The 69943-nt window shown below is 41.9% G+C and overlaps 4 protein-coding genes across 10 annotated transcripts; 2 read left to right on the forward strand and 2 right to left on the reverse strand.

Annotated features, from left to right (window-relative positions):
* Positions 1-750: 750 nt before the first annotated feature.
* LOC101881490 (trifunctional purine biosynthetic protein adenosine-3-like) lies at positions 751-23841 on the reverse strand. The gene is made up of 21 exons (XM_013129696.3): positions 23682-23841; positions 22788-22883; positions 22002-22176; positions 20316-20427; positions 19974-20033; positions 19014-19139; positions 17756-17843; positions 16339-16424; positions 15677-15845; positions 13392-13623; positions 13165-13259; positions 12337-12446; positions 10145-10343; positions 9316-9567; positions 8871-9023; positions 7367-7573; positions 6230-6373; positions 5775-5905; positions 4244-4385; positions 2960-3075; positions 751-1890 (listed from the first exon to the last, which is right to left on the reverse strand). Exons 1-21 carry the CDS (start codon positions 23824-23826, stop codon positions 1621-1623), a joined length of 3108 nt encoding a protein of 1035 aa, XP_012985150.2. The 5' UTR covers positions 23827-23841; the 3' UTR covers positions 751-1620.
* Positions 23842-28660: 4819 nt separating this feature from the next.
* DNAJC28 (DnaJ heat shock protein family (Hsp40) member C28) lies at positions 28661-31979 on the forward strand. 2 transcript variants are annotated; one of them, XM_034060247.1, is made up of 2 exons: positions 28661-28782; positions 30740-31979. In XM_034060247.1, the coding sequence occupies exon 2, from the start codon at positions 30791-30793 to the stop codon at positions 31907-31909; it is 1119 nt and encodes a 372-aa protein (XP_033916138.1). In that variant the 5' UTR covers positions 28661-28782; positions 30740-30790; the 3' UTR covers positions 31910-31979. The 2 variants fall into 2 exon arrangements, with proteins under 2 accessions (XP_033916138.1, XP_005151714.1); XM_005151657.3 differs by lacking the exon at positions 28661-28782 and adding an exon at positions 28820-28922.
* Positions 28663-51582, forward strand: TMEM50B (transmembrane protein 50B). Of its 5 annotated transcripts, XM_031051216.2 has the most exons (8): positions 35352-35414; positions 36344-36452; positions 44466-44641; positions 45242-45354; positions 46417-46484; positions 47557-47649; positions 47854-47911; positions 50035-50380. In XM_031051216.2, the coding sequence occupies exons 3-8, from the start codon at positions 44543-44545 to the stop codon at positions 50078-50080; spliced, it is 477 nt and encodes a 158-aa protein (XP_030907076.1). In that variant the 5' UTR covers positions 35352-35414; positions 36344-36452; positions 44466-44542; the 3' UTR covers positions 50081-50380. The 5 variants fall into 5 exon arrangements, with proteins under 5 accessions (XP_033916141.1, XP_030907076.1, XP_030907074.1 ...); XM_034060250.1 differs by lacking the exons at positions 35352-35414; positions 36344-36452 and adding an exon at positions 28663-28782; XM_031051214.2 differs by lacking the exons at positions 35352-35414; positions 36344-36452 and adding an exon at positions 38505-38648.
* A 1251-nt stretch (positions 51583-52833) lies between these two features.
* IFNGR2 (interferon gamma receptor 2) lies at positions 52834-67330 on the reverse strand. 2 transcript variants are annotated; one of them, XM_034060248.1, is made up of 7 exons: positions 67106-67330; positions 61851-61977; positions 61184-61359; positions 59117-59265; positions 57638-57791; positions 56242-56396; positions 52834-53922 (listed from the first exon to the last, which is right to left on the reverse strand). In XM_034060248.1, exons 1-7 carry the CDS (start codon positions 67167-67169, stop codon positions 53752-53754), a joined length of 996 nt encoding a protein of 331 aa, XP_033916139.1. In that variant the 5' UTR covers positions 67170-67330; the 3' UTR covers positions 52834-53751. The 2 variants fall into 2 exon arrangements, with proteins under 2 accessions (XP_033916139.1, XP_033916140.1); XM_034060249.1 differs by lacking the exon at positions 67106-67330 and adding an exon at positions 62288-62305.
* Positions 67331-69943: the final 2613 nt, after the last annotated feature.

Below are 69943 nucleotides of genomic sequence, written 5' to 3' on the forward strand. Positions count from 1 at the left end.
ATGGTGATCATCTGGAAACTAACTTGTGCCTTGATCTTGTTTAACATTTTATTTGTGACGTTTGGAACATGCAGTCATGCATGCCATGCAATTCAAATAATACATAACAGGAAGTTTCTACACAGTTACAACAAATCAAAAGCAAAATAAGCAATGTGCTTATCATAAAAAGTATCTATATATACCAAACATTTGTTAATCTTGCCTAGTTACAGATCTTCCTATTTCTCCCAGATCATGAAAAACACATGTTCCTTTCTCCAGTGCAAAAGACTAGATACAGACTTCTGTATGGCAGACCTCACAGAAGGGAACTGATTTTTTTCTCCCTCCCCAACTACTGAAACACCATTAGCTATGCTTTAGAAAAGAAAGGACCAATTTAGACTTTTCACTGTTTCTGACTCATGCTCTCGAACAGCCTGATAAAAGCCAAGAGGGAAATATACAGTATGTCCCTTACTAGTACAGTATGTGTAATACCAAAATAAGAATACATTTTTTTCACCATATCTGATGGATATTAGGGATCTCTCCTATGGAAAACTAGCTCTGGCTACTTCTTTTCTAATTTGTTCAAGTAGCTTGTTAGCTAACATTCTTCCTCGGGTTTGTTACTTGCATGGAAGTCATTACTCTGGCAGCTATAAAATAGCTTCCACAGAAAAGGTTTTATTTAACAGCAGTCACTCTGGACCAAGCCAACCAGTCAACAAAGAGATTTTCCTGCTGTTGCAAGTTAAGCTGAGCATGCCTTGTTCTGCTGATTTCAAGGACGAGGGAAGAAAAATGCCTGAAATCTGTGTTTCTAGTCCCTCCAATCAAATTTTCATCCCTCAAGATCCAAATGTTTTAATCTGGAACTCTGGGAATGTCTCTGCACTTCTCCCTTTCAAGGAGCAGGAAAAAGTGCCTGGTTGTATGTTCAGTGTGCACTATCACATCATATTGACAATCTGTGAAGGGGGGATTGTTTCAGTTTGGTTTGCCTTTTAAGGTTCCCTGCCTTTGGGTCTTCTCTTGGCAGTTCACTAGGCTCCCACACTGGTGCTTGTTTACGTATCCTCTTTTCCTCTGCACCCTGAGGTGCTCCCACAGTGGTGGGGCTCAAAAGGATGGGGTCCTTCTAGGCTCCCCCCTCCTCCCACAGAACTATGCATTCATTCCCAATGCTTGTTCACCCACAAATCCACGCTGTGCCAGGCTGTACCTCACTTCTGATCTGCCCAGACATGTCTGGCTCCTGTTTGTGGTTGCTTTCTGAAGCTCCTGGTGCTCTGCATCTTGGTGATGCAGCCAACAAAACTTGAATTAATTTCCCTCTAAAGCACTAGGCCATTTTTACAGCTTAAGCCCCCTCTTTGATTTGTACCACAGCATCTCCTTCACTGATGAAAGAATAGAACAAAGAAATTCAAAATCTGGAATAAGAGCTTGGCTTCCACTGCCAATTTTGCAAAATGAGTGTAACTAAAGCTGCAAGCTAACGGAAAGGGATCATGGCTCAGAATGGAAACCTGTGACACTGATATGCCTGCAGTCAAAAAGAAGCACATCAAGGGCACAGAGGAGGAGAGAAGATGGAAAGATGAGCAGACAGCAAACCACTTGTTAACCTGGCTACACCACATCATTTTCTTGAGGCTCCAGAGCCACGGGAGAGGATGTGCAGTTTCTCTTCTCTTGAAGGTACAGATCTTGGCTCCCTTGTTTCCAGTATGTTTTACCATCAGCTCCTAACTGCACTGCTCCACTGGCCACCAGCTGCAGAGCAATAGGAAAAGCCCGACACTCAGCTTCTTTAACCCTTTCTGACAGCATCTCCTCTGTGTCATCTTCCTTCACGGATACTGGCTCCTGGTGGATCATTGCTTTCGGACTAGATTCCTCCTGAAATGGGGATAGTGGCAATCTTTAAGAAGAGGCTGGTAAACAGTCTTGGGAAGGTTATGGACAATGTGGACAGGGCAGAGAAAATCTCGTGAGAGATCTCAGCATGCATGTGTGCAGTTGTGCGCAGGAGGCCTAAAGTACATCTAGAGAGGCTTGTACCTCCATTAGGGGTACACACATTACACCAGGGAGTACAGCAGGAAAAGCGACATGGACTAGAAGATTGAGAGGGCAGTTTGCTGAGTAAGAGAAACTGAAAAAAAATGAAACCACAATAAGAAGGAAGAAGACAGGACCTTAAAAAACCACAAACACAATGTAATCCCCGTATCGTCTGGTTTTTACTGGTAGCAATCCTAAGATTTCCACACATTTCTGTTACCTCTTCCTGTTTCTGCCTTCAGAAATAAAAGAAAACAGCAAATTCCGTGTCCTGGTCTTGTTTGGAATACAGCTGATTTTCTTTAATTTAAATTAGAGTTAACTTTCTTCCTAGTATCTGGTGCAGTGCTGTGATTTGGCTGTAGTCTGAGAACAATCCTGATAATGCACGGATGTTTTAGTTGCTGTTAAGTAATGCTTAGTCCGATCAAGGACTTTCCAGTCTCTCGTGCTCTGCCAGTGAGGAGGAGCACAGGAAGCCAGGAGGCAGCAGAGACAGGACACCTGACCCAAACAAGCCAAAGGGGTATTCCATACCACAGCATGTCATGCCCACCATATAAACTGGAGGGAGTCACCCAGGAGGGACCAGCTGCTGCTTGGGTCGAGCTGGGTATCAGTTGGCAGGTGGTGGGCATCACTTGGACTTCTTTTGGCCAGTGGGGTTTATTCCTTCCTCTCTCTTTCTATTATTATTACATTATATTTTACTTTTATTTCAATTATTAACCCTTTCTTATCTTAACCCACAGATTTTTACCTCTTTTCTGATTCTCCTCCCCATTCAACTGGGGATGGGCTGGGGGAGTGAGCAAGCAACTGCATGGTACTTGTTTGCCAGCTAGGCTTAAACCATGACATTGCTCTTCATAACTTACTCAATGCTGGGCAAGAGGACACTTACCAGGACAAAATGCACGGTGCAGCCTGTGACTTTGTGTCCACTTTGCAGGGCTTGCTGATGGGCATTTCTATCCTTTATTGGTGGGAAAAGTGATGGGGAAGCATTCAAAATTTTCCCTGGGCGTTGGTATGAGAGGAGAAAAAAAAAGAAAAAGAAATCAATTTGAAAGTGGGATGTGATCATCAGTTCAAAATAGCAACACTGAGCTCCACTCAGGAGTTTAAATGGTCTCAACTGCAGTCAGAATGTAACAGGGCATGTTCAGATTCAGGTTAAAAAGCCAAAAATACACATGGTGTGACGATCTCCAAGGCAATATGAGAAAGCACTGCCTTGATCTGAGGAAACAGTGTTCTTCCAGGAACACAGGCAATGGTGTGTGGGCTTTGGCAGTAGCCAGGCAAGCTTGTTTCAGTTAAGGTCAAGGACCTCATTTGCTTTTGTGTCTGTAGATGGCCAGATAGTGATAAGTCTCTAACAGGTGACCAGCCCTCATGCTTCAGAAGAGGACTTCACACTGCAGCCACATGCAGAGACACTGCACAGATGGAAGTGATTTTCATAGGAAACATCATTCCCGAAGAAGCCTGTCCAAATGCAATCCACAAAGTGAGAGAATAACTTCTGAGCAAAGCCCTGGGAGCTGACACAAGGCACCCAGAGGAAAGAGGAATGTGTGTTTTTCCCTTCCACTGGCCTGGAATGTGTCTAAAGAAAGCTCTGTCCCATGGCAGAGCCACATTCACTCAGAGGGCTGTAAGGCTGTACTTGCAGCACACAGTACAGAGTGATGCTATGTCATGCAGCCCTTAGAGCAGCACAGGAGGGAGATGAACTGAGAAATAAGCCTCTCTCCCTTTTTTCTGAGTGGCAACTGCAGGCAGTAAGTTCAGCACAACTCCCCAGCACTGCTCCTTCATGAATGACATGATTATGCTACCTGTCCCCTACTGCAGACAGAACCAAACTCCTGCTTGTCCACAGGCAATCCTCCTTCCCAGAAGGAAGGCAGACAGATGATATCTGTGACCCTGACTTTGCCCCTCTGTTCTTCATTATGCCAGCACAAGGCAGTTCTCCGCCAATGCGCAGTAAGAATCCCTGCACAGTCCCACTGGCTGGAAAAAGTGAAAGTGTAGGGCAGCCCCACTGATTAACATTCAAACCTCAGTGTCAGCAAGGCCATGAGAGATTTAACCAAAGGACAAAGAACTGTGACTGTGTCATTGTGGTAAGAGCAAGCATCCATATTTTAATTTCTGTTTTACATTTCTGATTTCCTACCTTTCCATTTTCTGAGAAAAGGACTGGACAAAATCCTCATAAATCCTGAAAGACATATTAGTTCAACAGCGAATTCTTCAAGAACTTGGTCAATTGTGCTGTCAAATTCAGAGCGACTCCCATATAACTTATGATCAATCACCTAAAACATTAAAACACATCAAAAAACATATTAAGGCAATAAACCTCCTGTGAATGAAAGCAGCTACTTGGGCAAAAAAGGGAAAGCAAACTACATTTATTTCAGGGTACTTGAGGATTTAAAATGTTACAAGTGGGTACATTATTCAGGACATCTGTGATTTTTCACATTCATATAAATATTCCTGGGAATACCCCAATCCCTTGCTAGCTGACAGTGGCTCGTATCACACAGGGTGCTTTCTAGGACACATACAAAAACTGCACAAAGAGAAGCCAACTGGGAAAAGAGAAATGTGGGTAATGTGGTATAGAGGGAAATAAGGCAGAACACATTGGTAGACACTGACCTCTGGTTCCAGAATGTCTAGCCAAAGGCTAAAGTAAAACCACCAATGACTCACTGGTATCACCATCACCAGTTAGTCTGAAGTGGCTCAATGAAAAGCACAAACTCATCTAAAAGACAACACATTCTATGTTGTCACACAGACATTCTGTGTAAGGGGAGGAGAAGTCAGGAACTTATGTCTACTCCACCTCTCAGCCTCAGCTCCCAAGGTAACTGTTGATTCCTGACTCTGTTCATGAGGACATTCAAATAAGGGGCTAACAATCTGCCTATGAAAATGTGAATGGATTTTGACACATTTCTTTTGTTTCCTAGAGATGAGTCTTTATATTGCTAGAAAGATATCATGAATCCAACTAAGCTGTTGAGGAAGCTTGCTGAAAACTTTTTTAATGCATGGGGAGCCTCTATTTCCATCTGTGCATTGCAGTACAGACATGGTAACTGTTCAAACTTATTTAACGTTAGATAGAAGAGTCCTGGTGGGTGGCATTTGAAATCCCACGTTGGTGAATGTTTTCGAAAGCCATGTTCTATGCTTAGACAAGCACAGTGACATGATGGTAGTGCCTTTCTAGATTTCTTTTTATGAAAACAAACAGTGAAAATTTCTGTAACATAGTGCTATTGTACTGTCCCCAGACAGGAGGAAAGGCTAGTGTGGTGCCACTGAAAGTGACTGAGCACAACACAAGACAAAGGTCTTTCTAAGAAGGGATTAACCAAGCACACTTAACATGTTTTGCAGAGCCTAAAGTCTTACTGATTTAAGTTAAAAGCTTGAACCTGCATAGGCTACAGTCTTGGACCCAAATCATCACTGCACTTGCAGTTTGAAGTCCCTTCCTAACTCTGGATTGTAGCACTCACTGAAGAGATGGGAAAGACTCACAGCCTTCAATAAGCACTGAACAGCTTTCAGCTCTGCCTCTGCTGGTAAAATTGACAGCGTTCTGCTACATCCACTCACCCTCAGAAGAAGTTTTAAACAGAAGTGAAACATGAAACATACAAAGGAAATGAAAAGGGTGTCTTTACCCTGGTGGGAATTCCAGCCCGGGCTGCATTTCGTAGTTCTTCAACACCAGACTTGTTGGAGATGACAAGGACAACCTGAGCACAACTGCCTGGCTCTTTTGCGTAACTGATGAGTGCAGCAAGGTTTGTGCCTCAAATGAAGAGAGCAAACATTCATGAAATAGATGAGCACCTGTGTCACTGACAATTGGCTCTCAGTCCTGTTTATCTAACAAAAGTCTTGTTTCCAACAACTGCACAAATAGAAGAGAACTAAGGAATTTGGGCATTAATAAAGCTCATTTGTTAAGCAGTACAATACAACTTCTTGACTTCTAGTCAAAATACAGCCTTGGGTTTAGAAGGCTCCATGGACTCTACTGAAAACAAGCAAGGTGGATGCACTTGTAATCAGGGCTGATTCAGCCACTCCTTTGAAAAGACATTTATCTCTGTGATGACAAACGTAAGCTCACCTGTTCCAGAGATGAGAACAGCTACTTTAACTTTGTTCTTCCTGGGTTGGTGTTGACTCTCAACGACAGTGTTATTCAGCAGATGCTGGGGGCTGCTCAGCTGCAAAGCTTCTAGGAGATTCTTGACTTCAATGTGAGAACCTTCTCCAAATATGTGAGGAAAATATTAAAATACCTTGGATTTTTTTTTCCATCTAAATTTACTTTGTATAGTTTATTAACGATACAAATTTCAAATAAAAGAAAACATCAGCAGTGAATTTATGTTAGCGCTAACTGAACTACAAAAACACGTACTAGTTGAACAAACCAACTCACACTAGTTGTGCTGATCTCTTCTATGTTACCCGCAGAACTGTTTACAAAGGCCTAGGTAAGGCACAGTCTTTTCAAGGATTATCCCACTTTTTTACACTTGTCTTCCTCTTTCTTTTGTGTTGAAAAATTACTCTAAAAATGATGTTGCATTTTGGCTGCCCAAACTGCTCCCCCAGCAAAGCGGTTTGGTTTCCAGAGGGATTCTGGCTCGTGTCTTGCGGCATGTCAATCAATGGACACATCAGACTGAGGACTTACAATCACATACAGCTATATACAGCTGTGGCCTATCCTTCATCTTCACACAGGATCAGTGTGAGTAAGGAAGGGGTTGCAAAGGAGGTGGGGTTGATCACCATGATTGTGGTAAAATATAATCACCTAATGTTTGAGTCCTTATCATCATTAGAAGGAATTACTCAAGTCTCAGGCAGGCACCTAGGTAAGACATTATTCAAGTACTGTGGCTCTGGAAACAAGACAGTCTCTTCTCACTTTATTTAATAATGAAATCTAGATGTGAATGTCAGCCTAGTGAAACCACAGAAAAATGATGTAAACTACGCAAACTTTGCAATAGGGAGTCTCCTCAGTGCCTACAGAACTGAAGACAACTGGTGCCTCCCATGAGATGTTCAGCATTTTACAGATTTACACTCTGAAACAACTTACCCTGTATCAACTTAAAAAATAAGTAGCACAGCCTTAAGTGGCAACTTCTCTGAAGTGAGACCAGGTGAACCTGCTACACTTCGAATCAAGGCATGCTCTGTTTATTTTTTGTGAGGGTCTTCCTTTCCCATTAGGACACCTGCTAACCTGTATCACAAGGGGCAACAACTTTCCCAATCAGCCAAGCTTCCTCATGTCGCTGTATGTCCTTGAGAACATGCTGAGCCAGGTCCTTCTGCACAACCAGCACTGCAGCAATCCCACAATTAAACGTCTGAGCCATCTCCTCCACAGAGAGGTTTCCCTCTCTGTAAAGCCAGCAAAAGATTTCTGGAATCTTCCAGCTGAAAGCATCTGAAAATGGTTGAAATGTGTATATGGTCAGCACAAATGTTTGCTGCATGTTTTTTATTACATATAGTGATGGTGGTGTATTGCAAGAACTGATAGATACTAAGTTTTGCTATTCTAAGAATCCTGTTCAAGGAGGATACTGACCCAACTTCCAGTCAACTTTACAGATGCTGCTTACCTAGAGGTTTCTAGCCATAATTCGTGTGAAGCAAGTCTTTTCTAGGCTTTCTAATGAGAACATACATGAAATGATGGTGGATCCCTCATCAAACAGAGTAAAAAAGCTACAGACAACTTGCATATCTTTCATAAGAGATAAAGGAGCCATGGGACAAATCATCTTCTGGCTGTTTTAGACTACTTAAGCAGATCCTGATTTTCTGTTTCAAAGAATCATTAATTAGTATAAGAGTTTGTATTTAGTTGTATTGATGGGCAGACTGGAAAAGGGCTGAGTGTTCTACACATGGATGGGAAGCACAGATAGGCTTTGACAGTGATACTACTCACCGGGCATGGCCTTAGGCTGTCTGTTGAAAGTCTGATGGTGCAGACTTGACATCAGGACTTCACTTTAGGAAACTAACAATCCCTTGGGCTTGTTATCTTCTCTGTGATTCCAGGCACTGGCAAGCAAGCTAGGCACCACCTTGCCAGCTGGGTTTATTTCTTTCCTTTCTAATTTCATTTTTGAGAAATACAGGCAGACATAGAGGCTCATTCCTTCCCCCTTACCCTCTCCACAATATTTTTGGACTTGCATGAATATGGTTTTCTTTAATATTTTGAACTTTTTAATACTTTGCCCAATTTTGCCTTCAACAGAAAAAAAATAGCTTACTTACACATGTCAAATGCTAATCTGTTGTGGGGAAGCCACCACCTGCCATAAAAGTGCATCAAATCTGTATGTGTGTGTGCGTGTGTGTGTGTAGTGAATCATGCAAATTAATTCTCTCAACCAGCTTCACTGTATGGTCAAAGTGTTTGGTGTGGAGAGATGTCCTGCAGAACAATCAATCTTCTCAAACACCTGCTGCCCTAGAGATGAGCTGCCTTCAAACTCTCTTTAAATTTCCCTTCTCCAACAAGAGAGTGGTGCTCATCAAGTGCTGATGCTTATTTGCAATAAGAATGCTTTTGGGAGGTTCTTTGGAAAAGCACCGACTTTGGGTCATTCAGTCTCCAACTACATAGCCACATACATTTCTGAATATCTCTGCAACTGAAGCTGAAAAGTCAAGTCCATGCTATATCTAAATTTTGTCAAACAGAAACAGTCATCTTTGATGTTTACCTAGGACAGCGCTGACATGTTCTGGCAGAATTCTGGAGATGCCTTCCAGCAACCCCTCCTCAGCGACAAAGGCAAAAGCCTTCACGTGCCCTGACCGAAGGACAGGCAGCAAAGATGGACTGTACAGTTTTGCTGGGGTCAGCAGTATATCTCCTGCAAACAGAAGTATCAATTCAATCAATCTGTTTAAAAGGTCATCAGGTATTTAATGAGAATGCTTCTCTGAGCAGATTCTCTTCTGCTTTTTGTGGCAGACAACGTTGGGAAGTAGCAAAAAGTGCTAGCCTGCTTTTCCAAAACTGTAGATGCAAGCCCACATACCTACCCCAAAACTCAACTAACCCTAACCCATCCTGAACTAAACAACCCCTGGCAACACCTGGTTGTGGAAATGTCTGAACACAGCTCATTTGTAGGTTTGCTTTTGAGATGCAAGATATTGTACCTAGAGTCTTGTCACCACAACTGCCAGGTGCTGGAGATGAGTAGTGTAAGGAGGACATTAAGAGAATCTTCCTTATGATGCTAAAGCCACGGCCATGAACCCCAGAAGAGGCCAGTCCAATAATCACATCCTCCTCCTCAGCTCTCTGCAGCCCCAGAAGCATCTGCCCTCGCTCCACTGCACCAACCACAAAGCCAGCCAGGTCATACTCTCCAGAAGAGTACATGCCAGTCACCTCAGTCATCTCCCTGCCTAAGTGGGGAGAAAAAGCAGAGAACACTACCTGTAAGTATGTTTTATTGTTAATTTTAAATCTAGAGAATCTTCTAAAATATGGAACGTATCCAGGACAGTTGCAGAAACACAGCCCAAGAAATACATTCAGATATATTTTAAAAATCCTTCTTAGTTTCTTACTTCACCTAAGACCTCAATGAAACAAAGCTACAAGAAGTTGTTAAAAGAAGAAACTTTTTTGTTATTATTTCATGCTACTCATCTGGCACCTCCCTGCTGTGACTGAATATCAGAGGGAACAAAAACATATTAACACTTCAAGAATGTAAGGCATTCAGCTTTGTTCTCCTTTGTACAAGGGTAAAGGAGCAAGAATTAGAATCCAAATGCATGAACAGTAAAAATCATCCCTCCGTGCTGACCCATTATACAGATAAGGAAGAGTTTAAGCCCAAATGCTTGACTGTTTTTCCCACCAAACAGAAAGCAGCAGTTCTAATGCCACATACTGCCCCTGCCTACAAAGTCTATTTCATTAGTAATCATTTCAACATCAGAATCTTCAAATCTCAAAGGAGAGAAGCATTCATACCCAGGAAAGCACATCCTGCATTTCTGCAGCATTCAGCTATTCCTTCTTTGATTGTTTCAGTCACTTCAGTATCAAGTTTACCACAGGCAAAATAACTGAGGAAGAAGAGAGGCTCTGCTCCTTGAGCCAGGATCTCATTGACACACATGGCAACCAGGTCCTGACCTATGGTGTCATGTCTTTTACACACCTGTGCAATCTGCAAAACATGGTGGAAACCAGCAGTGGTGACAAGAGATATGCAAAACTCCAATATTAATCAGCCAAACAAGCAGAAACCTTCTTTTTTTCCTGAAAAGAATCACTATAGAACATACATGCAGAAAATAATGTGGTGCATCATCTAGTTTAAATCAAGAGAAAACAGCTCACTTTCTTGCAGAGGAAAGATAAAGCTATTTTTGGTTTTTTTGAAACACTAATTCAAATTCAAGCTCCAGCTACCCAGAAATCGGCAGTTTGAGTTGCTTGTTCATTTGCTCTTTGAAATATTTATGTTAAATCCAGAATAAAAGGTGTCTAAACACAATTACAAAGTCCCAGGATATTCAACCTACAGAACATCCTAGCAATTTCAAAACATAAGATCAGGTTGCTCAAACATCAGTGTGTTCTGCTTTACTTTTGCCTACTAAGTTCACTGGGTTATGCAGCAAAACTGAAACAATTTGTTAAGTAGTTTCCTTAGTAGTCCACAGGGAATGAGACTTCACTCCCACAGTCCCCAAGGAATTTTTTGATCTCAGCTAACTCATGTCACAGACAATAACATGGGCCTGGTCTCTAGGTCCCTTTGAAAGCCAGGTCTTTCACAGAGCAGTAACATTTCCCTCAGGAAGACTGCTATTTGGTTTGCAAAAAGTTATCAAGGTGTTTGCATCCTACAAGTAATGAAATCTCATTCTGACATTGTGGCTTCTATAAAGTGAAAACATTTACACCACGTTATTACAAGCAGAAGTTTCTACAATAGAGCAGTTCTGCTTGTGGATGCACAGCACCAGCTCACACTGTGCAGCCTCTTTCAGTTACCATTTCAGGGTTTGAAACAGGACAAAGATTGAATATGCATGAATAAATTTTAAAGGTAATTACCTTTTACTGACAAAGCTCTGTCAGTGTAGTTATACCTGTGCAGAAAAGCTCACTACAGAAAAATGGGCAAGGGAAAAATGTAGATACACACTACCACTGACTTCAAAATGATAACAGATCAGCACCAAAACAGCCTCAGTTTGGACTACAAGTCTGATTTCTTTCTCCATCTAGTGGATGTAGAAGTGCTATGGAAACCAGTCATCCCTTCTTTGCTGCATTATGGCATCTGCTTCCCAATGATCTAGTAACAATTTGTATAGGTATCAGCCAACTTTTTCTGGCCAAGGAAGAGTCTTGGGAACAGTCTGTGTAAGCGCAGTTGGGAATGTCTCTCTGCCAAGCAGTTGGAACAAAGACTCACACGAGCCAGCACCAGTAATTTTTTCACGCTCAGAGGTGCCCAAGGATGTAAAACTGCAAAAGACCTTCCGGATTATTATGTTCAGTCTTCTGCTGTTGTGGGACGCCACACCATATCATCCCATTGCTAAAGGTATAAACAACAACTTGAAACATTATGGGTTACTGTGCTTGACCAGTGAAAGGCAGCCTCAGACCTCCACTTCTCTGATGAAATCCTTATTCTGATTCAACATATAAGTATATTCCTGACTCAACTTGTCCTGTGTGTTTTTGTGTAATTAGCATTCTTTACCTGTTGGGTTCTCTTCTTTAATGTTTATCTCCATTCTTTTTTTTCCCAGTGCCTTGACAAAGGTAACTGTGCCACTTCTCCGTATACGGTTTCTTAAGCTGACAGTTATCATTTTAACACTCCCTTGTACTCCTCTGAACTGATCTTTCTCAAAGCCAATGGACGCTCTATCTTATCGCAGAAATTCTGTTTCTTAGTTCATCAAGTGCACAGATAATTTTTTTGTTTTATTATAATTTCATCACAAAATATCCAGAGCCTCATACTCTCAGCAAGATATGCACAGGCTTTGCTCAAATGATCATCTACAAAGCTCAAATGACCATTGTGGAGGACTTAAGATGTAGTTATAATGCTCAGAAGGTTCAGACAGTGCAATTGGCTGTGTCATTTAAAACAGTTTTGGGAGATAACATGCTACAGTTAACTTGCAAGTTACCTGCAGTTTAGGTCCAAGGCCTTTAGCTCGAGATACCAAGATAGGATCCTCATAACCAGATGCTTTCAAGTCAAAGAAACCAGCAAAGCTTCCTACTTCTGAATGACAGCCTGCCAAATACAAACATGTCAAGGATCATTTTAAGGGAAATAAAAAGACCCACAACACTCCCTAAGGCAAAGTACTGCAAATTATGATTTCTTGGAGAAAACTGTACTGTGTCCACTAACATAAACATGCACAGCTTTATGAAGCATGGACCCCAAAGTCACATATTTCATGGTGCTGTAAACAGATCTTTATTATTCTGTATTTCTGACCTATGGATTGTGTCCAGCAAAAGTTAAACATTTTACCAAACTTAACAGCTCATCTTTTCTCTTTATGTAGTTACTTTTTTTAAGGGGAAAAAAGTCAACATGAATTTTTCCTCAGTAGATTATTGCTAAGAGGAAAGGACATAGTTTGAAGAGCAAATAACATGTTCAGTGATTGTTAGCCACACCCCAATAACTGTTCAGATGTTGTACTCATCTATGCAGCCAGCCTGATCACTTCTGTCCAGTGACAGATTCCATTCCATTAATCCAGGAGTTATTCTGTTCCCTAGATTAACCTTGATAATGTGCAGTCATCTCCATGGTAAGCCAATTATTTTTTAATCACGCAAAAGAGGAGTGATGAGAAAGAAGTGAGTTTCCTTGGTGACCCCAGCCCAACTTGTTAAGCGCAAGTTTCAATGTTAAGAATGCATTGCTCACCTCCTGGGGAAAAAAAATTGTTCCATTCAATGTACCAAGGAAATTCAAAGATTCTTCCCAGTCTTACCTGATTTGGTACCACTTACAATTGATGTTTCCAGCTGATGAAACAAAACTTCACTGGTTGCAGCTTCCATATGTCTCTCCTTGAATGTTAGACCCCTGAAGAGAGTAAAGGACATGGTAGGAGCAGTAGTGATATTTTCTGCATAGATCGTTATTGAGCACACAAATGGGAACAGATATAAAACTGTGGACTAGCATCTATTTCTGCTAGTGCCTTTGCTTACATACAGAGACTGCTTGAGAAGCTGTATACCCCGATGGCCAATGTCCTTCCTGTAAGTGGCACCCTTGAAACGTATGGCTGCTACACCCCTGTTGGCTTCTCCCAGTGCTTTCATCAGGTCCTCCTTAACAGCAGTAATGGAGAGGACTCTGCCACCACTTGTCACCACTCTGCCATCCTTCAGCGTTGTGCCAGCATGGAACACCTGCAGCCCTAATTCTTTGGCTTGCAGCAGCCCTACAAAAGTAAAAGGAATTCTCTGAGTACTTTTAAATCACATACCATGTTGGCAAAGCAGCAAAGATTGAAGTCCTTTCTTCAGACAATGAAGAACAACAATGAAGCTTACCACCTTAACTTCCCTCTAAGAAACAGCATTACCAGTGAAGAGTATCCCACTCCACTTGGCCCTAAGACTCCCTTCTGAAACATCCAGTAAGGACACAGATGATACAGAAACAGAAATAAGAGATCCAGGAGCCACAATATAACCACCCTGTGCCAGAGCAAAGCTGTGCTGTATATTGTGAGTAATTTGTGTAGAGCTTTCCTGCATAAAAATCACAGCTTACTGCCTGTGTTCCTTTCTCTCCATGACATTGAACTATTAATGCTAATGTTACCTCAGCACTCCCCTAGCTATCCTGCAGTGTCCACTCCACACAGTTCCACCCCTGGAATTGCTCTACAGACACTTACAGGTGGCTGTCCAATAGCTAAAACAGTTGATGTGTGTTCTTTTCATTTTTCTCCGTGCATTTCTCTGTTAGAGGAAAGCAAAATTGTTCAGGGGATTTTCAGTTTCATATTTTGAGGAGAGAATAAGGGAAAAGGAAGAGCTGCTGCCATCATCTGGAAAAAGCAAATCAAAGCAGTTTCCCTCTTACTATCAGCCATATAGATTTTATAAATGAGTAAAAAGGACCTTTATACTTGCTGAAAGTACAGCGTGTTATATTGCCACAGCACAGCCCTGACAAGGTCAAAGCTGAGCCCCAGCTGCCTTGCAGCAACAGAAACCTAACTCCTTTCCATCATGTTTTAAGTAATACTCCAGAATAAAATGTTTGGTAAGCCATTAAAATGTGGCAACCAACATGAAACACAGGAAAAAAAACTAATAAAACCCACACAACTCCAGAGGCTGGAGGATAATAATAAACAAATGGACTGAATTTCATTGTTTCAACTGGGTATTTTTTTGTGATTAACAAGCAAGGAGGGTCATACCATCTCCTTCCTAAAGATATGAATATCAGCATGGAAAAAGTTAAGTTCCTGAATGTGACCAGTAAAAGGTAGCTTGATACCAGGAGGATTCATTCAGTTATGTGGTAGGGACTTTCACAGTTACAGAGCTCCCCACAATACTACTGACAAAAAATAAATACAATAAGGGAATTAGAAGAGGAGAGTGGATGAGAACAATGTGAAAACTGAAATCTCAACAAGGGCAAAAGCAGCATAACATGACCTTCTCCCTGGGTGATGCAGGGTAACTGGAATCATGATGAAAATAAGGTGGCTCCAGATCAGTTGTCTGGGTTGCTTTACACAGGGCACAGTGCTGGACTGGCAAGGCAGCAGCTGAGGGGGAAGGAAATAGCTCTGCAACAGTTCCGTCTGTTTTTAAACATTTAAAAAACCTTAATGAGATATTAAGTAACAATAATTTTAATACATAAAATCAATATGGCTCTAAAGCCCATGTGCCCACCTTTCCAAACCCTTCAGCCCTGTGAAGAGGTTCTTACTATTATTACACAGCAATGACCGTGGCTGGCTGGTACAAGGGAAGGAACCAAGCTGATGGTGGAGGAATGCATGGCTCCTATTTTGAAGGCCACAGGTCCTCAAGACTCACCCTTATCACTCATCAGGCATTAGCTAAGATAATGTGACCAGCTGGCAAGGGAGCAAAGACAGGAAAAAGTAGTCATGTGCTGACAACATTGCAGCCCACATTTCTAGCACAGTTTGCCGAAGTCCTCCATGTGGACACACCAGAGTTGTCCCAGGAGGACACAGTTCCCCATCAATTTCTTATCTCAGTAACCAGCTACAGAGAGAGCTTTATGGAATAATGTACCTTTAAACATTTAGACACTGAGCTACGGACAGGCATACACTCAATGTACAAGATCTTGCTGAACAGCTATCTGTTCCACAAAGACAAAGGATGATGCATCGAAGCAGACTCTAATAGGGTGTGATGGGTGGGGTGGGGGAAAGCTGTACAGGGAGCTTCTGGGAGAAGAATGCAAACCTGCTGAAGTACTACTGCTGTTACCTGTCACCTCCATGCCTTTGTCATAGTCTCCTGGATATCCTGGACTTGCCATGACCACACACACAGCTGTACTATTTTCTGACCAGGCTGGCATGAAGCTGCAGAGTTTGCCATCAATTGTTGCTTGAATCACTTCATAAAAATCATTTTTAAGCAGTGGAAGAATTACCTGCAAAAAAGTTTCATTGTGATAGAAGTTAATTTTTATTTTGTTGACTTCCTGAAATTCAACTTGGGGAAAATTCAATTAATAAAGTAAACTGTACCTGCCAAACTGAAAATCCCTATACCAGTAGATTTGGAACCTAAAGGTGAGCATTAATTTGCAGCTTCTTTCTGCTACAGTCATAAATTTATAAACATGAGATGTGAGATTATGTAGAAGGAACATGAATTTAGGTTCCTCCTATTCTGCTTCTACCCAGAAAAACAAAACCTGAGGAAGAGCTCTTTAAGTTACAGTCTTCAATAATTCACAGAAGCTGACTAACCACAGTTTTAAGTCACATCATACATTTTCTAAGACATTCACATTCAGATCTGCATTTTTGGGGGAAGGAAGATACAAATTCAGACATGGCACACATTTCCCTAGGGGTGATCTAGAACACTCAGAGGTAAAAGAACAAAGCATATTTAAGTTGCTAGTATCTTTCACTCACCTGGCACTGAGGGTCACCAAACTGACATTTAAAGTTCAAAATTTTCAAACCATCTTTGGTAAGCATTAAACCTGTTTGCAGCACACCTAAACAGAAAGAACACAGCCAAGCAAATTAATTTGAACACTCACTTTTCAAGAACTCCTTTAAATAAAATTTAAAAGTTTCTTCAGATTGACGGTGGACACACGATCCCTGAAGACATTCAAGGCCAGGTTGGATGTGGTTCTGGGCAATCGGATCTAGCCAAAGATGTCCCTGATCATTGCAGGGAGGCTTGGAACTAGATAACCTTTGAAGATCCCTTCCAAACCAAACTATTCAATGATTCTATGAAATGCAACATCATATCTTGGAATGTTGGATGCATTTCTACAAATCATAAGGAATCAGGAGCAAGGATTCTGCAAGCACTTATACGCAAGTCATAAAAATTCCACAATAGCCAAAAAAAAGGGAAGCAGGAACCTGAGGAACATTTCATTGCATTTTAGACTGAATACAGCAGAAAGCAATGTCTCTGCATCAGAAAGTCAGGTTCTGCCTTCTGTTACAGCTCTCTAAATGCAGGTGATCAGAGATCAGAAGGAACTGACACGATGAAAAAACCCAGTTCTCATAAAACCCCATTCCTTACACAGACCTTGTAATTTTCTTACCACAAAGTAAGTGCACTATTGTTATACATGAATATAGATGTATAACTTTGTATTTCAGGCAAAAATACCAAACCAGTAATTCACTACTGCTGTTAACAATCAAAGTCAAAGAAAGATTTATTGAAGTTAGTACTGGGTGATTTGTTCTGCAACACACATATGCATATGGCAATCTAAAGGGAGTCTTTCACCATATAATCAGAAAACCAATTGCCAGAGAATAACAAGTGTTAGATTTTAAACCCCACAAAGGATCAGGTCCTCCACCATCATTATGAAAATGCTCAACTCCCACTACATTCTTACTGCAGATTTGGGCATTGCAAAGAACACATCTCTTTAGATGTGTGTGGTCCTCAGTACCTCTTCAGTACCAAAAACAGCCACTGGCTTTTAGTGACAGTTGTGAGCATTACCTGCCTTTTTCAAAACAGCCTGAAGACAAAGATCTTCAGAAAATTTACACTGCTGTTTAGAGAAGTGAACAGTACAATTGAAGTATCTATTATATCCTGAACTACAAAGAGTCTGATTGCAACATTCATAATAAAAAAAAATATTTAATAAAAATACATATGTTTTATGAAGAAAAGGCAAATTCTTCTTGACAAAGGAAGAGCTATAAAGCAAACCTAGTGAGGCTTAATACTGAAGGAAAAATTAACTACTGAAAAAAATATATTTGGAATTCAACAGCAATATCTAACAAGGAAACTAACCTTGACATGACTTTGCTTTTCAGGTGAATGCTTACTTACCAACGTATGCTGTTCCTTCTTGTCTCATACTATCAACAACGTGTTGAAGGACAGCATCATTGATTTTCTCTAGAAGAACTTCTGGAACCTGATGATCAACATCAAACTGATTGAGACAGTGATGACATTTGCTGAACTACCCCATAGGACCTGGAAGGACTAGGCTAAGCAGATGCTTCAGCTATATTTTCTGCTCTCCAACCCCAACCACTGCTCTCCTTTCATTAGAGTGCTGCTGTTTGAAGGCCAACTGCACTAACCCTCTCTCTCTCAAGATTTTTTGTTTAGTTCTTTCTTCAGAAGGCCAATTTTAAAGAGGTTTGAGACATAGGAAACCTGAGCTGCACAGAGGAAGATTGTTCCTGTACTCACAGCAAAAGAACACTAATAATATACTTGTGCAGCATATTTTAAAAAATGCAGTCAGCTTTAGGAATCAACAACAAGGAACACAGTATTGTGTGCAGTTTGTGTCCTCAACATCAAAAGGACATGGAACTATTGGAACAAGTCCAGAGGAGGGCCACGAGGATGAACAGGGGACTGGAGCAACTCCCGCATGAAGACAGGCTGAGAAAGCTGGGGCTGTTCAGCCTGGAGAAGGCTGCGTGGAGACCTCATAGCAGCCTTCCAGTATCTGAAGTGGGCCTATAGGGGTGATTCGGAGGAACTCTTCCTTAGGGACTGTAGTGATAGGACAAGGGGTAATGGGTTAAAACTTAAACAGGGGAAGTTTAGATTGGATCTAAGGAAGAAGTTCTTTACTGTAAGGGTGGTGAGGTACTGGGATGGGCTGCCCAGGAAAGCTGTGAATGCTCCATCCCTGGCGGTGTTCAAGGCCAGACTGGACAGAGCCTTGGGTGACATGGTTTAGTGTGAGATGCCCCTGTCCATGGCTGAGGGATTGGAACTGGTTGATCTTAAGGTCCTTTCCAATCCTAACTATTCTATGATTCTGTGCTCAAGACACAAAGACTCGAGGCACGTGGGGAATCTTGTAGGGACATTTCAAGGGATGCAGAGAAACACTAAGTTCAGGAATAATGAAAAAGGTAAGAGACCACTCCTCAGAATACTGGCTCACTAAACCTTGAAGAATAGCTAATAAAGTTTGAGCCCTGTATTGCACTTATTCAAGTAAAGTGTCAATCAATTCCAGAAGAACTCTGGCCTATGTGATAGAAACAAGATTGAGCTCTAAGGAAGATCTATTAACCACATATGTGATCCTACTGCAGGCTGAGGAGGACTGCTGTACCTGAGGAACTGGGCAATAGGCTCCCATCCCTCCAGTGTTTGGACCCTGGTCACCATCCAGCAGTCGTTTGTGGGCCTGGGCTGGGGGCATTGAAGCAACTGTGACACCATCCGTGAAGCACAAGCACTGTTAAGAGATGCACACAACACAGAAACAGTGACAATGTCCTGTCATAAGAGAAGTTAACACTGCTGGTCCACAGGCTAAGGCTCAGTTCTGCCAGGAAAATTTAAGAATTGAAGATAGAAAGCAATAGAATCCACATGCAGCAGGATTCTAGTGCAAGCTCACTGACCTGAAGGATTCATGGAGCTTTCTTTCTTGTTTTTAAATAATCAAGAGAAATGGTGGCCCTCATAACAATTCTTTTCTGATTAGTTAAATCTTGACCTATCAGTCACGTGAACATATGCTTACATTAAGGCACATGAGTTGCCTTTGTCCTTGACTAGACAGAATCATTCATGGTTGAAGTTAAACCTGTATGTTTGCAGATCTGGGGCCTGAACTAGTGTGAGGTATTCTCAGTGCAAGACAAAACTTGCACAAATAACTTGTTTTCAGTTTTCATGTGGCATATAGTAAGCATTGCTTAAGTCTTGTAATCCAAGGAAAGTGCTAACTAAAATAGGCACTAAATATTAGCACAAATTTATTGATGTGGCAAGAATTACCAAGACAAAGTCCATACAAATATGTTTTCAGGTCACCTTGGGGAAAAAAAGATCATTTTCCACCTAAAAAGATCACCATAATTGCAATTTTATTGCTAATGTAGAAGAAAATTCTACTGATGACATGTATTAATTATTATATCAGGTTTCTTAGATTACAGATTTGTTGATGTAAGTGCAAATAAAACAGAAAACCTATTTGAAACAGTGAACTCATGCATTTATGAACAGAGCATAACAGTAAGGCCATAGAAAAAAGCACTTAACCACACCATCCACCACATACAGAAAGTTCTTCCCCTTGAAGAAGTTCTTCAATAACAACCATCTCTCCAAACATTCTGTCCTGTACAAAAAAAAAAGTCTTCAGTTAGTAAACATGACATCTGTTCGCTAAATCATTTCTTCATTTTCTTTTAACTGAAAAAAAAAGAAACCCAAAAAAAACCACATAGGAAAAGTCTGTCTTGTTTGAATGGAATTTTAGGATGATACACAGAGAAATTCCTGAGTCAAATAGGCAAGCTTCTCCTCTAAACACTTGCTTCTTGTGGCTGAAATCACAAACTCACAGACTACAGAACATCAACAACTGGATTTCCCAGTGATTAATTAAAGGTTTACCCACCTGCATAATCTCTTGGACAGCTCTGCAGGCTTCCTCTTTGCTGGCTGTAATAGTCACTTCTTTTCTAGCAGAAGGGCCCCTTGCACGTACAACTCGTGCAGGAAAGTCTGTGCTTTAAATGAAAACAACAGTGAGATTCAGGCATCCCTATCATAACCATGAAATTATCATTTTTTAAGCTGAATGCCTCCTATAGTCTTTCTTTTTTACTGAATGGTTGAAGACTAACATATCAGAAAAAACATGCTCCCTGCTAGCCCATCCTGTCATGGAGGTGAAAGGACTCTAATAGCCCTTAGCACAGGACTTTGGATCAGAAATCCATGAATTCTGTTGTTGGTTCTGGCACCAGCTCAGTGCATACCCTTGGAGAAGTCACCAAACTTTAACACTTCATAGTTTCTTCCTCTTTTCCCTGAGTTGGGTTACTGTTTTATTCCTGTCGTAGGTTTGGAAAGACAAACTCATTCATGATTTATTGGTTTATAACACCAGATTACAGTACATAATCCTATAAATCACTATGGAAGTCCTGTTTAGAATTGTAAGGCTAAGGCTGAGTTAGGTCTTCCATGTAAAGGATATACTAGAACTAGTGTATTAACACTGTATTCCCTGAATTGCTCCACTTACCCTTAAACACAAACTAAATCTAGAAGGAAAAAGAAAAAGAACAAAACAGCATAGTTAACATATTTTAACTTCACTTTATCCATTCATCTCTCTCAGCTTGTGTTCCTTTTGAAGAGCTGATTCTACACACTACTACCCTGTTTTCTGAAACATCTCATTCCTCTTTTCCACATGAGTATTTATATTAGGATAAATCTCAATCCTAGATTTATACAAGCAGCCAAAGCAGGCTCACACAACGCTCCCTTTCTCCACATCTCCGTGTGCTGACCTGAGACACAGTTTTCCTTTTTGAATCTTACGAATGCTTACAGACATACAAGTTGTTGGCCTGTTTCTCTACATGGCCCTAATATAGACTGAATACTGTTACAGAGCAAAGTCAGTGAAAAGGTTGTTTTTACTGAAAAAAGGTAAGTTCCACTAGAGCTACTAGCACATGACAGCAAAGACAAGAAGTCCCTGCAAATGACACACAGCCACAGAGCAGTGTAGCTGAACACAGCAGCTGCTCTAAGACTGGACCAAAATAGCCACAGCGGTAAGATACTTTCCCAAAGGATTCTCAGTGACTGAAGAGGTATTACTGCTAAAAGCAATTGTGGAGATATGCAGTTACTTTTCTCTCCATGTAGGAGAGATGCTGTCAAGCCTTGAAGAAATAATAGGATCCTCCCTAAGTTGTATTTGACCAGTACTTCCCAAATCACTCCACAGATAGCATTTTGCTAATAAATGTCTGTGTAGAAACAATTCTTAACTTTACAGAAAGATTTATTGAAATATTTTCCTCTGTTTCAATTGTTCTGTCTTTTAAAAGGCTAACTAACATCCTGAGGAAGCTGATGAAAAGGAATAAGAGCTGTGACCTGTGAACAGAAAGATTAACCTGGTTAAGGTCCCTGCATCTTCACTGTCTGTCTCTAATTATATTAGGTAGCTACTTGAGAAGAACCACAATTGAAAAGTTACCAAGTTCTAGGCAACTATCATGGGTAAAGGCCAAATGCATAGCTAACCTGACAGAGGAGTTTCCACTATCAAAATATTTACCTGATAATAAACCTACAAGCTTCCTGAGGATTGGTGAAAGCTTTCCATCTTGCTGTTGGGATCCTATGTCGATCCAGAAAGGCTTTGGCAAAACTGGTGTTGGATGCCAGCTGGGCTGCTTTTGCAGATGGACCAAAACACCGAACTCCTGCTGCTCTCAAGTCATCAACAATCCCTAATTACCAAAAATAGCAAAAGAATCGAGTTGTCTCTTTGGAAACATCAAGCCTTTCTGACAAAAGGAAAGCCACATAACCATTCCGGCACTCTGTTATAATGTTTCCTTGTCTCAGAAGAGCTAACTGATCCTTAAAATATAGTTTTAAGAGGTCTTTAGCTCGTTACATTACTAAGCACTGTCACAATTACCACCCCATGACTATCTGGTACTTCTGTTCACTGTTGAAGACATGGGGATCTTACTGTACCACATCACAGTAAATGCACGTGACTGTCTGGGTACTGTAGCATACAGCAACAACATGAGGACTATTGCAAGAAAATTCTTTAATAAAGGAAAGCAGAAGAGAAAACACAAGAATACTTGCAACAATTACTGAATCTCCATCCTGCATGATTTTCCCTGCTGATCTCTAACATACAAAAAGCAGCATACAGCCATGAAGCCACATGTTTTAAGTGACTACAATTTACATTTACAAGATAATCCAAATTGTCTTGCTCTTCTGTTTAATCAAGTCAGTGTGTATCCTAAGACCTAAAAGAAGAGATTTTAAAGCAGAATTTAAGGTGTTGATTTTTACTGTAGATTTATTTTGGCCTTACCAGCTGCCAGAAGAGCTTCTTCTCCAACTAACACAAGTCCAATGTTATGATCTTTGCAGAACTGGGTAACAATAGTGTGATTGCTCACCAATACAGCTAAAAAGGAAAAGGAAATACAATTAAGTTACTACTGTAAAGCCTAAATAAGAGATGGGAGATGAAAATGTCATTGTTCTATCTCCCTAATAAATAATATTAAATATAATGAAACAGTCCATGAAGGGAAAACTAAAACAAACAGTATAGTAATAACAGAGCCCAGAAGCAACAGTGAACATTTGCAACTTGTGCTACTTTTTTAAATACCCATCGCTAACTTATTAAATGTATTTTCTTTGCTGGATGTAATCAATATAAGTTTTTAAGAGCTGCTTATCATAACAGGATAAAAGCTTCAAAAAATAAAATGGTAAGTTCATACAGAAACTCAATTTCAACATCTGAGCAGAGATCTACTCAATGCCAGTGCATGATGTAGCTAAATTTAGATGAGCAGCCTGGGCTGACACCAGAAGTGTTTCTATTCAGAACTTAGTAACTTTAAGCCTTCTATTCCTCTGTTAAGTTTTGCTGAAACTGGCTAGGGAATTCAAGCCTAACAGTGAGATGAGATGTAGAAATAGAGAGTCTCATGTAAGCCTGACTATCTCAAGAATCTAGGCTAAAAATAGATATAGCACAATGTTTTATTAGGCAGTTCTAAAATTCAGAAACAAAACATACAAAAAAACCAACTTGCTGCCTTAAATAATTAGTGATACCAGTAAAAGAAGAGTAGTTGCTATCTCCTACCAACTCAAAACAAGTGTGGCCAGCTCCAAATGAAACAAACTGTTTCAGGTCTGTTTTACTGACTGCTTGACACATATAATGTTCCCCTCCCCCCCTTTTTACCTGAATTTGAAATTTTTCCGTTGTCAGCTGTTCCTGCATTTCCTGGTGCAACAAACACATGTTTTACATGTGGAGACTGGGCCAACTTCCAGGCCAGCGCATGCTCTCTCCCTCCACTGCCAATCACAAGCACCCGATCAGCCATGAACCTGTGCAAACCCAGAGTGAACATATATAGCACTATATATTTATTTCACAAACCTGTGAAAAAATAGGCAAAAATATAGAAACTACATCACTCATAACTGGTAATATCAAGTCAGTTTGTATTAGAAAGGTACCTATAAGACATCTGAACAAAGTAAGTGTACCAGCAGTGTCACTGGACGGAGGCATCATTCACATTTGATTTAAATGCAACAACGAAATCACTGAGAATTTTTTCCACTTGTTTCAGCACAGTCAAGATTTCCTCTCTTAAGTACCCAAACTGAAATAATCTTGTCATGATAAGGTCTCATCAAGTCCTTTGCAAAAACTACACAGGACAGGACTGAAAGTTTCATACAAATACTCTAGGTAACTTATTAGATAAATGTAACACTGTAGTCAATCTAGGAACTTTTATGAGTGTAAACATGCCCAGTAATAAATGGCAAAGACAGTCTTCAAAACAGATTTTATACTTTGACAATTGAACAGCATGCTCAATAAAAGAACAACAGTTAATTTCACTAGCACACTGACATTTAAAACAGTTCCTCAGTAATATTTCTTGGTAAATTAGTTGTGATTTATTTCAGGAATATTATCATACTCAATGTAGGTCACATCTGCAAACTTAATTTTTCTGTTATGTGCCGAATGTAGACAAATGTCAGAAAGAAAAAACACCGCAGACCTTGACCTTTAAGGAAGCTAATGGCATAAACCAGTCCTTAACCAGGAAATAGATAATAAATTAAAGATATCATAAAACACTAGCTTTGCAAGTCACACACCAGCATTCTTTTTCCAGGAAATCATAGCCATTGGTTTGAGTTCACTGCATAGCTTCCAAAGGCAAACAGGAGCTAAATGGTGACACTGAGGTATAATATTTCAGAAAATAAGTTCATAGAACTGTGATAAATCAATAATAATGCTTAAAGCTCCTGAGAGAGTACTAAGATGTCTTAACTTGGTATCAACAAGCTAAAATGTAACTATATATATTTTCATCATTATTAAATTGTTCAAGTACAATGTTAGTACTTCAAGTAGCCTGTCCACGGGGACTGCAGATGATCATGGATTAACTAAGAGACTTACTTTAAGTATTGCACTCTATGTGTATAAACACAGACCATATGTTTAATCCTCTATCAATCGCCAGACTGATTTCCCTGCAATAAATTTTTCTAAGTCTTTATACTGTGTGACAGCCCAATATGTCAGACTTTGTCTTTCCTTCTGTTACTGCTTGACAAATAATTCTGGAGTCACTAGGAAGTTGCTGTGAACTTAAAACTAAAGGGTTACAGCTGCTCTGTCTCTAACAAAGACATGAACATGCTCTCAATAAAGCTTCATTAGGCACCATGGTCCAACCATTACTAATAAAATGCAAAGTGTTTTTGAAAGCATAATTATTTTTTTCCCTTAAATATAATTTTGTAATTCATTGAAGCTTTCTAATGCAAAATAAAGTTCCTGACTGGGAAGAGAGTGAAACCTACCCTGTGGAGAAAAATGCACATTTCCATTCCATATCATAGTTAGGACATTAATGACATTTTTTTGCAAAGCAATTCAAAAGCATGCTGGAACAAAAGAAAGTAGGTAGGACAACTGGTCCTACCAGAAAGGCTGCAAAGAGAATATCTCACTTGAGTAATCTTCCCTTACCGTGTCAGATCCTGCTGTTTGTCCACACAAAAAATTGAAGTGTCCTCCAGACAGATTTGAGTTCTTCCTTCACCTCCTGCTTCAGATCAAAACGATTTCTGACCTCCTAAAGCCAAGGAGAATGGTGAGACGGTGAAAGAAATGGACAGACTTGCAAACTGCCTAACAGCAGAATCCCCAGCAGGATCCCCTTAATGCTACCCACCTTTCAAAACAAACCTTCCCACAGATTTCAGCAGTGTGGACCATTCTCTCTTCCCTTTTTCCCTTAGCTAACAACAAAAACAACTCCTCCCCACCAGTCAGTCCTACAATGTTAATGGTATTCAACCCTAGTGAAAAAAAAGGAGCTACAATATGCATCAAAAAGCTGAGATCATTGCTTAGTTCCTATGTTAAGAGCAATTTTATCCCCTCTGACAAGTAAAGAATCTCAAAGACAACTTGTAAAAATAAAACACAGAATCATAGAATCAACTAGGTTGGAAAAGACCCTTAAGATCATCAAGTCCAACCATTACAGCTAAACACAAACATTGCAGTTAAAGCCTGCACACATAACTCTCATTGACCTACTCATTGTAATAGGACATACCCTTACATGCATATATGCAATGGTTATTATATCTAACAGACACTGGAATTGTGCCCCCTTAAATACTACTCTTTTTACATTTTGAAGAAATTTAATACAAGCAGTGCCAGAGATACAATGTATATAATACCTGTCATTTTATTCTTTACTGGTTCTTATACCATCCTCTCCACTATCCTAATCCTTTCCTGGTACTATCCGAAATCCTTTGGTTAATGTTTGGCAAGCTTGCAGAGCTACCACTCCTTGCTGAAAACAAAATTAACGTATCCCAACACAGCACTAAGTAGCAATTGTGTGACTTAATTTAGGCAATGAGAAAAAAAAAAACCATTAATAGAAACACAAGCCATTCCTTTTACACCACTAAAACTAATTTTTAAGGAAATCAGTGAGGTTTACTTAAAACTTCTATGAAATTAACAGCTTATGTGCTGTTAAACAGATGCTGTACTTGAACCTCCCAGTTTAAGAAGACATGCCTCCTATAGTATTCTTAAGCATCACTTACCAGGTATCTGTGGACTGCCTTCCTTAGACTTGCAAACTCCCAGTTCTGTATTGTCTACCTATAACTGAAGAGCAAACCAGCACAAGGAAAGAAAATTTTTATTTCTCATAAGAATTTCTCTCTCTTTTACAATGGTTTTCAGATTGTTTTCTTCTAGTCAAAAAGGCTGTGACAATTTAAGTCAGAAACAGAACTCGTACAGCCCTGAAACATCTCTCTGACACATGACCAGCCAGCAGAACATGATTTAAACTTCTGTTCTTTTCAGCGGGTCAATTTGTATTGCAATTATTTGATCAATTTGTTTTCCTAGGTAATGGAGTGAATATGCAGTAGGCAGAGGCAATATACACCGAAAGTTCCAATATCAGAATCTGACTTTTACAGAAGGCAAATCTGAAATTAAAAAATGTAGAATACCATCATCTAATGAATAGAAATAAAAAATATCTCTGAAACAATGGATTTTAGAAGCATTTATGCACCAAGGTAGCATACTGGCAAAGCTGTATCAGGATGAGCAGCCAGAGTTTAACGTTGGAGGCTGTGAAACAAAGCAGATTGCTCTGTGTGTTTGTTGCTTCCTTTCTGACATCAATGCCACTATTACATTGGCTGGATATGCTGCATGCTCACCCATACCCCATCAACAGGCATTAATAAAAAACACAAGGTTTTTTTTTAATTGTTTTTTAATACATGCTGGTGTTCAGGGAGGAAATAAATTGTTGCCTTCCATCTGCTGGGCCTTCAGTTCCTGCATCTGGGTCCTCCTTTTCAGGCTGAGGATGAGAACTGTTTCTTGGCTTCAGCTTTCTTTAGCTGAAGTCAGCATTTCCCAACAGCCAGCTAATGCCGTTCATGGAAGCTGTAGGAACAACCCTCCCAGGGGTTGACTGCCCCACAGCAAGGCAGCAGAGGCCAGGAGCTTGGGTCACTACAGGCCTGGCACAGCCTTTCGGGGTGAGCCCAGTGAATGACTGCTTATCCTACTGCTAGCATGGCTGCTTAGTGGCACTCACAGCTTTTTGGAAACCATGTTATGGGCAAGGGTGAAGATGCTGTGAAAGACCAAGCCTTTGTCTGGGTAAGTGCTGCAGGGGAAGCCATTTCACAAACCCATGAAGAGGCAGGGGAATTTATCACCTACTAAGGTGGAATTCACTCAGGAGAACAAAGGCTATAAAGCAGTTAAAGTTTACAGGTGTAAACGTACATACTAAAACATAACATGAAAAACTGCTTGTGCTATACACTCTCATCGTGTGGCCAGCAGAACTAGGGACGGGATTGTCCTTTTTGTACTCAGCACTGGTGAGGCTGCATCTCGAATCCTGTGTTCAGTTCTGGGCCCCTCACTACAAGAGACATTGAATTGCAAGAGCAGGTCCTGAAAACGGTAACAAAGCTGGTGAAGGGTCTGGAGCACAAGTCCTACGTACAGCTGAGGGAACTGGGGGTGTTTAGTCTGAAGAAGAGGCTCAAGGGAGACCACATCACTCTCTGCAGCTACCTGAAAGGAGGATGGAGCGAGGTGGTCGGTCTCTTCTCCCAAGTAACAAGTAGTAAGACAAAAGGTAATGGCCTCAAGCTGCACCAGGGTAAGTTTAGATTGAACGTTAGGAAAAATTTCTTCACCACGAGGGTGCTCAGGCATTGGAACAGGCTGCCCAGAATCACCGTTCCTGGAAGTGTTCACAAACCGTGCAGATGAGGCCCTCACTGACATAGTTTAGTGGTGGACTTGACAGTCCTGGGGTAACGGTTGGACTCCATGAACTCTAAGATCTCTTTCTAGCTGATTCTATGATTCCACAATCCTACGACCGCAGCCAGCTGGTGTGCAGAACCTACCACCCCCCCGGGTACCGCAAAGCCGCCTCCCCGTCACACTGCGCATGCACCAGCCGGGCAGTCCGCCACAGCGGCCTGGCCACGCAAGCCTTCCTGACTCCCGCTGCGTCCACGCTCAGCCTAGTCACGTGCCCCCGCGCCGGCTGCTGCAGGCGTTCAGGCGGAAGGTGGCGGCAGCCCGCGGCTTCATCAGGCCTCGGGCTCCCTCCGCCGGTGAGTGGCGCGGCAAGGCAGGAGGGCGGGCCAGCGGGCCCGGTCACACATGCGCTCACTCCGCCACTAGGACAGGCCGCCCGTCCGTCCTTGAGCGAAGGGTAAAAGCAGTCTCTCCTTCTCTTCCTTCTCCTCCGTTGCTGGCTCTCTGCCCCCGCTTGCCGTGCCCCCGCGGGCCTGCGTACGTACGTACGTACGTCGCTGTGAGGGAGGGGGAAGGGCGGGAGGCGGCGGAGAGCAGGTGAGGTACCGGGTAGGGGGACTTTGGGCGCTACGGGGGGCTTCCCCCGACCGGCCCTGGGGAAGTGAGGCGTGCTGAGCGCCCAGCTTCTCGCTTGCTAGTAACCGCCTCCTTCAGCTCTCCTGCGGGACAGCGCCTAAGGGCGTTCGGCAGTCACCGTCCATGGTGGCGATTGGGGGGCAGCCATGGGGGCTCTAACGGCAGCGGGGTGCGAGGGGAAGGCGGGCTCGTAAGTAGGGCCCCGTTCAGAGCCCCTGCCGTCCGTGGTCTGTCTTGTGGGGAAAAGAGGTGTCAGTCCTGTACCTCCCGTACCAGGCTGCATAGGGGAGAACTGAATTTAACTGGGGAATAAATACCTGCAGCCGGCACCCTCTGGTGCTGCAGAGAGAGTGCCATGCGTGCGGTTTGATACAGGGATTTACATGCGAATATGTTAAAATCGAGTCTGTGGAATGATGAGAAAGCTTGGCTTCTGATCAGGATGTTGAATATCTAAAAGTGTATTCATTGATATTTACATTTAAATAGTAGTTATGTCGATCTTTATGGCTGTATGAAACTAAATTATTATGTTTGCCAGCCACCTCAAGGGAAAGAAATCACTAATCTATATCATCAGTGAAAACCGCCCACCCATGTTAATAACATACATTATAATAAACACAAGTTGATGAGTTAATATGTTACCTGGATCAAAATAAGCTGAAAATGTTCAGGATTGCTCCAGTCTTTCATCCAGTCCCAAGTACATCTCCTTTCCCTTTTCAGATAGACTAGTGCAGAAGGCACTTTGTTAGGCAGCTTGTTCCATGCCGGACATATAAACACTGTTTATTCCTTAATCTTGATTTAACCTAGGTTTTTGTTTGGAAAGGCAGTCAGAAATGTATATGTTGCAGGTATTGTGAAAGGAGATTTTTTAGCGTTGTGTATGATGCATTTGTCTTAGGATTTTCATTCATAGAGAGAAATTAGCAGTTGTGTATGCAATTTGTGTGGTATTTTCTTACTTTTGGCATTAGTGAAGAGTAAAGTCTTACTTTTGACAAAGTGAAGACTTACTTAGGCTGTCATTTGCGAAAGGTGCTCCTTTTGCTGTTTCCCAAAATGATTCAGAAGCACTGGTCTTCCTGACAGAATGAGATACTGTATGCTATTGAACTGTGCAGAGTTCCAGGTTTATACCCTTACCTGGCACAAGTGAAGGAGGTTAGCCACTAGGATGCAAGATCCCTGCTGGGACACAAGAGTTAATCTAAATGAACCCATCGTCTGAATGCTACTTCAGTTGTTTCTGTAAAATACCAAAAGGGAACCATAATGAAATCCTCTGAGAATGTACCAGGTGGTAGATCTTGAGGTCACTACAGGTCACTACACTACACATGCATGTGAATAGAAAATTCGGGTGGCAGCCAAATGTAGCTGTAGAGAGGAAAATGAGAGGTTTGTTTCAGCAGTTCCTGCTCACCATAAAGCATATTTCCAGTTTACAGTGCACTGCCTTTGCAGAAAGGCAATAAAGCTTCAGCCTTTGGGGAATTCTGCAGTGCAAAACAAACCTATGCCACAGTTGCTATACAAGGAGAAAGCTATACTGTGAATTAGTTTTCATTTATATTATAATATTACTACATCAGCAGTAATTAATAAAAATTGCAGATTTCAGTATTAATCTGTAGAGGAGAAGAGCACTGCATGCTTTTCTGAAATGTTGTAGGTATTTCTTAACATAATATAACCAGTTTAAGACTTTAATCATATAAGTTCTTTTAAAAGTCATATTTAACACCATTTTTATAAAAATGTGTTTATAGGTCATTATTTATAATGTAGCTGCATCTGAAGGAATACAAAGTGGCTCTGTCATGCTGACTAACAGCATAGGGCATCATTTATTGGTGCGTGAAGCAATGCTTCCAAGAAACCTGAAGGTATTTCCCTACATTTGTGGCAGCAGAATGTTGTCAAGTTTTAGATCTAAAAGCAGTATCAAGGACTCCTACAAAATCCTTGAGCTTGAGGAAGGATGTTCCCTTGATGATATCAGAAACTCATATCGAAGTCTTGCCAAGAAGTACCATCCGGACAGTGGTTCTGCCACAGCTGATGCTGAAGCATTTATGAAAGTAGAAGAAGCGTACCGAGTGGTGCTCAGTGATGCAACGACTAAAAAGAAAGCAAATGAGGAAAATGAAGAGGAGGAGGATCAGTTTAAAATGCAAGCACCACAGCACAGACACTACTTGAGTTTTGAAGGTGTGGGTTTCGGAACACCAAGCCAAAGAGAAAAGCAGTACATGCAATTTCGCGTAGACCGTGCGACTGAGCAAGTGCTGGAGTACCGGAAGCAGAGACTTGAAAGCCAGTTTGTCGCAACTGACCTAATGAAAGCCAAAGACGTGAGGCAGAGCAAAAAGGTGAAGATAACTCAGGCGGTTGAACGGTTGGTGGAGGACCTCATCCAGGAATCGATGGCAAAGGGAGACTTTGACAACCTCAGTGGCAAAGGGAAGCCTCTGCAGAAGTTTTCAGACTGTCCACATGTCGACCCTATGACTCACAACTTGAACAGAATTCTGATAGACAATGGGTACCAGCCGGAGTGGATTCTGTTGCAGAAGGAAATACGGAAAACTATTGAGCAGTTAAGAAAGAGCATAGTGGCATCTAGAAGCAAGCTTGGAGAGCCCATGACACCATACAGGCAAAAGCAATGGAATCGTATTTGTGAGCAATTCACAGAAGATATAAAAAAATTAAACAAAAGAATTGACAATTTCAATTTAGTTGTTCCTATTCTGAGCAGACAAATGGTGCACTTCAGTGCTGACAAAGAAATTGGCCGAGCACAAAAGACTTATGAAGCATTGATGGAAAATGGAGAGGCTTCTAATTCAGACGCAAAGGAAAATGAGGAGGGAAATGTTAAAAGGTTTGGGTGGAAGTCTTCTCTATTGAAGTGGTTAAACTATAAATCAAAATAACACTAATTTATCTGTCTTGACTGTCTCATCAAGATTTTGAATGCACTTTATTAACAAGACTTATAACACTTTAAATGTAAAATCCAGCTGTGCACTGTTACACCAATTAAAAGGAAATTAGTTGTCTGATATGCATTTGCAGGTCCTTAATTGATTTATTTGTGAATATTAGTAAGTAACTGTGTTGTTTTGGGCTGGAGTTAATTTTCTTCACAGGAGCTGCTATGAGGCTACATTTTGGATTTGTGCTGTAAACAAGTCAAGGATGCTTTAGTTACTGCTTAGCAGTGCTTGCACAGAGCCAAGGCCTTTTCTGCCTCTCACACAACCTCACCATTGAGTAGGCTGGGAGTGCACAAGGAGCTGGGAGGGGACATAGCTGGGACCTCAACTGATCAAAGGGGTATTCCATACCACATGGTATTGTGCTCAGTATATAAAGTTCTGGAAGAAGGAATGGGGGATGTTCAGAGTGATCGCGTTTACCTTCCCAAGTACCTGTTAACAGGTGATGGAGCCCTGCTTTCCTGGGGGTGACTGAGCACCTGCTTGCTTGTGGGAAATGGTGAATGAATACCTTATTTTGGCTTGCTTGTGCACATGGTTTTTTTCTTTGCTGATTAAACCATCTTTATCTCAACCCATGAGTTGTCTCACTTTTACCCTTCTGAATCTTTCCTCCATCCTGCCATGAGGGGAGTGAATGAGCAGCTCTGTGAGGCTTAGTTGCCAGCTGGGGTTAAGCCACAACAGGAAAAAAATCAGTTATCCTTTTGCAGCTTGCTTTTCTTCTATTTAAACAAAAATTAACATTTCCATTTAGCAGTGTTAAAGGGCATTAAAGTGGTTTTACAGTTACATCTTCAAAAGGTGAAACTGAGGCATAACTAAAACATATTAAGGACAAAGTGGAAGTAAAAGTCTTGCTGTGCCCTGTTACTTTGACCTTTATCCTTTCATATTTAAATGCTTACAGCTCATAAATTGTTGACAGGTTTCATGCTTTGTTTTGTGGTTTGTGGGGTTTCTTTAAAGTTCATTCATCTCTTCAAGGTTACATGAAATGGGAATGAAGGGATGGTTCTGGATGTCTGGGCTTGAGCTGTACATTCTGCAGAAGTCCATTTTTGGATTTGGCTTTTAATACAGAAGGAGATCTCAGAAAGCAAATCTGAGTAAATAAGGAAGCCTACCCAAAACTGTATCTTAGAGGGCTTTTTGGAAGTGAGAGAAGGGAGTACTATTTTTCAAAAGTAATTGCGCCATTTAAATGTTTTAAGAATACTGGTATCAAAGAACTTACTGTGAAATACTGCTGTATTAGAGTTTTTGGGCAGTGGCTCGGAAAGTGGAAAATTTCCATGGTGCAGAAGTTGTATTTAGTAACCTCTCAGTTCTCCACACAATCTGATTTTTCTGGAGGATTTTTCCTATGAAAAGGTATCACTGGATACATCAGTATCTGTGCAGGCCTCCCTTCTCACTTGTGCCTCTGTGACCCAGACTGTCACAGTCTTCACCTATGCAGGAGTTATGCTGTACTCTGCCAGTCCATAGGAGGGTGTCCATGGTCTCTGATGTGCCAGGGAGGGGGGATATCAGCTCTTAGAGTTTTAGAAATGAAAGCTAGGTGATGGTCACATCCGTCCTTTGGTAGATGTCCCAGCACCAGCAGAGTCTGTTTTAATGCATTTGCTTGTGGGCAGGTAACAAGCACTGTATATGCTCCTTTTGGTCTTAGTGCTCTTGCTTGTATAGGTGAGGTCTGAACCAGAAGACAGGGCATTATTTATATTTGTTGGTAGAACAAGCTAATTGAAATATTGCTTGTCGGAGAGTATTTTATAATCTAGTGATACTATTTAATATTTATTCACTGCTAAACACTATAGGTCTTTCAAGCCTTTGTGTTGCGGTAAATAAATAATAATAAGATGTTTGTCATGTTTTAGAAAATAGGGCTAACCTCAGCTTCCTTCAACATACCTTTTTGTAGGAATGAAGGTGGAAAAAGTAGGAAGAATCGCGTTACGTGCAGACGAATCTGTTGCCCCTAGGTTGTGCCACTGGGATGCTTGTGCTGTGGTATGCCGTGCCCTGGTGCTAGCTGAAAAGATGAGAGCATGGCTGTTACTTCCTTTCTGTGAAGATTCATTTAGGAGGCAGAGGTACGCTAGTGAGTAGGATTTATTGAGATCCTTGTGTTGGACCAGGTGATACCAGAAGGCTTTGACCTCAAACTCCTCGATCAGTTTAGCAGCTGTGTGTATGAATGTCTGTTTATTTCAATAATTTATCCATGCATTCTTCCTTTTAATGAAAACTAAAACATGCTTTTATGGAAGTTCTTTGACGTAGTACTTTTAAAAAGATCAGGTTTTGATTCGTATTATGAGCTACAAGAATTGGATCCGAATTGCTGTTTAAGCTAAGTTAGTGTCAGATTAGAAGAGAGCTAATTGCAAATTGAATTCATTGCACAAGAGTAAATAGAACCAGATTGCAATAAATCCAGCTTTGATGGAATCCACTTTGGCTCACAATGAAGATAAGTATCAGCAGTTTAAATATTTAAGTTGCCATAATGGATGAGTCAGCACACTGAGTGATTTTTATGTTTCTTTCGAAACTACTTGGTGTCAAATGGAATAGATGTGACCTGACTCTCAGCACTTTAAATCAGCCTTGCACTGTTGTGAAAAATTGCCAGGCACAAAAAATCCACTTCTTCAACAATTATGGCAATGAGGATGAAAAAATGAGTTCAGATTTTTCTTTTCCCCAGGTGTGTGGAAGAGTGTATTTTTGCAGGGCTGTCTGTTTTTTATTGCTCTGAGCTCATAAAATCCTAAGAGCAGTACTTAGCCAGTACATCTAGAACAAGTAATAGCAAGTACTGCATATGAATTAGAAAACCCTAAGAGAGTATGGCCCTCAGAAGTAATTTTTCTGTTTGACACTAGACTGTTAATTTGAACTTTATAATAGTTATCTTATTACTGACCTCAAAAGAGTGAAATCATTGTCAATTCCAGCCATGAGTACATGTTGCTTATTCCCAGAGCTCCCTATGTGTTGGTCTGATTACCATATAGCTTGTGGATTGAAAGGCTTAGCTAGATGACATCTTAATATCAAGAAAAAATGCTATTTATATTATTAGGATATATTAATTGAGATACCAGGTTTTCTAAGGGTGAGAACTCTGCCCAACAGTCTGATGGCTCTTTCATGTGCTATCAGCAAGCTGTACAATTGTACATGTTAGTGTTTTCCAATAAAAGAAAAGATGTAGAGCTGTAGGCTATCTGAAATAACATCTCAGGCTGTCTTTTAAACCCAAGAGTTTTTATATATGCTGTAAATGTTGAGGCCTGCTGAATATGTTTCTGTTTCAGGGTAATAATGGCTCTCAGGATGCACACAGAGTTACAGAGAAGGCTCTGAGGAGAGAAGTAAAAGTCATGAGAAGCAAGAGCAGGGTGTGCTGTAAGAAAGACAAGCGGTAAATCTTTATTCTCAGTGGGAAAAACTGCTGCTGTGAGGGAGAAGGGGATGTGTGGTGTCCCCCTTGAAGTTACTTCCCTACCAGTTCTGTTTGCCTGGATGTGGCTACCACACTGTTTATCTTCCCACAGCTGAAATGTATGTCTGCATGTGTGGTGGGGTGGGAGGTGATGGGAGATGATAGGAAGGGCCTGAAAAGGAGAAAGGTTAGCATATCATGCTTCCAGGTGAGGGTGGGAAGATGGTGGCACATGTAGTAACAGGGAAGGAAGTTGGGGAGTTGTCCTGGGTTCAGCAGTAGCAGTCATTTTTTCTCCTTCTTGGTAGCTGGTGCAGTGCTGTGTTTTGACTTTCAGGCTGGGAACGGTTGCTGATAGCAAGTATGTTTTGAGTTACTGCTCAAATGTTTGGTTTGTCCAAGGACTTTCTGAGCCTCATGCTCTGCCAGGGAGGAGGGGAGACAGGGAGGAAGGCAGAGACAGGACACCTGACCCAGGCTGTCCAAAGAGGTATTCCATACGATAGCACATTATGCCCAGGATGTAACCGGGAGAGACCCGGAAGGGCTAGGACTCTGGGGGTTGGAGGAGGTATCAGTCAGTGCTTGGTCAGCAGGGTGTGGTGAATTATGGGTCAGTGGCTGGTGAGATGTTGTATTCTCTTCACTTGTTATTTGCTTTATCATTATTACTATTATTACTGGTAGCAGTAGTGATTTGTATTATACCTTAGTTATTAAACTGTTCTTATCTCAACCTATGGGAGCTACATTCTTTGTATTCTTCCTAACTCTCTGGGAGTTGGGGGAGCAAGGGGGGGAGTGAGTGCACAAGCTGTGCGGAGTGGTTTTAAACCACGACAGGAGTACATAGTTCTTTTTCATGAACAGCAAGGCAAGTTTTGTTACAAACTTTATCTTCATGGTAGGGTGCTGAGCATCATGAGTGAGAAACAACTGTTCACACGGACCCTTTTTGCAGCTGATATCCTCTTCTCTGCTAAGACAGTGGCTCAGCTCCAGGCTTGGTGGAACACAGTGAGTACATACAAATGAAGGAAAAAAGGAGGAGGGCTGATAAGAGTAGAAGGCTTTGAGTACGACTTTTAACTTTTGCATGGGATTTTAGGGAGCCACAACTTAACTGTCTTTTAACAAGGAACTGAGTATAATGTTGCTATTTGGTTGCATCTTTGTGTTGCTTTTCTCACAGTGCTCCTTTACTTAGTGCCCTGTATTGCTGTTCATTGTTCTTGAGCAATATTCTTGAAATGCATTCTTCATTTTTTTTTTGTTTATCCTGTTCCACTCCTCAATTTCTACTTCTGGCTTTTCAGATTGATTCTGTGGGGGTTTTTTATCTTACAAGAGGGTGAATTTTCGAACTAATCACTTTCCTAATTTTGATACTTAATTCAATTGTAGCATTCCCCCTTAGTATCTTTAAAATCTTGACATCAAATCTTTTATAATAGGCAACAGTCTGTATTTTACAAGATGTGTCTTTCTTAAGATATCTCTGGTGCTGGTAAATCTCTTTTTCTGATGCTTTGGCAAGAAATAGGCCAGAAAGATAGAAAAAGAGAACCAAAGTCCATATATGGGAAGGATGAAGGTGTCACCAAAATCTAGGAAAATAACCTCTCCAACCAGAATGACAGGTTAGAAAGCTGACAAAACTTTATTATGGGTAATTATTACTTTGTTACTGGGGTGCATGGGGGATATCTCTGCCTATCATGCACGCTAAGAAGAGGCAGTTTGCATGCCTTTGTTACATACATAGTAATCATAATTCTATGAAATGCCTGCCCAATTCTTGTTAATCATTGCATATTGTAATTTAGATAGACAAGGCTGCAGTGCAGGGACTGTAAGTTCGAGAAGTGGTCTTTGAGGGTCATGGTGATTGTCTGGAGAGAAATTCCCCTTCCCCACCCATTTTACCCTTTTATGGAAATCCGATGGTTAAGGACATTGGAATGCGTAATTAGTCTTTCCAATTAACCGTATGTTCTTGTTTGGCTTAATTTTAGGACCATGAGATGCTCCTTGTGTTGTTTTCTTTTGTAACTGTTTACTTATTTCTCAGGCCTTTATCAACAGGAGGAAGGCCTACATTGATTTGAGAGAAGACACACAGACCTCATTACATGCTTTCCTTATCATGAGAATCCTTGTAGCCTTGTCCACACTTGTTTTAGTTTGGTATCAGAGGGAATTCATTGAGAGTCAAACATTTTGGGTTGATATGTTTTGGGCATGTTCAAAAACATGTTGCAAAAGCAGACATCTATTCACATCTGTTGTGCAACTGCAACATGTAGAAACACTCTTGGCTCTGCCCAGCCATGGCAGATATGGAGGGGAATTGCAAATATGAGGAGCAAGGATGTTGGCATCAGCAGGCCGCTGCTGAAGGTGGCATAGCAGTGGTATAGTTACTGCCCTGACTGTGAATGGGAAATGCCATTGGAAATGCCATGAAGTTGGAAAGGAAGAATTCAGATACTTCTTCCTGAACAGCTGAAAGAGGAACTCAGAATTGATTATTAATTCTGCTTGGGTTTACTAAACTCAGCCTAGGGGTAAGCCACATTGCTGTTTTGTAGTGAAATTTATATATTCCTTTATTAATTCTGCTTGGGTTTATTAAACTCAGCCTACGGGTAAGCCACAATGCTGTTTTGTAGTGAAGTTTATATATTCCTTTATGGGAGGTGCTTGGAAAACATTAAGATGAGCACATTGTACTTTACCTTTGAAACAGTGGAAAATGATATAGAATTATAGGCTGGCTTGGATTGGAAAGGACCTTAAAGGTTATCTAGTTCCACGCTCCTACCATGGGCAGGGACACCTTCAAGTAGACCAGGTTGCTCAAAGCGCCTTCCAGCCTGGCTCATAGGTGGTTTGGGACATGGCTGTGGGCACTTGAGGTGGTACCTAAGGCCCAGAGGGAGGTGGTGGGGACCACTTGGCAGAGGGACAGCCGACAGCGGTTTCTCCGCCCAGGAAGAAAAGGGGCGGGGCCTGCGTCGGCCCCTCCTGACTCCTGTCGCTCCGGTCGCTGGGGTGGCAGGCGCGTCGGCCAATCGTGGCGCCCTGTCCTCACCCAGCCTCTGGTGACGCGCCGCGCTGGGTTCCCATTGGCCGTGGGCCGCGTCGCTCGCTGGTCCCTCAGCCCCGCGGCCGCGCTCCCCGCAGGCGGAAGAGTCTCACCCAGGACGGCGGGTACGTGCGGACGTTGTTTGCCTGCCGCTCCGCGGGCTCCAAAGGTGGGGCGAGGGGGGCTGGCGGGGCAGGGCACAGCTCGGGGCCGATGCAGCCAGAGGGGGCCGCAGGTGCTGCAGGCAGGGGTAGCGGGGCGAAGGTATTGGCAGGAGGGTAGCGTGGGACACCCTCTGTCGGCAGCGCGCGCCCCCTTGCTTCCAACGGCCCTCGCGCGTCCCGGTGCCCCGTGTGCCGTGGGGAGCAGCAGCGGCGTCTCCCTCCTCCACCTGCGCCCAGGGGGCCCCGTCCGGCCCGGCGCGGTGCCCGCGGCTCGCACGCTGCCCAGGGTGTTGGGCTGGAGCAGCGCGAAGGGGCTCGGCTTGTCGCGGTGCCGGGGGTGGCCGTCCGCGCGTGCCGTCCCCTCACGGTGGGGCCGCGACCTTTCACCGTAGCGCGGCCGCAGCCGCAGGAAGTCATGGGCCTGGCTCCCCAGGGGGTAGCGTGACTGGGGAGGAGCGGGGCCCGGCCCAGCCGCTGCAGGGACGCGGTCGGGTGTCCCTCAGAGTGCCATTAACCGCGTCTGGGAATGGGAGCGGCGGCGTTGAGAAGGGAGAGTTTGAGGTGTGAAGAGGAAATCTTTATAAAATTATTTATTTATTCTCTAAGTAGTGATGCCCTCAGCGTAACAGTTACTGTCAGGACTTTGATTGCAGCTTTGGCTTTCCACCTCATACTGCCCCGTCATGGCTTGAGCCCATTAAAGAAGTATCGACGCACTTAGTATATACTTATGAGCAAAAATAGGCCTGTCGATAATAGCAGAATTGATCTTTATTTCTGCCTTGCTCAAGTCTTCAAACTTTAATACTGTTCTTAAAGAATGCTTGCCGTAGACAGCAGCCACAGTATGGCTGAGCATCACAGATTCATGTAAGGTGATTACTTGTTTAATGATTTTGACACAGAGCCTCATTTTTTGTGTAAGTTCATTTAAAAGTTCCTTTCTTCCCCTCTTCCTGTCTTTCTGTGATACTTGAAAACTAGCCAGTATAGCATAGTGGTGTGGGAAACTGAAAGCAAAACCACACGTAATGACTGAAATGAGTTGTGGTCTGAAGATCCCCTTTAAAAAAGTTAACGGAGTTAATAGAAATGTTCACATAAGCTCCTTATGGTGACCAGTGACCATATCTTACCATAGTACACTCATGTGGGGAAAGCATATGGCTTAAAGCATGTTCTGGTTGCTTACTTGTGGAAGATGCAGTCATCTTCTTCAAGGAAAATAAGCTTTTCTTATTAACTTTAGATTTCTTTCTTCGTTCTGTTTTTTTCTTTCTTCTTGGGAGGTTCCTTTCTTCACTAACCTGATGAGTTTTCAGGGTGTTTGTGCACCTTAGGACTGTTCCTAGCAGACTTTTTGTATTTTCTTGCAGCTGCTTTTAGTATTCTGTTCAAGTGAAATGCATTCATACTTCCGATTCTTGTGTTTTCATTTAACTTCATTTGCCTTAATAATATAGTAGTTTTAACCTGAGCACTAGTATCCACCAAGTGTTATTTTTACAGTGAGTATAGCTGTCTTCAGTCACCAGTTTGTTCCTCAAGTGTTCTTGTATTTCTGTTTATTCAACATAAGTGAGAAATGCTTACTGAGAGCAGTGGGAGAACCTGTCTGCCCTTGGAAAAGGGGAGGAGACAGATTGTAGGAAGGACGTTGAAGGACAGCTAATGAAAGGGGTTTTACCTGTTTCCTTGCCGTGAAGTATGTGGGTGTAAAAGTTTAAACCAAGAGAGCAAGTTTTGTACCTTTATTCAGGTAAGAAACTCCAGCTGAAAGTGTCTTCATTAGAGTTTTCTGTCTGTGTAGTAAGATATAATTGGGCTAAAACCTGTGCATGTGTCTATATAAACCCATATGAGGATAAACTTTAGCCTAGCTCTTGTGGTCTTAGTGAAGACTTGGCTTCAGTATGTCGCTGGCCTTTCACTGTTGAAATATATGTTATTTTTTCCTTTTTTTCCTATGGGTGTTGAGAACTACATACATATGGAACATTATCATAGAGTCATAGACTGCTTTGGGTTGGAAATGATCCTAAGATCGCCTAGTCCCAACCCCTCCCATGGGCAAGGACACCTTCCACTAGACCAGGTTGCTCAAAACCCCCTCCAGCCTGGCCTTGAACACTGCCACGGATGGGGCAGCCAGAGCTTCTCTGGGCAACCTGTTCCACTGTCTCACCACCCCTGCAGTAAAGAACTTCTTCCTAATAATCTAATCTGAAACCATTTCTTTCAGTTTTAAACAGTTGCTCCTTGTCCTGTCAGTACAGGCCCTGGTAAAATATCTCAATTTTGTCATAAGCACCTTTTATATATTGAAAGGCTGCAATAAGGTCTCCCCGGAGCTGACTGCAAGGTTGGAAGAGTTTTGCTAGAATAAATGCTAGTTAGTTTTTGGTTTGGAAGTTGGCTTAATTATATTAGCTGATGAAACAAATTATACATCCCCTTTAAATCATAAAAAGGGAATGATGTTGGTTTTGTTTTTTTTTTTTTGTTGGTTTTTTTCCATTTTGTTTTAGCCTTTTAGAACTAGAACAGTTTTGTAGAAATAAGACTTCTTTCATTAAGTCATCTGATAATTTAACAGGCTAGTTAAGTATAACAGGAAGGTTGAGGTTGGAAGGCAGCTCAAGAGGGCATCTTGTCCACCATCCCTGTCAAGCAGGGCCACCCTGAGTCAGTTGCCCAGGACTGTGTCCAGACAGCTTTTGAGTATCTCCAAGGATGGAGATTTCACAACCTCTCTGCGAGACCTGTGCCAGTGCTTGATCACCCTCACAGTGAAAAAGCATTTCCTGATATTCAGAGGGAATTTTCTGTGTTTCAGTTTGTGCCCACTGCCTCTGGTCCTGCCACTGAGCACCACTGAAGAGAGCCTGGCTGCGTCCTCTTTGCACCCTTCCTTTAGGTGTTCATGGACATTGATAAAATTCCCCTGAGCCTTCTCCAGGCAGAACAGTCCCAGCTCTCCCAGCCCTTCCTCATAGGAGAGATGCTCCAGTCCCTTTATCATCTCTGTGGCCATTTGTTGGACTCCCTACAGCACTTCCATGTCTCTTTTGTATTGGGAGCCCAGAACTGGACACAGCACTTCAGGTGTGGCCTCATCAGTGCTGACCAGAGGGAAAGGATCAGCTCCCTCCACCCGCTGGCAATGCCTAATGCAGCCTGGGATACCATTCATCTCTTTGCTATAAGACACATTGCTGGCTCTGGTTCAACTTGGTGTCAGCCAGGACCCCCAGATCCTTTTCTGCCAAGTTGCTTTCTAGCAGGGTGGCCCCCAGCATGTGCTGGCAAATGGAGTGGTTTGGGTGCAAGACTTGACACTTCCCCATGCTGAACTTCACATGGTTCCTGTCAGCACATTTCTCCAGCCTGTTGACGTGCCTCTGGAGGCATCCAAGTAGAGGGTGAAAAATAATTTCTTTTTTATGTATCTGAAATAGTTTTCCAGTCTTTCTTCTTCACCTGCTTTCTGAATTACAGTACTTTATGTTTGAAGGAGATAATCACATTTAGCTATGTTAATACTATTTAAATGGTCCTTTGTGGGGAAAAAATCCCAAAGGAAAATAGAGCTTTGAAGAAATACAGCTTCAATTATTCTGAAAATGTCTGAAAGTGTATTTACAGGCAAGGTAATGACTTCTGTAGGTTTGATATAACCATCATTGTGTCCAGTGGAGAGAAGAAATAGCACAGCATTTTTGTCTATTTACTCCTACTTGTGGCCAGCTGCACCACAGGGTGAGAACCGTGTGGTGGTGACAACAGTGGAAACCATGAGCTGGTAGAGAAAAGGAGGGATTACTGCAGGATGAGGAAGAGACACATTCACATTTGAAGAGGAACAAAAAAGTACAGATGGAGCCATTTTAAGAGTGGAAGAGAAGGGAGGGCTGTAGGAGGAGTCATAAATTTGGAGTAGCACAGGGCGGCAGTTGTGTGTGAAAGTTATAGGAGGAACAGGGATCTGAAAATTGCTAGGGAAAAGTGTAGTCTGGGAAAACAAATACATGGTTGAGCCCACATACTGTACAAAAGTAAAAGTGATTTTGGAATCGAGTGGTTGATTTTAGTGCTTTAAGGAAGCATCATAACTATGGATGGATTTCTGGGACTAGATTTAGCAGGGCAGTTTTTAATCTTATTCACAGGAGGTGGCCTGTGTTTGCAGTGTTGGCTGCCCTGCTTTTGGCTGGGATAGAGTTAATTTTCTTCCTAGTAGCTGGTGCAGTGCTGTGTTTTGGCTTTAGTCTGAGAACAATGCTGATAACACACCAATGTGTTAATTGTTGCTGAGTAGCACTTGCCCTGATCAAGGACTTTTCAGTCTCATGCTGTGCCAATGAGGGTCACATTCCTGCTGTGAGGGAGCAGAAACAGCACCTCACCAAAACTAGCCAAAGGGATATGCCATACCACAACACATCATGCCCAGTATATAGACTGGGAGGACTTGGCTGGGGGTGCCAGTTGCTTCTTGGGGATGGGCTGAGCATCGGTCAGCCAGAGGTGAGCAATTGTACTGTACCTCACTTGTTTTCCTTCCTCTTTTTATTCAGTACTAGTATTATTATTATTAATTATTATTATTATTACATTTTACTTTTATTTTAAACTGTTCTTATCTCAACTCCCAGGTTTTACATTTTTTCTGATTCTCATTCCCATCCCACTGGATGGAGGGAGGAGGTGGTACTTAGTTGCTAGCTGGGCTTAACCCACGACATAGGCAAACTCTGATTATGTATTTATTTATTTTTATTTCACCTCTTGGTGTAGACTTGTAATTATTAATGAGAAAAATGTTCTACATCAGTCTGTCCTGTAGTATAATCATAAAGGGCATTTGTCTGCTGTTAGCCTTTAACAAGTATCTTGAAATTACTTATGGCAGGTTGGGAAAACACAGAAGTTGACAATATGAAACAGAACAGGATTAAGAGTGGTTGTGAGTCACTAATAAATAATTAGATAAATTAATAGAAAACCAAAATACTCTTAACTTCTGACAAACTGTATGTGTCAATCATCTTGCAGTGTGGGAATAGATACAGTGTAATGCAGAATCTTTTACAACTACTGTCTCACCAAATTGAGAACTGTCTTAGTCACTTTGTAACTAATTAACTTTGTTTCTCTCTGCCTGCATTTAAAGTCCTGTGTGATACTCTCTCTGTGAAGTGGGACATTCTTTATACTTGGTATTTGTTGATTCACTGCTTTGATCCCTTTTTCCCTTTGTCAGAAAGGCACTGTATTAGCTTTCTGATTTGGAGACTGAAAATACGGGTATCTTATGCAAGGTTCTCTGGCCTGATTTAAAAGATCATTTTCTGGTCTCCATAGGAAGCCCTATTGTATGTATCTTACTGTTTTGAACTTACAGTGCCAGGGGGGAACATTATGGTTTGAAGATGAAACTTAGATTGAAAAGTTGCTGGTTTGCTATTTTTCTTTGCTTGCGTTTGTTCTTGTGTTTAATTTGAACAGTGTATTCTATTCTGTTTCTTTTCCATTTAGATGTGATGATTTATATATAATGCCTAAGTTTTTGGGTTGTGTGATGATCTTCATTTGCAATTCTATTTGTAGGGTAGATTGTGTTTTTTTAAATGTAGCTCAATATAGAATCCATAGAGGAAAATTGGATACTTAATCCTGTAAAAAAACCCCAGGTATTGTAGAAATTGCTCATGAGAGTTGTCAAACATCTCAAGGTTTTGCTACTTTGTATTAAATGCATCTTTGGCTGTGTTTCAGGTCTTGAGGACAAAGCTGTTAATGGAAAAATTAATGTGTAAGTACAGAATAAGAAGAGCAGTCTAATCTTTGGGGAGATGGCAGGATTCCTAGACAACTTCCGCTGGCCAGAATGTGAGTGTATTGACTGGAGTGAAAGAAGAAATACTATTGCTTCAATAGTTGCTGGTGTATTGGTAAGTTTTGAGAGGATATGAATGAGAACTGTGTGGACAAATTTGGAACTATGACAAACAGTTACATTTTTGTTTCAAGTTTTGTACAGTTCCATTGTTAACTGCATGTCAGTCCCATGTATTTCTTTAAGATCTTTTTCAAGTGCAGTTATTAAAAAGCCTTTTACAAGTCTCATAACTTTGCATTTTGTCTGATAATGATGTACCATTTCTGCACTCTTCCTTAAAAAAATTGACACTCCTACTGCATTTTTTTGCATGATTAGGTGTGTTAGAACAGCAGTGTCACACAAGGTTTGCATCTCATGTGTTTATAATTTGAATTCTTGTTTTTTAAAGCTGTTCAGGGTGTTTAAACAAACAGTGATACTTAATTTGAATAGAAAATGTGGCCAAATGCTTCTCTGAAGATGGTAAGTTTTATGTAGAAACTGCATATCAAACAGATTTAGAGTCCATCTTAAAGCTAATAACTTCCTAGAATAGTTTGTACTTGTTGAACGATAGTTAAGCCAACGGTATGCATGAACTTCTGCCATGTTTTGCCTGCATGTCTCTGTACCCTTTCAGCCTTGTGACACTGGTCTATTTTATTTCTAGTTTTTCACAGGTTGGTGGATAATGATAGATGCTGCAGTAGTTTACCCTAAGCCAGAACAAATGAACCATGCATTCCATACTTGTGGGGTGTTTTCAACACTAGCTTTTTTCATGTAAGTATATACAAACGGAGCTCTATAAACATGAGCTGTTAAACACAATTTTTACTAGGCAGTGTGGTATATAATAAAACTTTGAATCACTTGGTTGTAAATGACTTACAAGTAATCTTGTTGTACATTTTTGTATGGCAGTGTAAAGGCCTTTTTTATTTTACCTCTGGCCGTTGTTTCTGATCGTAGTCTGTTTATTCATTGTTCTGTCTGTCTGTGCCCCCATCTGTTTAGGGTCAGTTGCTTTTCCTATGCACTTCAGCTGAACATAAGAAAGCAGACCTTGTGCAAGTGGCTTTCTATAATAAGTATTTAGATTCCTAGATCAGAAATTATGTAATGCTGTCCCAGTTGCTTACTTCAGTATAAAACATTTGACTGCATTTGCCCCTAATTTTAAATAATTTTTACAGCTTTCTCTGGCCCAAAACTTTGTCAAATGGGAGAGGTAGTAATATTATAGCTAGTGTTGTTATAAAGATGTAAATGTGTCAAGCTTGAAGTAATACCTTTTATCGAATCCTAGAGTGATGGTGAGAAAAGGATGCATTTGGATGTGCAAGATCTTCTTAACACTTGGTATCTGAAAGTTTCTGGTGTTTTGGGTTTTTTTCCCTCAGCAGTGTAACTTGCTTTAAGAAAATGTCCCTCCTTAAAGGGTGTCTCTTACTTGAAAACTGACAGTATCCATTGTGAAGGAAAGCAACTTATATCAGACTAATGAGAGTACTCTATTATTGGCTGTTACTATTCCTGTGAAGTGGCTTTAGGTAGTTTTAAAACTTGAACAGCCAGAAAGTGACCAGGAATATTACAGTCACTCAAAAGGGTGATTCTGTCATCTTACCTGGTTGTTAATACAAAAATTGATGTAAAATGTAGGAACAAATACAGGGCTTGCTTGAAATCCAATTGGAATCCTTCAGTTAAGGAATAATATGTGACTATATAGAATGATAAATCATTTTCGCAGAATTTGTTGCATCTTAAGACAGCTTTTTACTTACAGCTTTGAATAATTTTTCTAATAATCTGAAGTGTATACACTTTCTTTGTTCCTAGGATAAATGCTGTATCAAATGCACAGGTGAGAGGAGACAGCTACAGTGATGGATGTTTAGGAAGAACAGGTAAAACAACTCTAAAACTCATGCTAAGTTGAAAAACTGATTATTTAGGTGTTGGGTTTTTTTCTAATTGGCATTTAAAGAAATCATAGAAGTTAAGGAGTAGGAGAGAACTTCACAGAAGTTCATTTCTTTACAAAATTAACACTTGGAGACAAGTACTGTCATTGTTAAAAAGTTAAACTTGGAAAAATTCAACTTCTGTGTATCTCAAATACCTAAAGTTTCCTCTGCAAATTCTGTATAGCTGCTAGGAGAAATAAATTTCTGCGTTGTTCAGGCTGTGGAGCAGACATTCTGTAAGAATGTCTTATTTTAGAATGTATTGTAAACATTCTGTTTCCTTTGTACGTCACCTACTGTGTGGTGTCTGTGGACTTGCTGTCCTCTCTCTGCTTTCATTCATAATTCCCTTACTATTTCCCATGCGGATCCCAGCATCTGTTTTCATGTGAGCTGTAGTTTGCCAGACCAGAAATCTGGTAGGATTTACTGATTTCTTTGAACTGGCATATGATGCCCTTTTTGCGTGTCATTCCTAAGTCAGCTTGAGAGAATCTTTGCATAGAAGTATTTTTCCTTTCCCATGGGTGAGCAGGTTGATTATTTTCCATGGCATCATCTTCCTTTTTCAGGTGGTAATGCCGAGCTGTGGTAGGTATTTTCAGACGTTGCCCATCTGAAAATATCTTTCTGAAGTAAGCACAGGAAGTGTTTGTTTTACATACCCCATTGGAATGCCATCTTTTCCTTAGAAATAGTATAGCTTTGGCAAAGTACCTTGTCACTAGTCCATTCCAAGTTGTGTTAAATGATGTTACAGGCATTGCCTACAGGTGAGGAGAAATTTTTGATAGTTGTGTCTGCTCACTAAAATGAGGGGAATCCAGCTACTATGTGTTCTATTAGAGAAGGCTAATTTTGGTTTATCTTGTCCTTGATACAGGGTTTAACACTTCCCCTTTGTGCCTCCAGCAAGATAACATATCATGTCGTAACAGAGTAATACCTTGGATTGTCTGTTGCTGCAGATAATAGCCTACGTAATTCTCAGAGGTTTTAATATTTCCTGCAGGTGCTCGTGTCTGGCTCTTCATTGGCTTTATGCTGATGTTTGGTTCGCTTATTGCTTCAATGTGGATTCTTTTTGGAGCATATGTAACACAGAGTAAGTTTGTTTATTTTCATATATAGAAAAGTACTTTTGCTGTCAGCCAAAAGGCAGAAAATCCAGAAGAACGGAAGTGCGTGGTGAGTTCTTGTCAGAGCGATACCATCTAGTTTTGTAGTCAGAGTGATACTATGAGCAGCTGTCTTAATACACCTTCCAGTACAAAAGAATTTACTGTTTCCTTTGTTACTTGCTTTGCAGACACTAATGTTTACCCTGGATTAGCAGTGTTTTTCCAGAACGCGTTGATATTTTTCAGGTAAGTTATCTGGGCACGTACCACTCCTTCCAAGGGATATCTGACCTAACCAGCTTCTGTGGACATTCATACTCCTGGAAAATGAGTTCTGAAAGTTGGAGGCTGACTCTGGGCTTCAGCTGACACATTGTTGAGTTTGCTACTCTTAATGCAGGACCCTCTGTCTATTGGTTCATTACGCACCCTGACCTTAACATGACAGGGGTGGCATATAAACCAAAGGGACCTCTTGGGTCACTTGAGTAAACTAACATAATTACACAGAACTGATGTGAAATTATTCAGTGCATCATAAACTGATCAAACTATTTCTTAAAAGTTGCTTTTTTTTTTTCTCTACTTTTTTCTACTCCCTTAGCTCCAGTGCTCAGAACCACTGTTTTTATTTGTTCCTTCTCAGCCCATGAGAGGCTCTTAATTCCCTTCAGGTTCCTGCTTGCCCAGCTTGCTCTGAGCTATAATGTGTTTAACCAAGGATATAGACAGTATTTTAGATGAGATGCTGTCAGTGTCAGGATAATGGCGAGAATGCTTTAATCTCTGTATTACAAATACCATGCCATATAGCCTAACAGAACAAGGTGGGAGATCATATTGCCCTTTTCCTGACTGTTTCGTGCTAATGGCATCTGACAATCGATACACCTAAATTTGTTTCTGCTGTGTGAGCCTGCAGTTATTAAGAGTGATTTTATGTTTTTTTTTTTTTTTCCTAAGAGTATGATGTTATGTTTCATATTACACTTAAATCAATTTCTTTTATTTGGCTCATTATCAGTAAGTATATCATATGGCACTTTGGAAATATTTGTATCTGTAATAATTCTTTTTATATCTTGTACTCTCTAATCCATTCATTTTATTATTTAATAAAAGACAATGAAAGCATGAAATAGTGTAAGTTCCAAGATTAGTCACTGCTGAAGTTCACATAACCTCTTTTTCAAGCTCTTACCCACTTGAATTACCATGCTAACAGTTTTCTTCTAGTACTGTACCAAATGCCTTGCAGTGAGTTAGTTTGGCTCCATTTTGCTTCCCTGTTTGGAAAATCAGTTGTGTTCTGGCAGAAAACAGTAGTTCCCAAACCTCCTTTGTAGTCTTGCACATAGTTTAAATGGGATAGTGTTGAAGGCAGGCTTTGGAGAATTGTTTCACTATGCCTGAACTCTTTAGTCTTATGTCAGTAGTTTGATTAACTTACTTCTGAAGCTGCTTTTTGTTTCTGAAAGTGTGTACTCTGTACCTAGATGTATTTTAGTTTTATTTGTTTCCTTTTGTCTTCTCAAACTTGCAAAATGACAGTCTTTTTATTAAAAAAAAAAAAGCTTTTTTTTTTTTGTTTTAATCTGTTGAACTGCATGTTTCCATCAGGACTCATGCTTCTGCCCTCTTTGTTACCCCACCAGTGTTTTTTACGTAACATTGTTTATTAGTTGTTCTCTGGTTAATTGTCCAGGTGTCTTATCACTTGTTACTGTTGTTCTCAGGGTCAGTATTTCTCATTTCCCTCCCTCTTCATTCTCTTATGATTTAGTATGACTCTGCCACCTCTTTGGCTATAAGGGAAATAATTCATGGTATAAGAAACAATCAGGAAATCATGCTTGGTTTTGTTCCCTCAACATGTTTTGGTTTTAATTTATGACAGTATGTAATCACGTCAAACCTTATAAAAGGAATTTTGGAAGTCAAAATGTAATTTGGATCTCACTTATCTATCCCAGGATATTTTCTGATTTACTCCTAAAAATGTAATAGGTTACATTTTGTCCTGGCATTATGTGTTAGGTTCAGCTGATTGGTGGACACCAGGATGAGGCCTGCTGCTCTGTAACATTCTGGATTGGTCCTAGAATCAATTAAATTCTGCATTTTTTTCCTTCAGAAGGGCAGCTGCTTTTACTGTTTTTCATTGGAGCAACGTCTTCAGCTGCGTCTCATAGTTTTAACAAGGCATAGTAAATGGAGTAAAATTACAAACCCCAGGTACTAACATGAGTAAAAGTCAAGGTTACTGGGGGATGTTGATTTGCAGTGTAGATGGTGTAGGTGTCTAAGGATACTATTAAAAAATTACTTTCCAACCTTATGTATGTGTGATTTTTATTTTTTCCCTTTAGTACCCTGATCTACAAGTTTGGAAGAACAGAAGAGTTATGGGCATGAGTGATCGCCTATGGCATTTGTATTCCACAGTTGCTATGTTGTACTATGTATGTAGATATATTTACATTTATTTGTTCTTGGTTTGCTTTCTAAATTGAATGAACTGAGGCAAATTACAATTTCTGTAATGAGCTCCCTCTTTTCACAGGACAGATTTGTGAATATGTACATATGACTGTATATATCTTAAAAAGGGAACATCAGGCTTTCTTTCTGAAACCTTCAGGCTTATTTATTCAGATACAGGGGTTTCTGTCAACCCAAGGCTTGATCTTCCTGTGTTAGAAACTTCAGGGGAACCATTAGTGAACAAGCAGGATAAAGGCTGTACCCTGTGAAAGGGGAGATTACTTTTATGTATGGGCGAGCTCAAAGCCAATTCTGCAAGGGCTGCCTGTATAACCTGAAGGAGTAGCCAGCGCATGGAAGTGACACAGCTGAGCATGCCTTTAATGAGAGGAAATTCTGTTGTATGCTGAGATAAAGCCGATTTTAAGAATTTTGTATAACTGTTCAGAAAAATACAAAGTAGCTATTTTTTTGTAAAAGGTTATGAATTTTTAAACCAGGCCCTCCATCAAGCAGATTCTGCATGGCAAATGAAAATGTTCTTGACCTGTGATTGCTATAGCACAAACAACATTTGGTAGCACCACAGTCCTGAGAATTAATTTCATGCTGTTCTGTGTAATAAATACAAATTAGTATTTAATGTATTTACTGGTATTAGAATAAAACCCAACACACTGATGCCAGTCCTACTTAAAGAATATAAAGGTGAGTCATACTAGCATATTTAAAATTATGCTAGCAGAATTTTCTTCAGGGGAAGCTTTTTGCTGATAAATGAACAGTTACCCTGCTGTCCATTACCTTTTCTGCTTGACAGGCGAGCATTTCAAGTGGGGATATAGTAGATGTATTTATTGCTCACAGTCTTACCTTGAAATAATTGCCACTTTTAGGACAGCTATTTGCTCCGGTTAAAATGTATCTATCTCCTAAATTTGCTGGGCACTTTGTGGGAATAATTCCGTTGTTGAAATCCAGTTTCTTCTAGCTGGAGTACACAGAAAGGGAGAACAATTATGCTTTATAACTTTGTCCTGATCTTGTATATTCATCTGGCTCTTGGTGACTTCATGAGTTCGGTGTAGTTTTTAAAGCATTTGAATCTACCTGGTGTTGAAGAGCTTTTATGATGCTCCATCTATTAAGACTGCTGACCAAATGGTACTAAACTGCAGAATGTATCTTCTGTGCATGGTTACTGTATCCTGTTCATCATTAATTGCTCCCTTGGGGGAATCTCTCCAGTGGACAGAATATGAAGCAAATACTGCAGCTGAAATTGTGCTACTGGCCAGACCAACTTCACCCCAGCTTCACCGTCCTGCAGTGAGTTGCAGTAGATTCACTGCTGTTTATCAGAGCTGTGTACACAAGTTGTCTGTTTGGTTGTCATTTCAGAAAACTGCAATAAACTTTATCTTACGTTCTCAGACTGGTGAACTGAGCAGGAGTACTCGTAAGTAGTCCAGTAGTACTGATCTTTGAGCAAGTCATACTCCAGGTAACAAGTAAAACCCAAGGTTTGTGGGTTTAGGTCTGTCATTTCTTGCTGAGGAGCTTGGGCATGTTGTTGTTCTTTTTCTCTAAGTGAAAAACCGGTGTGGCTGATAACTAATCTCATTTACAGAACCTTCCACTGGCCACTTGAACAGCACAGGCTGTTTGACTCTGGAAAGACTCTTACAGCATGCTTTAATGCAAGTTCCTGCTTAAAACCCAAGTGTTCTTTAGAACAGCGCAGGAGCTTCTTTGAGGTTACCTCATTTTCTACCAGAAGTTTGCTTTCTAGCAAGTATTTCTCAGTAAGTCAGTCATTGCTTTTGACTGGAATGTTCATGCTCTCCATACAGCTGCTAGGAGGATAACAGAGACAGGTTTGAGCATTTGTCTTTTGTGGCAGCCTACGGTGAAAGCGGGTGTAGTACAAGAACTTTGCAGGTGTCTGAGGTCTGCTGTTATACACCCCAGGCAGTTCCAGCACAGGCCAAGGTGGCTAGGGACAGTTCACTCTTAAGTTGTGCCTTAGCCACCACCATTGGCACTTGTGAAGATAAATAACCCTTGAGTTGCTCCTAACAAAAGGTTTTTAGCTTTGGCCAATTTGTTTAACTGTGTAATTCTTTAGTAACAACTTTCTCTAACAGAAGTCTAGTGTAGGGGCTTGCTCAGGAAGTCATACGCTGCATTGCTAGTCACAGCAGGTATTTTTAACTGCTCCCTTATTTATGTATGTCCTCTGTAATGCAGCTACGTTGTTCCTTTTGTGAGCCTGTGGGTCTTCATTTATTTACAGCACAGTATAGGAAAAGACTGTGGATGAACTTAAAAGCAGGCATTGTGCAGCTTCTGGCTGACTGGAACTGTCTTACCAGCCTCGATGTATGACTAAGTCTTAAGTAAGTGTGCTGTCTGAGCATACTGCCTCAGCACAAGTGGTATCAGCTCTATGAGGAAATAACCTGGCACAGCTTTTGGAAAAATGGTACTGGTGTTTCATGCCAGACTTGTTTATTCCTGGAGGGGGCAGAACAGCACTATCCCAGGTAGCCTGCACCTCAGACGGTAGCTAAGGTCACATCAGACTGAGGTAACTTGAACAAGTCATTTGCAAATGAACAAGTTTGTTCTTTTAACATCTTGTATCAAAGCCAGGAAAAAAACCAGACAAATAAAGCCAATCCTTTTAGTACAGAAGTGGTTAATTTGTGCTTTATTAGACACCTTCCAGGCCCCACAGGACTGTGATGTGAGGCTTAAATTCTTAAGTTGTTTGCTTTAAGGCACTCAAACCAGAACCCCCAGTCAACTTCTCATTTGACTGATAGGCAACAAGAGGTTTTAGTGTTTGATAATTACCAATGTATTATGAATTCTAAGCAAGAGTATTTAAAGTTTATTTTGCTGTGAAGAACAACTGTCTCACTGCAGGAGCAAAGATTAATGCTTCTTATGAGTGTTAGGAGGCAGGAATAAGGAGGTCTTGCCTGGGGACTTGTTCTTTACACAGTTTCCTGCTGAAGAGAGTAAAGTACTATTTCTTTTTTATTAGACTGCCCTTTTTATCTGGAGGGAAGAAGCTGTCACAGAAACCTGCATGTACCTAAAATGATTCAGAAAAGCATACTGGGCTGGATATAATACACACTGAGCACTAACACTGACTTAACAAATAAAGCAACAAAACAAAAGCCTCTATAAATGTCGTTCCTGGTAGAATTATTCACTCACTGAAACAGTCCACGTTGTACTGCATCCTACCATAAAGTGCCATTGGTTCTCACAAGATTTGTTTCAAGTTGGGGTGGGAAATGTGATGATGTTAATATAGCCATCTGTCTGTCTGCTGGCAATTTAGTGTTCTCTTCCATGTTCTGCCTTTTAAGTCTCTTTGGCAGAGCATAGCTGCTGGTGTAGCAGCAGAAGCCCTTTGAACAACAGCTCAGGGTCCATGCTATTCCCAGGGAGCAATATCTCACTCAGGATTCATCAGTGGCTGCATTTTGTCCAGAGCTCCTTGTGTCCCATCAGCAGCAACATGTACCACCCCTGGGCAGGAGCTTCTGCAACTGCTCAGTACAGGCACTCGCACCAGGCTGGGCTTAAGTTATGTCACTATTGCTGGCGATGTTGTGTGAATGAGCCTGACCAGCCAAACCACCGCCATGGGCCTGGCTTCCTTCTCCACAAAACACAACAGATAAGTTGTCAGGGTCATCCTCAGCATCATAGTGCGGCACCTCTAGAACAGGCATGTTCAGGTCCTTCAAATCCTGGGAAAAGCCAGAAACAACAATTTAGGTATATAAGCCACTAACAGATGCATTACAAGTTACAGAGAGAGCAGATACCACCAACTTGCTTCACACCAGAATTCACAGTGAGAGCTGTTCCATTCTGGATTTCCTTGAAACTACACTGAACAAGGAGAAAGATAAAAATATCTTATTTCTGTGGGAGGAAAAAGAAAATCAATAATGAAAACATCCACTGAAGCTCAGTTAAAGCCACATGTGTTTCCTATTTTTCTTTTTTAGTAATTTTTTTGGCTAATATTATTTTCCTGTTAGTATAAGCAAAATCCTGCTAGTTAAGAACAAGCCACAGAAGAAAACACTTCTTTATTACACTGCTGGGGACACATCCTCCAACAGCAGGAATCTAGCAACTGACAGCTTGTCTAAAGCACTGATGTAGCAAAGGAAAGCCAAGATTCTGGTTTGTTCAGTGCCAGGCAAGTCAGATCTACATACTGCTATCAGCAACCTCTAGTGACATGCTTCTCTTGTAGCTACTTTCTGCTTTGACTTGCCTTCTGCTCCCTTTTCCTCCCAAATTAAGTCATCAGCTTTACAATGAACACATAATCGATGAAAGAAACATTAGAAAGAATGCAGGCCAGAGGAAATGCTTCCTGTTGCTCCTTCCACCCCCACATATTCTTCTTACCACTAAGCTGATGTGTTTCAGAGGGAATAGGAGCCATCTTCAGGTACTGAACCAAAACCCGCACCTGCCATTGAACATTTTCTTCCCGAATTTAAAAATGAAATAAAACAAATGTCTGGAATACCAAGACTTTCACATTGTTAAAAGAGAGGTGTAGCTTGTAGTTTTACTCAAAAGCCTGTTCTGTACTGTAGGAGGTGGCATAATCTGGCTGAGATGGGATGGCAGTTCAAGTCACATCAGTTGTGGGACAGACTTAACCTTAGTTTAAATAAAGGTACCACCTTCTCTGTAATCATAGCTAATGGCTAAGGAGCAACAGGCTAGTTTTTCAAGTGTGTTAAACCCAAACGTTTTATATGGGAACCTCAAATACATCCACTTCAGCAAATTCAAGACATAAATGAACCTCAAGTTGGTTCTGCTCTGTGAAGGCATTTCTGCAGTAGAACTGCTCCCCACAACTAAGATCCTTCTGTAAAAGAAGGAATCATGTGATTTTTCTGAACATCTCAAGGAGTACATATAAAACTGCCTTTAAGCAAACTCCTATATCTAAAGAGGAGAAGCTCCAGGCTGGTCAATCCCTTTTAGAAATACCCATTATAAAAAATCCTGTGTATTCTCCAGATGACTACAATTACTCCAGAACACAGAATGACAAGCTCTGTTTTTGCAAGTCCTCTGCATGAGATACTGAACTATTTAAATACACAGCACATGGATTTTTTTTCTTCCTATGTGAGCTATGCTTTGCTTGATATGTGCTACAGGTGCCTCCACTGAGCCCCATCAAATGGTAGCTGAGGTAGCAGGAAGAGAGAAAATTATTTACTCTGGGGTCTGCAAGAAGTCTGGGTTCATTCACCCACACATCTATAATAATCTGGAAACAGAGCTCAACAATCACAGAATTATCATAGTACAAGGGACTACACTGACTGGCAGATCTATACAAAGAACTGATCTAGAGACCTGCAAACAAATACAGGCTTTTAAAAATATGGAATTTATGCTAAACAAGGACTTTGAAATTGGAAACTTGGCTTAAAGACTACTTCCTGTTTAAACACTAAAAAGAGGAAGATGGGACTAAAACAATACTGGCTAGTGCAGAAATGTGTGAGCTACAAGGAGGAAAATGTCCCGGGATAACCTACTGCTAAACCTATAGGAGAAAAAAAAGGCCCAAGAAGGTCCCCCCAAGTACTCCTCAGCCTTCAAGGCAGTCCCTGCTCTTAAAGCCATCAGTGTTTTGCTTTTCCATATCTGATTTTTAATGAGACCCAGGTCCCAAGTATGTGTTCTGCAACACACAACAGCTTTTTGCTTCCAGTGACCAACTGTTTCAGGCTTGATGACTTAGATAAGCAGTGAAAGGGAAGGACAAGGGGTAGTTAAGGAACAGAATCTTAACTCTGGTTTCATAACAGGATTAGAGTAGCATTTGTATCTTAGTACAAACTGTTACTTTTGTTATGATCCCCCATTTTATTCCTCTTCTACTCAACTATTTCTTTTTCTATGCACTAAGTCAACTGTTCACATCTGTTTCCATTACACAACATACACTTTGTTCATATTCACTCCAAGAGCATCACAGTCTTTTACAGGGGAGAGAAATATAAAACATCTCCACATACCTCTTCAAAGTGTGGTGGGATTTGTAAAAGTGGCTGAGACCAATATTTAAGTTTTTTGTGGTATCTCCACAGAAATAACAAGCCAACTGCTACCAGATTTACAGAAAGTAGCACCAACAGAAATATTAGTACAATATATAAAGCTCTGCTTGTCTCTGAAAAAGAGGAAAACCAAAACAAATATATACATGGCAGATTCATATTTATACAAACGTAAAAGAATACACAGCAAGCTGAAATTTACTATACTCAGTAATCAAAGTATATATATAAAGTACATATATGTGTTCAGAAGTAGCTTGTTTAGTGATTCCATGTGGCAGTCACCAGCACAGCCTAAGGCAAGCTCCTGCTTGACACACCAGCAGGGCAAAGGCAGAGCTGGAGGAATCACTGTTGGTGGTCAGAGGGCAGGCAGGGAGCACAATCGGTCTTTCCACCCTCAAGCTGTCAGCAAGGGCCATTATTGCCAGAGGGTTCTCCTTCAGAACACACACCTCTTTTCAAGCCAAGGGAGCATCAGACACTCCAACATTGCAGCTCTGGGGCTTGCGATCAAGTACTTGATTGGTATTACTCAGGAGGTCAGCTCCTGTGGGGCTTCAGAGACTGCATCTACAAGTACTCCAGTACCTTCAAAAGCATTCTGAAGATGGGCTGTGGTCACACAGAGGGAGTCAAGAGATGAACAAACTCCATTATCTTGCATGTGCACTCCCCCTCTCACTTATCTCCTACAAAAACATGGCACTCAACATGTTGTCAGAGAAGAAAGCAGGTCAAAGGGGAGATGGATGTTCCTGCCCTGAAGCAGGCAGTGCCTGAGGGAGAGGATTTGTAAGAACAACACCATCTCCTTCATCAATGGCTTCCCCTGAAGATCAAGTATTCGTATTTTCTTCGGGTATTTGTAGCAAGTAACAGCCACAGCAGTATTTACAAAGGAGATGAAGACTCTTAATTACTGACTGAACAATTCCTCATTCTTTTGCTATTAATGACAACTGTGAACTACTACTAGTGGTGCTGTCTTAGCACTCCTGACAAATCACAGAAACACAGACTAGTTTGGGTTGGAAGGGACCTTAAAGCTTATCCAGTTCCAACCCCCCTGCCCTGAGCAGGGACACCTTCCACTAGCCCAGGTTGCTCAAAGCCCCATGAGGCCCAGCCTTGAGCCCTGCCAGGGATGGGGCAGCCACAGCTTCTCTGGGCAACCAGTGCCAGGGCCTCACCACCCTCACAGTGAAGAGTTTCTTCATAACATCTAATCTCAATATACCCTTGGTATATACCCAGGTGTGTAACACAAGATAAGACTAACAGTTCCATGACCTAAGGCTCATGTTTCACTCATCCCAATACATAGAAAAATATAACAAAATTCAATTTATACCACTGATTGTAGTTCTGTAACACTCTGGGACACTTTGCAGTCCAAGTAACTGGAATTCTGGGTATGCCAACAATTCTACTTGAATTCTAAAACAGTAAAGTGTCAATTCCTTCAGATTTCTGATTTTGAATAATGTATTGCTCTTCTTTGTCTCCTGTTAAAAAGACAAAAAAAGAAGTGTTACTGTAAAAACTAGACCTGTCTTCAACACAAATCCCCTCCCGTATTTAATTTGCTCATTCAAAAAGTGCAGATTTTGTTTGTCATACTTCAGCTTTCCCGAACAAGAGCAGCAGTGAGATTCCAACTTCCCTACTCAAATGCATTGCAAAATTCTTTTTTTTTTCCAATTAAATCAAGCTCAATCATTTGAAACCATCTGTAACAGCATGAGAACGGATGCACAGTCTCATTTTAACCATCACGTGCTGCTGGGTGCTTTGATGCATCTTCTGTAACAGCTCAGGCAGCAAGCATGATATAGGAAGGCAGAAGGAAAAACCAGCCATGAGAAGTGCCCCTCCACCACCAGAGGAGACTGATGGAGGTGTAGTCAGCGAAGAGCTTCCATCCCCTCAGCTCTTTCTAGGGCAGTGTAAAGCCTCCAGTCTCCACATGGCCAGCATACTCTTTCGGTTGTTTTTAACCTGTGAGGAGCTAGGAGAAGGGCCTCGGGGAGGCCTACGGAAGCATACAAGAATAACCTCTTGTCTGAATCCCAAACATGAAGGTATTTTAGGTGTGTCAGAAAAATACACATTAGTGCAAGAGAGGAAGGAAGTAGAGGCATTTTTCAGTCTGAAACAAAGAGTTTTTAAAAGAAATTGTTTTTTCTGCTTCTGTTTTTTAACATTTGACTTGAGAATTACATTAGTGTGAATCTTCTCTTTTTTCATTTTTAGTGAAATGCAACTTACTTCCTCCCCTGCAACACTGGCCTGTCAAGAACACAATTATCAGGGCCACAGACAGCAGCATAAGCACACAATGAGACCAATACCTCTAAGTCTCAATATGAACAGCTCATCCCAGCTGCCCCAGCACTTTTCTAATAACTCTGCCTGCCTCTGCCCTAGGAGTGGGTGACATCAGGCCAAAGCAGCCTGTTACTGAAGCTGCAAGCACAAACAAGCCCAGCACAGGAAAGGAGGAAGGATATTTCAGAGTTTTTCCAAATTGCCTAAGCAACCTTTGGAATCTTAAAGCCACCTTTGATAATGCGCAGATTCTCCCCTTTAATCTGCAATGTCATTAACCTTTCTTTCACATAGAGGAAAAGACGGTTTTGAAATTCTGTGAGGCATGCAATACTTGTGCCAAGACCAAATTCATTTTTCAAGACACCAAATGGTGACATTCACCACTAGGGAAAAAATAAGGGTTTTCTTCCTCCATTTCTGCTGTTTGCCAGGAGACACCGACTCGCCCCTCCTAGCTACAACGGCATTATGAGCAAAGTAAATTAGAGAGAAGTCTTACTTTTTTAATAGAACTTGTTGCATTCTCCCAGTAGGACACATGATACTGAAGAGAGTATCCTGCTTCCGATCCGAACGGGGGCGTGACACTAATGAGAAGTGAGTCAGAGCTTACAGTCACACTGTTCACTTTAGGAGGCCCTATAGTAGCTGCACATAGAGAAAGAGCAGTGAACCTCTGGCATGCAGAACAGGTCCATGTACTGTCTCCAATCTTACTTTGATACTCTCAACAAACATGCTAAATATGGGGAATACAACATTTTCTCATCTACTTCATGCATTTAAGATATTTACTTTATTACAAATCTAAGGAAAAAGACTTGAAAGCATAAGTGAAACTAGACAACTAAAAAGTTCCCTGTTACCTTTCCCTGGAAATTCAGTAAATACTCACTAGAATGTATCTGCATTTATCTTCAGTTAATGGTGATACCATTTTGTTCCTCTTTTTTCCTTCAACTAGCCTACCACATACTACATATTCACTAAAAACCACACTGGTCAACAGATTGGAAGAGGAGTAACTAGCTTTCCATTCCTTGCTTTGATGTCTCCATCTGCCCTATAGGTTAAAGATTATAACTTTCTTTAGTCAAGTATTCTGAGGTCTAAATCATGAAAAATATTATATAAAGTACTGTCAGCCCTAATACCAGAGACCTGTGTGATCACAGGTCATACATGGTCACTGGTCATCTAGCTGTTGTATCTTGTCTTCTTTCAGTAGTTAAGCTTATCAGCATTTCTAAAGCACTCCAGGATCTCGAACAACCCCACTCATACAAAGAGTAGTTTACAGCTGATTGAATACTAAAGAGGGGTAACTATTGAAGTAAAAATCAATCCTTGCATGCAACTATTACTCACTGTACCTCAAAACTCCCAGCACAACCTGCTCTGTCCTCTGTTGCTTTAGAGAAAATTGCCCCCAGGATCTTTATATTGGTAGAGAAATTTCCGTTTCTTTCTACTTCCTGTTGCTGTACAACTGCAAATGCCTTGTGTGTCCTTGCAAATTCCTAAAGCTCCCCTCTCAAGTGGGACTGAACCAAACATTAAAGGAAGAGAACAGCCTGACTGAGCAGCCAATGGTCTCAGTGCCTAGGAACTGATCTCCAGGACAGTCACACAGGAACAACCACATAATATTCCTCCTGCTCCCCACCAAGGAACAGACACATAAACGTCTTTCCCACACCAAGCTTCTGCTTTGTCTTGCATTCCCATGAGCCCAGAGCTCTCGTAACTTCAAAGGATCCCACTCCTGAACAATCCTGTACAAGGATGGTATAGATACGTCGATTGTAGGCTTCAGTGCAGGATTTGGGCAATTCCTCAGCCTTGTACTCTACTGCTAGAGAAATTCCAAGATTTAGAACAGAAGTCACCAGGGAAAGCATCACACTCTGCAGCATGGACTACCACTGCTCCTCACAAGATATGGGAGAACTTGAGCTAAAGAGTCAATAAATCTGTTCCTCTGCTTCATTATTACTTCTGAGGTGTTTTTAAGCTCGGATATTTACTTTCTTGTAACCCTGTAACTAATCACAGCAAGGCAAAGAACAGATCTTATAAAGAACAATATGCTTGTTCATATATTTAACAGGATTTAATGTGTGCCCTTAACCCTTCTACACAGTAGTCAGGACAGTTTATATTTCTCAGAAAGGGGATCTGTTCAACAGAAACAGGCAGTTTGTACTCAGACCACAACAAATCAAGGGAGTGTATGTGCGTGTGTGACAGTGCTAAGTGGGGAAATAACAAAATGGAAAACTCTAACACAGTAATGTTGTACCTCTTATACGGCTCAACCACCCAAGGAAATTAATTTGTTTCTCTTTTGATACTTATTGAAAAAGGGCACTGCTAACCCCACTTCAGAGGAATTAAGTATTATCAGTTTCCTAGTACCACACCAAGGCCTTGTGGTCTTTGTTCACCTACAGTTCTCTCATTTGGCTTTTGTACATAATAGAGTCAGAAAGTCTACAACAAACAACAGGGTTTTCTTTTTCCCAAGAAATCTCCTCTGAGAGAGAGACACTGACTCAGCACTTACTGTTTCTCTCTGCCACAAAGGGATCTGTTTCCACCCAGTCAGAAGTCACTTGCCCTAGCTCAGCCCTCACACGCAAAACAAGAGTCCAGCGCCGCTCCTTAAGTGACCAGGGGAGACTGCATTCAGTGTGGGTGATCCGGGTGCAGTTCATCTCATCCCACTTATTGAAGGCTCCTCTGCAATGCAAAACAAAGGACAAATAAAGCACCAGCAGAACTGTGCAACAACCTAAAATACAATCCCTTCCACTAAGACAATTTTTGGAATGCAAGAACGTGTTACAAAACTACCACTTCCATGCCACCTGAATTCCCCAGCCCCTTCAGCACCTGCACCTCCTCAGGATCTGCAGAAAATTAAAATTAGCAAGAGAGAATTTGGTGAGGCTAAAATTCCACAGGAAACTATGCAACGTTTCTGGGCGCACTTCAGGTCTTCAATCTTTTCTCAGTTCAGCAGACATATCACAGGCTAAGAGATTGTCAGGCTTCAGATTCTGCTTTCAGGTATACATAAAAGCATGTGTAATAGACATCTTTTATGTCTGTGTTTGTTCATTTCTAGGTGGGTTTTGGTTGGTTGGTTTTATTTGTTTGCTTGTTTTAACTAATTGTGTTACTGGATTAGTACAAAATCAGTTTGGTTGTTTTAAGAACTATTTACTTACGTTTTATAATTGACTGTATATAACACCAAGCCTCTATCCACTTCAACAGGAGACCACTTCAGCAAGCTATGAAAGTTATAGGAATAAATCATCACATCCTTTGGTGCTGGTAAATGGGGAGAAGATTCTAAAGTAAGAAGAGGAATAAAACCAGTTATTGCAACATTCAACTACACTGTAGCTAAGATTTGATCTCTAAATTCCTTCACCATATATTATATTTTAATTGCTTTGCAGGCAAACCATTTTTCCTCATTCCATTTCTAGCTGCACTTATACCAATACATTTAAGTCCCCGCTATCCATAAAGCACTGAAATGCAACTTACTATTTTTATTTATTCCATACAGAACATAGTACTGAAAGTATCAAGTCCAATACAAAAAAAAATAAACCCCATTACAAAAGCTCATCGATTTAAATTGTCTGCATCTTACATTTTACTGTGTTAACTTCTCAGATCACATTTTTCCTGCCCATCTGCCTTCTGCTAACTTGTTCAAAACCACAGAGGTTGCTTCACTGAAATCTTCCAGGAAAGGGGGTAGGGAAGCCTTCTCAAGCCATTCACAAGCACCATTCCACTTGCAAGCCTCAAAATTCATCCGTTTTGAAACTGATTTCACAAAGTAAAAAGAACAGAAACCTCTGTTAGAGGCATGCCTTCTACTTGTAGCAATGGCCACCCAAATTTGGTCACGCTATGAACTTCTGGTGGTGAACAAAGACTGCAGTCATTCTCCAGCAGCTTTCCAGGAGGCAAGCAACACGGAAGCGGAGAGCAAAAGGTTGCATCTCTGCTGACACAAGGAGGGTGGAGAAGGAAGCTGTCTACCGGGACTGGAGAACTGCCACAGGCCAGGCACCGTGCTGGCAGCCGAGGGGTAGGGAAAAAAAAGCGGGGGAGGGGGGGAGGGGGGAAGAAGGAAGAGAGGAAGGAAAAGTTGGATGGATGAACGGCAGCTGAGCAAAAGGCAGAGAACCAAAGGCTGGAGAAATGGGGGGGAGGGGGAGGGTGAAGTAAAGAATGACAAATGAGAGGTGGGGGAGCAGCTGGAGGGAGATGTTAGCAAACAGGGCAAACCAGCAGGCTGAAGAGCTATAAAACACTGAAAGACATGGAGATCAACAGTAAGGAACTGGGACAGCCAAAAGCAAGAGGCTGTGATTACCACCAGTAGGATGAGGTGAGGAAGGCAGGAAAATGCAATCTTCTAATGCCTGCAAAACCAAAACAGCCTCACACTTGTAACCACAGCCTTGCTCAGGTGGGAAGGGCCTCTGGGAGCTCTCTAGTCCAAGCCCCTGGCACAAATAGAGCCAGCTCTGGCATAAGAACTGGCTCTTCAGGGCTTTCCCCAGGCAGGTCCTGAACCTCCAAGGACAGAGCCTGCATGGCCTTGCTGGGCAATGGCTTCACTGCCTACCTGTCCTAAAAGGGAGAAAGGTTTTACTTCTATACTTGACTCATATATGCCTATGTAGTGGATCCCCTTACACCACCAAACATACGGGGTCAACAGGTCTTAAGCTCAAAGACAATCATGACATGATATCCCACATTATAAGACTTCATTTTCTGTTAAGACAATAATCTCCTTAAATATAGTTGGGTTTTTTTCACATAAATAAGATCAGATGATGAAGCACTTCAGCTAAATTCTGTCCCCAGCCTTCTTTGGGAACATGGGGATATAACATTAAAAAGTTTTTTTTCTTTTTGATTTCTATACCTGTTTTGTTACACAGCACTAGACAGCACACTGATGCTGATGGTGCTATCTTTGGGAAGGTCATCATCCTAGGCTCTTAACATCCTCTACGTACAGAAAAGAGATGACACAAACCTTCATAAAGTTTCATTAAACCTTAAGTCCATTTACAAAATAACCAGGTTAAGCTCTCAAAGTTTTAATTAGGCATGCTACTAATTCCTTAGCCTCTTAGCCACTACTGTTAAGTAGTGCTCTTAGGCAAACACACATTGCCATAGGCTGCAGATGGATCATCGAGCACTGCAAACCTGTTTGAGTTTCCTTATACCTATAAACACTACCTATTAATCTCCTGTATGTTTTCTTCATTTAAGAAAAGTTTTCACTTTCTAGACATGCAGATTCTTTCTTGCACTCTTACCACTGGTCTAGCATGTGGCAAGGTATCTCCCACCATCAGTAATCTGTGCACTCCGATATCCAATAGAAACTGATTTTACAAACATCAAGAAAGTTGTCAGAACGAAACACAAGCAATGGCTTTGGGTTTCTCCCCTCAGAAAAAAAAAAGGGTGGGGGAAATAACAGAAAGCAATGAAGAATGAGGGCAGCTGGTCCATGTTCTCCTCAATCAGGACTTCACACTGATTACTCTACTTTAGATTAGCACTCAAAACCAGAACATTTCCCCTACCAGGTTCAAAACCACTGGCAGTTACCAAATCTATAGCTCTGCAGTTGCATATCAAGATGCTGCGTGCCACAAGGCACTTACTCCTGCACTGAGGAGCTGGGTTTGTAGCGCCCCAAGGGAACCCATCCATATTTCAGTTAGACATCTCAACTTGACAAGGGAAGTTACTGAGATTGCTGAAATCACGCACTGTACTCTGTAAGGATCTTCAGCTTGTGTGAGCCAAAGCAACAAAATGTACACTTCAGGAAAAAAGCACTTACATATGCAAGCATCCTATAAAAACAAGAGCCACCACAGCCAGGGCAAGGCAGAAACGTCCAATCCTTCCTTTCCCTCCGGAAGGTGGTCTCAGTGAGCCAGTTCTTTTTAAGCATCTCCCAAACAACACTCAAGATTGTTTTTTTTCCTGACACAGAGACTTCCTGTCTCTTCAAACCACAAGTCAAAGCTTTTGCACAGAGGGTGTGAAGCCACAAGTTACAGTAAGTGAAAGCAGCTCAGCTTGGTGTAGCTATCAGTTTCACAGCATCCATTCCTGCTCCTGGATAATTTCTGATCCCCTCCCTCACAGCAGCCTGAGAACATGGCCTTTTGCTGTCAAAAAAAAAGAAGTCGATAGGGGGGTAAAATGGGTGGGGGGTATGTGTGTTAATGGACTTTTGTCCTTCTTTGGTACTAAACTGGCTTCTCATACAGTCAGACAAGCACCAAAGCCTGCAAGATGTCAATAAGAGAAACGTGTGGCCAGGAGGGGACAGGCAACAATTGCTGGCTATTCCTTTGGCTCAGATTTTAAAGTGTAGCATCACCATTTACACCAGAAGAAACACGGTACACTGTGCCTACAAAAGAGAGCACAGAGGGGGAGGAGGTCCTACCCACAAGCCAAACACCAGAACAGCTCCCTAGGAAATCCGCTACTGGAGCTGGGATGGGACTGGGCCACACTGACTGCAGCAGGTCTCCCTGGCTTGCCCCAACCCACCCATGGGCATTTGGACTCCTGAGTCCATCCACAAACTGCAAGCCTGCTAAGTTAGGTGCTCCCTAACAGCCAGGCAGCTGTACAGGACTCACCAGTCACAGGCTGGTCAGCCAGACCTTGAAGAACACAACAAAAGGTGACAGTGGACACACTGAACTCATGGAGGTACTTGCATGACAGAATAAAGACCACGCTGTACACATACCTCATCCAAGATACATTGCAGCAGCTCTTCCGCACTTGCTGGGATACACAGTGAAGCCAGGATTATATACTCATCAGCTACAGCTTAGGCCCAACCGGAAGAACTTTGCTTTCAGGGCCTCCACTATGGCAAAGCATTTATATATAGTCTAAATCCATTCCTACCCAAACTGTCAATTCACAAGATCAGATAGAGACAGCTCTAGTTTTTAGTGTTGTTTAGCATCTTTACTGATAATCTGGATGAGGGGATTGAGTGCACCCTCTGTAGGGCTGCAGACAACACCAAGTTGGGCAGGAATGTTGATCTGCTGGAGCACACAAAGGCTCTGCAGAGGGATCTGGAGAGGCTGCATTAATGGGATGTGGCCAGTGGTGTGAGGCTCAACAGGGCAAAATGCCAGGTCCTGCACTTGGGCCAAAACAACCCCATACAATGCTCCAGGCTTGGGGAAGAGTGGCTGGGAAGCTGTTCAGTGGAAAAGGACCTGGGGGTGCAGATTGACAGCCACTGAACATGAGCAGCTTGTGCCCAGGCAGCCAAGAAGGCCAACAGCATCCTGGCTTGTATTAGAAATAATGAGGCCAGTAGGGCCAGGGCAGTGATTGTCCCCCTGTACTGGCCACTGCTGAGGCTGCACCTCAAATCCTGTGTTCAGTTCTGGGCCCCTCACTACAAGAGAGATATTGAGGGGCTGGAGCAGGTCCAGAAAAGGGCAACAAAGCTGGTGAAGGGTCTGGAGAGTAAGTCTTGCAAGGAGCAGCTGAGGGAACTGGGGGTGTTTTGTCTGGAGAATAGAAGGCTCAGGAGAAACCTTATCACTCTCTGTAACTACCTGAAAGGAGGACGTAGTGAGGCACAGGTCAGTCTTTTCCCCCAAGGAATGAGTGACAAGACAAGAAGTAATGGCCTCAAACTGCACCAGGAGAGGTGTAGATTGGACATCAGGAACAATCTCTTCACAGAGAGGGTGCTCAGACATTGTAACAGGCTGTCCAGGGAAGTGCTGGAATCACTGCCCCTGTAAATGTTCACAAACTGTAGATGGGGCTCTCACTGACATGGTTTAGTGGTGGACTTGGCAGTGCTGGGGTAACGGTTGGACTCCATGAAATCTAAGATCTTTTCCAACCAAGCTGATTCTTTGATTCTACGATTCCAGTACAGCTGACAAATGGGTGGCACACCACACACTACAGCCACATACACATACACCGTACCAACCCCCTGCAATCGGCTGAACCGGACAGGTTTTAGCTGCTCTCTCACGGACCCTCCCGCTCCGTGCCCGGCGCAGAGCCCACACCACGGCACGTTTCTAGGAGCAGCAACCCCGGGCTGGGCAGGAGAAACCTGGACTTGTCTCCTTCAGAGGGACAGGCACAGCCGAAGCTCGGGAAGGGTGAACCCGGCCGACAGTCCCGCTCTCCCCACTGCTGTGCTCCCTCACCCGTGGGACGGGCCCCGCTGTCCCCACCACAGCCGCCTCCAGTACCGCCCCAGCCCGGGCCCTCGCACCACAGGCTTCCGCTGACGCCCGGGCCGGAAGCCTGTCGGGGGGCAGAAGCACCGAGAAGCGAAGCCCGGGCGGCAGCGCCCAACCCCGCGCCGCCGGCCGCGATCGCAGCGAGCCCAGCTCCCCGCTGCACCCACCTGCACCTGAGGCCCGCACCGGGCCGAGGAGGAGGAGAAGGAGGAGCGGCGCCCGACACGGCATAGTCCGGCCAGCAGCGCCCCGCCGCCCGGCCCCGCTTGCTGCCAGTGGCTGCTCGCCGGTCTCCGAGGAGCGGGGCCGGCGGCGGGCAGACCAGCCGAAGGCCACTTCACATCCGCAACCCGGCGAGCCTGGCTGCGGCTGATAACGGGAAACCAGACAACCGCTCCCCTCCCTCCCGACTCCACCTCCTTCCTCCGCCTAAGGGGAGGGTGAAACCCGCGACACCCTGCGGGAGGGCAGGTCCCGCCCTCGGCCCCGCCTGCAGCGGCGGGGTCTGGGACCAAGGGGGCCGAGGGGCCCAACGGCCGCGGGGGGGTGTTCGCGGCGGCGCTGTCCCTGAAGGGGGGTCCCAGGCGTGGCGTAAGGGTGGCCCACGGGCCATGGCCGCCGGCTGCGCGCCGACAGCACCGCAGGAGGCTGCGGGTGTGTTTATGGGGTGCGGTTGATGTGAGAAACTGTTGCCATGAAGTGATTGAAGTTCCCCAGTTTTCTCTGGTGCACCTAGCGTAGGCTGCGCCACCTGCGGTTAAGCCTAACCTCATACCTTAAACCGGTGCTAATTGTTACACGATATTGCGATTAAAACATCCAGAGGTGGTGCCGGGGGTGTGGGGGGGAGGGGGTTGCATTCTTCCCAGATAATTTTAATAGAGCAGTTGTTTTAAAATAATTCACTAGGCAGAGATGTGTTTTTAAGAGCTTTCAGCAGTGCTTTACTCAAAAGTGCGGTAAAGCAGAGGGGTGTTTGGTGTGCCTCCTGAACAGAGTCAAATGCTCTGTCTTCAACACTTCAGAGAGAAAACGTTTTAGTAGCAGCTTCCCAATGCCTAAAGGCAGCCTACAAGAAATCTGGAGAGGGAGAGACTTTGTACAAGAGCATGTAGGGATACCACAAGGTGAAATGGTTTTAAACTGAAAGAGGGGAGATTTAGATTAGATATAAAGAAGAAATTCTTCCCTGTGAGGGTGGTGAGGCACTGGCACAGGTTGCCCAGAGAAGCTGTGGCTGCCCCATCCCTGGCAGTGCTCAAGGCCAGGTTGGACAAGGCTTTGAGCAACCTGGTCTAGTGGAAGGTGTCCCTGCCCATGGCAGGGGGTTGGAACTGGAAGAGCTTTAAGGTCCCTTCCAACCCAAACCATTAAGTGATGATGAGATTGATCCTATGATTAGTACAAGATTGGGCAGAAAGCAGAACTATGACCAGCAGAACTGCCAACAGAGGAAACCATGCAGTGTTAGAGTACTTAAAACATCTTCAATTAATATTAATAAGGGTGATGTTTGGCCGCCTCAAGGCTCCCTGGACAAAGGTGACATCACTGCCATCAGATTTCTGACTAAGGGAAAGTAGGCAAGTACAGCAAGAGTATCTTGTGCTCAGAGCACTAGGTAAGGGTTGGGCAGCTTTGATTGCCAAGCTTGTATGAATCACTTGATGTCACTGTAGTTCAACTCCTCCTCAGTCGAAAGAGATTTCTCCCTTTCTCCTAGCCCTGTATCGCCTGCTTTTACCAACTGGAAGCTTTCAGGACAAAGATCCTCCTTCTGCAAGGAAATGCACTAATACAGCAGGACAGAATCTCAGTCAAAGCCTTTTAACACTACACAAATTATAAGAGCTAAAAAGTAGTACAAACAAGGGAGGGGGAAGAAAAAAAAGCAAATGCTGAAAAACTTACTGATTGGTTGATTCTCAAAATAAGATGGGCTGGATAGGGATGTTAGAGATTAAAGTCATTGAGTTATTTCTCGCTGTACTTCATATGGCTGACTGCTTTCTGAACCCTTCTGGGAAGAGTGACTCAACTCTTTCAGTCAAGCAGCACTGTTCTACTGAAACCCTCTGCTCTGCCAGCTTCACCTAGGGATTTTCCCAGTGCCAGCCCTGTGCTGAGGCAAAGATTCATTAACTATAATGTCTGAAGCCAATGGAGAAATTTTGATCATGCACTGTTAATGTGACTGTGGAACATTTCTGTTGACAGCAAAGCAGGTAGCTGGGAAAGCCACTGGCAATTTCTAACTGTGAAACTTACATAGCAAACCAGCAGGTCTAGAAGGTGTGTTAAGTTTGGTGGCATCTCTGCTTCATACGTTAACAACATTTTTGATTTACTGAAGAAACTTATTAAAGAGCAACTCAAACCATGACTTCTGAGGCAGGGTTTCCTTCTGCACTTGCACTGAAAGACACATATTTACTGCAATTGTTAGAGAAATCCCATAATGGGTCATGGGGTTTTTTTTCCCTTTGTCAAACCAGACAGGAAAATTTTGCAGTCTTTTGGTTTTGTTCCAGCTGATGTTTCTCACCTTGAGCTTCCAACTGAGTCAAAGAAATTACTCTGTTAACAGTCTAGCAGGCAGCTAGGAAGGAAGTCAGAATGACTGGTTGTGCCTCCATGAAAAAAGGTTAATGAAATATATGGTTTTCACCATCAGTGGATGAGGACGTCTTAAAACTGGTAGCTTAAGGAGAGCTGAAGAGAGAGAGAACTGAGAAAAAAAGAGTTATTTTTATGGAGATGGAGATGAGAGAACTGGAGTCAATGCAATATCTGATCCTATTAATCAGCTCCAAAAGAAAAAAATACTTATTAACCCAGGAAATCTGTAGAACCTACAGGAGTTCAGAACCTACAGGAGATAATTCTGTATACTGCTTTATTTTCTTTGAGCTTAGGGAGCAAGAAGCAAAGCTAATGTCAAGTCAGAAAGTAAGAAATAAATTAGTTTTCCTTGATGATCTTTTTCCCTCACTAAAAATTAGCAC

Source organism: Melopsittacus undulatus, chromosome 2 (assembly GCF_012275295.1).
Source record: "Melopsittacus undulatus isolate bMelUnd1 chromosome 2, bMelUnd1.mat.Z, whole genome shotgun sequence".
NCBI classification, from domain to species: domain Eukaryota; kingdom Metazoa; phylum Chordata; class Aves; order Psittaciformes; family Psittaculidae; genus Melopsittacus; species Melopsittacus undulatus.

What these genes read in the sequence shown, in the direction of transcription:
- LOC101881490 (XM_013129696.3), bottom strand. Translation starts at nt 23,826, where the DNA reads ATGGCTGATCGGGTGCTTGTGATTGGCAGTGGAGGGAGAGAGCATGCG. An exon ending in CCTATTGCCCAGTTCCTCAG is followed by an intron (nt 17,844 to 19,013) that starts GTACAGCAGTCC and finishes GTTGATCATCAG; the next exon opens with GTTCCAGAAGTTCTTCTAGA. An exon ending in TGTTGCCCCTTGTGATACAG is followed by an intron (nt 6,374 to 7,366) that starts GTTAGCAGGTGT and finishes ACATATTTGGAG; the next exon opens with AAGGTTCTCACATTGAAGTC.
- DNAJC28 (XM_034060247.1), top strand. Translation starts at nt 30,791, where the DNA reads ATGCTGACTAACAGCATAGGGCATCATTTATTGGTGCGTGAAGCAATG.
- TMEM50B (XM_034060250.1), top strand. Translation starts at nt 44,543, where the DNA reads ATGGCAGGATTCCTAGACAACTTCCGCTGGCCAGAATGTGAGTGTATT. An exon ending in TGGATGTTTAGGAAGAACAG is followed by an intron (nt 46,485 to 47,556) that starts GTAAAACAACTC and finishes TATTTCCTGCAG; the next exon opens with GTGCTCGTGTCTGGCTCTTC. An exon ending in AACGCGTTGATATTTTTCAG is followed by an intron (nt 47,912 to 50,034) that starts GTAAGTTATCTG and finishes TTTTCCCTTTAG; the next exon opens with TACCCTGATCTACAAGTTTG.
- IFNGR2 (XM_034060248.1), bottom strand. Translation starts at nt 67,169, where the DNA reads ATGCCGTGTCGGGCGCCGCTCCTCCTTCTCCTCCTCCTCGGCCCGGTG. An exon ending in CAACAAGTTCTATTAAAAAA is followed by an intron (nt 57,792 to 59,116) that starts GTAAGACTTCTC and finishes TCTTTTTAACAG; the next exon opens with GAGACAAAGAAGAGCAATAC. An exon ending in TTACAGAACTACAATCAGTG is followed by an intron (nt 56,397 to 57,637) that starts GTATAAATTGAA and finishes CCTCTTTTTCAG; the next exon opens with AGACAAGCAGAGCTTTATAT.